The sequence below is a fragment of the Lutjanus erythropterus genome, chromosome 9 (genome assembly GCF_056507025.1).
Source record: "Lutjanus erythropterus isolate fLutEry1 chromosome 9, fLutEry1.hap2, whole genome shotgun sequence".
Lineage (NCBI taxonomy): Eukaryota > Metazoa > Chordata > Actinopteri > Lutjaniformes > Lutjanidae > Lutjanus > Lutjanus erythropterus.
The window spans coordinates 5,864,843-5,925,790 of record NC_139325.1 but is presented as its reverse complement, the minus strand read 5'-3'; the positions used below and the strand labels follow the sequence as shown (position 1 = coordinate 5,925,790).

Sequence of the window (60,948 nt, the reverse complement as noted above, 5' to 3'; positions counted from 1 at the left end):
TATCGGCCTGCACTTTAAATACAAATTCTACTAAATTACATATTAACACAAGCAGCGCTGCAGAACAGCGCATGTTGAAATATGTTCGAGATCTTGTCATATATTCTCTGCACAGAAAGCTCTCAATAGACTACAATTTAGGCATAATGTTGCCAAACTCTATTCAAAAAGCTGAAAATTCTTAACAACAAACAGTCCCACATTAATTACTGGAATTTGTCAGAATGTTTGTACGAAATATTACACAACACTATTTCTCACCGCTAACATGTTTAAACTCATATGTTGTTGCATGTGGATTGCGGCAATAACAATTATACAAATTATGAAAATTAGTACATGAAGAGCACATGTCAAGTGTGGATAAATATGTATGCCAAATGAGACAGAAGCTCTCACACATTGACTGGCTTCAATGCAATCTTCATTAAATATGTACTTTTCTTGATAGACAATAAATCTCTAAGAGTGACATATTTTTCAAAGGAGTTCTGCATACCGTTTTCTCTCCCTGAAAAGAGTGAAAGGCTGTCAGAGGGTTTTTCAGTCCAGCTCGGGCCAGGGGTGAACATTTTCACCCCGTTCCTCGTGCGGCGCGTCACTCTTAGGAGTAGCCAATGGATACACGAGCAGGATATCCAGTCGTCCAATAGGAGCAGAGATGGCTCCAGTGGGCGGGTCCCGGATCCTGCAGGAGGCTATGCACGCGCTGCTATCCATAAAATCACATAGGAGCGAAGATATGCGAATGTAGAGAATACAGAAGCGACTTACTGATAATACCCGAGCCTGGACACTCACTTTATCAAACTGTCGGTGGTATCTGCGCTGAGGTAAGCCTACAAGCATTTATTATATTTGTTTTTAAGTGTGAATTTAAAAATACAGCCAGTAAAATTCCGCAGAAACATTCAAACAAGTGTCTTTATCAGTTTTACGTTTGCGAGCGATTCAGTGTGGTGTTTTCTAGACCGGGACAAAATGTCTCACTCATTTGAGGCAACAAATAAATGTCTATCTGATGAATGTTTCATCCTGTAGGGCCTCATGTCTCCAGCGGTTCTTTAACATCAGGTATGGTGGATCCAAGTGAGCGGTGAGCCCTCCAGCGGGCTCCCCAAAACTGCTGCTACAATCCTCAGAGATCCAGGAATTAGCCATATCCCGCTTGTCGCCCTCCACCACCTGGAACACCTGGAAATATGGGAATGTGTGCACGCGCCGGCAGCAGCTGTGGATTTTAGGCCACACGCGGGAGCAGAGGGACCAGAGGGACGCGTCCAGTTTCATGTTCGGAGACGGAGCAGCTCCGGTACAATGCTGCTATGAGACACCTGGACAGGGACTGAGAGTGTTAGACACAGAGGAGACAGAGAGACAACATGAAGGAGAAGTCTAAAAACGCCGCCCGGACTCGGCGGGAGAAGGAAAACAGTGAATTTTATGAACTGGCCAAACTGCTGCCGCTGCCCTCCGCCATCACCTCCCAGCTGGACAAAGCGTCCATCATCCGCCTGACCACCAGCTACCTGAAGATGAGGATAGTCTTTCCAGAAGGTAAGATTGCTGCGCTCACATGGGCTACTGAAGAATGTGAATGAAACAACAACAACAATAAATAAATAATTAAAATAATTAGCATTAAAATAAAGTAATTTACATACCTTTAAATAAATCCAATAGGTATGTGTATCGTATAATAACCACACAATAACTAACAATATGATAACAAAATGAAATAATCAACAAAATATTAAGTATATCTGTTGCACCATTATGATGTGAATACATCGTCTAATTCTATATGCATTTATAGGCAACATAATCATTTTCGCTCTCATTTTCTCATTAGCCAACTAAAATTAAGGCTGCTGGGGCATTTTTTTTTGGCAACTCATAATATTTCATAATTTCTTGTAAATAATAAATGTAATAATAAATCTATTAATAATAAATTTTATGTTTCAATTTTCGACTAAATGTACTTTCCCGTGTGGAAATTTGCCGCCAGCAGATTCCTAAACGCTGTTTTCATAATTTGACAAGAACAGCAAAAATCAGTGTTTAAATAAATGTCTGACTGACAGATTGATTAAAAAAAAATCTGGTAGGAAACATTTAGTGTTAATAGACGTGATTTTTCTATTTACTGTTTCACCGTGTACTTCATGTAGACAAAGCTTTTTTTTTAATGGTTTAATCAATTAAATCATAAACTGTGGAAATAGAGGAAATAGAGAATTGTGCGCACATTTTAAATAATGTAGAATTTATTGCAGATTCAGTACTTTATTTTTAATGTGTATTACACTTGCCATAAATATACTTCCCTTGAGTTTTAGTAAAATCTGTCAGGTTGCGGTGATAGTAAAAGACAATCAAATCATGTTGATATGATCAGTGAAAATTACATTTAGGCGGCATTAATATTCTCCGCAGTTTGTCCTCTCTCTGACTGACTGAGTGTATCGAGTCGGCAGCAGAAATCTCCCGTGTCCCTCAGTCAGTCTGTCCGTGTGTCCCCAGCCTGCAGTGATGTGGTTTCTCTCCGGGGGCCCCTGGCGGCCCCTGCCAGCAGATTAGCTGCGATGATGAGGCTCCATCCTGCGTGACTGCTGCAGAGCCGCGGACATTAGTATGATGTGCACGTCTGATCCCTAAACATATGGAGCTGCTTGTAACAGTGAAGCAGGCGGTGGTGGAGTGACAAAGAACCTGGAGGGAAAAAGACAAAGGAAACATGGACACCAGTGTTTTTACACCGTGACAATGAGGATCATTTACCTCACTGGACCGACATAATACTGCAAATTGAGATCCATTAGTCACAATCAAGTTACCTATTAGATTTTCACATACAAGGAATTTGGTATGTTGGTGTATAGTATGAGAAAAATATAAATAAAGATAAAAGTGAGTACTGCAATTAAAATAGAAAATTTATGATAGCATGTGAAAAAATATTATAAAAACAACAGAAAAACAACAGTACAGCATCAAATGTATAGGGTTAATAATGCATGTTCAGTGTGCTTTGAACAGGGATAAAAAAAAAAAACATCATTATCAGATTACCAGGGAAAATTGCATTTTAGTGATTATTTATATTCTAATAGCACACAATCACTCTCAAAGTAAAGCTAATAAACTATGCAACCTCAATTATCTAAATGTAATCCATTCAATTTAGTGCACATTATATATATTGGAGCTAGAAGGATTCGTTAATTAAAGGAAAATTCATTGTCAGCTATTTTGATAATCAATTATTCGTTTCAGTCATTTAAGTAAAAATATCAAAGATCTGCTGGTTGCAGCTTCTTTGTCATTCATGACAGTAAATGAAAAGTCTTTGGGTTTTAGACAAAAGAAGCAATTTGAAGATGTTGCTGTCTCTGGGAAATTGTGATGAGCATTTTTCGACATTGTGTATATAGACTAAATGATTAATGGATTAATAGTGAAACTAGTCTGCAGATTAATCGGAAATGAAGATAACTGATACATGCTGCCCTAATGTCACTGTCCATTTCAGCTAAGTTATTTTAAAAATTAAGTTAAAAAAGCAGCAGTCTCTTGTTACATGAGCATATGGGTGTTATTCATAAGAAACTGCAAGGCTCAAGTCAACACTTGTGTTTTTATTTACTGGATCCCATTAAAGTGAAAAGACAAGTCCACAGATTCTTATATACATACATACATACAGATTTGAATAAAGCAAAATGCTGGGTGGTTGTAAGACACCTCTTATTACGGGATTCCAAAAAAACTGCCACATGATTTTGAAATGTTTTAGAATGAGGATTAATTGGAAAGATGAAAAGACTGTGAGGCCACAGACAGCTCAGTTTTCCTTCAGTCAGGATAGGGAGAAACTACTTTTAATGTTAACAGTCTTTTGCATCGACTTCTGTCTAAAATCTACAATGTTGCAATGAGATATTAATACTCAATGTAGTAGACATACTTTACGTGCAGCACTTGACTGCGTTTTGCATGAATAAAACCAAAAACAGTTTTAAATTCAGCATTCAAAGACTCTCTGGCATAGCTCTCAGTAACACCAGTCACCCACATTCTGCATTTCTTGCGTGACTGGAGGATGTCTGTGCTGTTTCACATGTGTGGCAACATAAGCTGGTGAAGCAGCTCACTGAATAATTGAAGGGACAATCCTGCAGGCTGTCTTTTACAGGCCTTGTTGTGTTTTCCCCATTAAAACCACCTCTACTGCTTTAAAGGCCGGACCCTCTTCACTCAGGCTTCTCATGCCTTTTTTTGCTCCAAAGAGGACCCCCACATACACTCCACTACTGCTTCTTCACGACTGAAAACGTGATGATTTAGTCGTGAACAAGCCCGTCTGAGAGGGCTGAGAGTGGTTTTGCATAAGTGGGGAGGAGAAAAGCTGAAAGTGTTCTTCATTTTTTTGGAAAGAGGATTTTTTCTTTTTTTCTGTGACTTGGGGGGTCACTTTTATTTATGGAACTCAAAGTGGTCAGTAGCATGACCTTTGACCTCAGCCATGTTGGTTTAAATTACATGACACCCCACACCACAAATATCTTGCTGAATTCTCTCCACCTATAAGCCCTGTAAGAGATTTAAACAGAAGGAGGCTATAGTCACTTTTTATATTCACTATATATGTGCTAAATTAAATTACCACAGATGTCTTGTTTACTGTGACTCATAGTTTAAATCTTATTGCGTCTTATTTAATGTTTACAACCTTCAAACATGTATATCAAGTTTTTATTTATGCTGTTGCCTACTGCTGCTTCTTATATACTGAATATTTATAGGCTATATACCTATTTCTTTTTCACATCCCTGTGTACATAAGTACTATCTCTCTTTACCTTTATTTGTTTTACTTTGTTGTCCTAGTTCTTAGCCTTCACATATTCTTGTGTAAGTACATTAAGAGTAATAACTAAACTCCAGTCAGATTCCTTGTATGTGTGTAAATTGGCCAATAAAACTAATTTTGATTCTGATAGCTTCAAAATCACAAAGTAAAAGCATCAAGATAACAATTGGTGATGCTGCTACAAAAACAATCCCAACTCAAGGGCCACTTACTAGATTTTTCCTCATGGTGTTCTTCAGCAGATGGATTTTCTGTTTTATTCCTTTAAAACTCAAGCGCTATGTGACTTTTTTTCTTGCAGAATGCAACATGTTTGTGTAAGACAGGATATTGAAATGGCTCCAGCGCGCTATAGCTTATTCCACGTGGAGCTTTTCTGCTCTTCTCTGATTGGCTGAGCGACGTTCTTAACACTTTAAAGCCGTCAACGTAACTGTGACTTCTGCTGCCCGCGTGTGCACTCAGCAGCATGTTCACACCCTCACTGAAAAGTTGATTATTTTATTATCATTATGATTGCTGTTGTTTAATTGTGTGTCAGAATGTGTTCAGGAAACACAGCGACGCTTAAATGACTGTCGAATAGTACAATTGTACAACACCAAATCATTTAGGCCCATTGTGTGATCGTTAATTAAATTAATTAATTAATTTATTTATATATTAATTTATTCTTTTTTTTTCGTATTTAGCTGGTTAGTTAAATACGTGTCTTATAAATTGATTTATTGTGATTTAGATTATATCGTTTTGTTATATGATATTTTAATTTGAATCTATTATTCAATATTTTTTGAGAAGCATCCACCCTAGAGGTCGGGGGTCCAAAGATAAATCTGAGAGGTTACAAGATGATTAAAGAGATATAAGACAAATGTAAGTAACACAAAATTATTATATTTATTTATTTATGATATTTGTTCGTTATTTATTTAATTTTTCTTCCTATGAACCATTGCATACTGTCAGCTTTTCAGGCCTAAAAAACGATTTGCGACATTCCACTATGACCATAATGCTCGGGGTCACGGGTCTAGGTTTTTCTTTTTTAAAATCGTAATAATCAAAAACTTTTGGGAACCACTGCTCTAATAATAAAAAATAATATAAAACAATAATAAAGACATCGTTTCAAATTGTAGTCATTGTCTTAAAGATGTTGGAATGATGAAAATAATTGATGGGTCAGTGGGTCAAAGTTGAAAGATGAAAATCAAATAATAAATAGGACGCTGATGCTCACATCAGGAGCTCTGACTGACGTTGTGTCTTCAAAATTAAAGTCCCACACTTACTGTACGAACAGATGAGCCGTTCGTTACCTGCAGCACGTCCCGTGAAGCAGCGCCTCTGCTGCAGCTAAACATTAGATCTTAATGAAACTTTATAATAATAATAATAATAATAATAATAATAATAATAATAATAATAATAATAATAATGACCGACTGAAGAAAAACTACTCATGTTCTGTTATTTTCATTTTTTTTTCCTGGTGATCAAGAGATTGATAAGAGATGAGTCTCACTATAAAGAACGTTGCTGAAACAAAGTGATTAACCTGATAAATTATTATTATTATTATTATTATTATTATTATTATTATTATTATTATTATTATTATTATTATTATTACCAACAAAATTAAAAGAGGCCTGCTAGAGGCAAATGATCAAAGCACTGTTGTAACTAACGAAGCATTTGAGGCTGCAGTGTATGAATCCATCAGAGCAGCGGACATTTGGCTGTTTTCTGCTTCTCACAGCGGTGTTTGTCTGTGTGACTGTCTTCAAACGTATTTCTCTGTAATATGAAGTGGAAGTGTGAGTATTTGGGGGTAATTTGATTGTGTCATTTTATGCAGACGTGCAGTCCATATTATCTCCGTGTGAAGCGGTGAGGCTGCGGGCCGCTGTGATCCCCGCATGCCGCCGGTTTGTTCTGCAGAGCAGGATTTGCATTTCAATGCGGAGCGCTGCGGTTCGCTCTGTCTGTCCGCTGAGACCCGCTCACGTGTTATTTTTTACTAGAACTCTTGTTGATCTGAAGGCTTTATGAAAACATTTTCACGCTACAATATTTGCAATGATCCGGATCCGACGAAAGTCCGCTCCGACTCCAGTATTAGGTGTGGTGTATTTTTAGAGCTGCAGGCTGCAGACCGTCAGCTTAACACGTTGTAGGAGTTTGCACTGGGTTCATTTTAGATTTGTGATGCAGTTTAACGAGCCAGTGTGTGCAGTGGAGCCTTGTATTTATGCACATTTCCCCCTGCACACGCAGTTGTACCCACAGTTTGAACAGTAGTCGTTTATTGAAATAAAGACTGGTTTTAATTTCTTTTGTTTTTTATCGTGGAAACAGTTCTTTTTTTCTGATCATATAATGCAGTTAAATGTGTATATAGTCTTGTACAGTGATTGTGTACTGAAGGATAAAGGAATAAAACTCAATCTGTCTATAAAACCACCTTATGGGACATAGGCATTATTGGCATTTTTTCTTACATTTGCAGTAATTAAAGCCTCTTCAGTTGCAGTGATAATTTGCCTACATTAAAATTCTATTTGTAGATGAATTTATCATGACCTTAACATCATGGGGATCAACAGATATGTTTTCTCAGGGCAGATACTGATACAATTATTAATGGTTGAAGAGACTGATAACCAATATTTGAAAACTGATTTGATATGAATATCTTAGTGTCAAAATGTTCAATAACAATAATAATCATAATTTCTGCTACTTTATACTTCCATTCTACTACATTTTAGAGGCAAAAAATTGATTTTTTACTAGAATAAACTGATTTGATAACTTAAGTTTCTTTGCAGATTAAAATTGTTAGGCCTAATAAAAACTGTAAATTAACCATTATGAACAATTATGATGTATTGTTATAGATTAAGCCACCCAGCAGTATATAAAGTCACCTAATTAACAGCTGTGGGCTGGACATACAGACAGAGAGAGGCAGCTGCATCAGACCCAAAGAAGCACATTTTTAAATTAATTAATTTTTTTAGAAAAAGAATGAAGAATTTCAGACCTAATCAGTCAACCCAAGCGTGTGTGGTCTTTTGACTTATTTATGTTAATTGTGTACTGAAGGATAAAGGAATAAAATTGTGTCTAGTAGTCTTTAATATCAGTTTAAGGACCATACACATTATTGTTACCATTATTAGCTGTAATTAAAGTCTCTTTAGTTGTGATAATAGTGTTTTAGTTTTTAATAGGCAGCATTTTATGTATATTTGACCCCTTTTCTTAATTCAAGTTTGTATTTTTTTATTTATAGTTATTTATAATTATTAAAATATATATGTGTGTGTGTATGTGTGCGTGTGTGTGTATGATAGCTCAGTTGGTGTGTGGAGTTTTCACCCTATGTACTGAGGCTATGAGTTTAATGCAGCAGCCGTGGATCCAACTCTCCCTTTGCTGCATGTCATGCCCTTACTCTCTCTCCCTCTCCTCTCTTCACTTCAGCTGTCCTACCTAAAATAAAGGCATAAAAGCCCCCAAAATAATATTTTAAAATATATATGAGTTTTTTTCCTTCCTGATATCAGGATTGTCATCAGCCCTCAAAATCCAGTATCAGTTGGGCTGTAATTCACAATTAAAGGGAATGATTATTTTTGCATCATAATTTTTATTTTAACCAAGAAAACTGTTAAAATCATGATGACGTGACCAAACAAACATGTTTTCTCACATCTGGAGAACAAGATTTATAGAGCATCTCTTCAGCACTACACTATTTCATTATAATGCTGTTTGTCACATGTTTTTTACTTTGTTAAAAATGTAGCTTCTGTGATTTGGATATTGCACTGGCTATATTGCATTTTCAGTAATGTTTAAATTAATTGTTCAGCCCTACTTGTAATAATATATTTCCCTCTGTGTGTGTGTGTGATTTGTTTGCCAGGCCTTGGGGAGTCGTGGGGTCACGTGAGTCGCAGCAGTTCTCTGGACGGAGTCAGCCAGGAACTAGGCTCCCATCTCTTACAGGTACTTACCGCTGTGGTTATTATGGGTATTCACACTTTAAAAGCAACTGACATAAATTGTGGGCTTTGGGGTTCAAAAGTGACCAAGATGCCACAAGGTCAATTAAAAGGCCCTTAAGATGTTCATTAGGATGAATGAAGAATTAGCTTAGCTCTTTGGAAAATTCACCCTGTTATTATGATTATCATTATTATTGCTGTTTAGCCATAGGTAGGCTGTGTGTGTGGGGTTTAGTGGCTGCTGCCATCTGCCTCCTGCTGCCTTCATTCATGTGCTTTAAGAGTGAAATGAGCTCAACACATTCCTGGTCACGCACAGAGCCTCAGTCTGTCCTGCAGCCCCTCTCACATCAGCAGCAGCACAATGGAGCAGGGCTGGCCAAAGAGAACCACAGATTGGCTAGTTCTGGTCACACAGACACAGAAGAGTGTCAAACAGAGCTTCATGTAGCTAAGCCCACCAAGGCTACAGGATTGTTAGTTACAGAGCAGCAAAAGAGGACAAGAGGGCTACAGAATTACATAGCCTAAAATTTGGTGTCATAATGACAGTACAGCTCTGTTTGTTTGACAAGTATGAGTGCATGCTGACCAAAGGAGCGCAGGGCAAGTGGCTGCGAGCTAGCTGCCTGTTAAATGTGAGTTTAATTTCTATAGAAGTTGAGATTATTATTATTATCAGAAATGTTCCTTTTTATATTATTTGTAATATTATAGAATTATATTTGGTAACACTTTATAAGAAGGGTACAAATTATATAGGTCTAGTAATGCTTAACTAGTTTTTGATTAATGATTTAATGCATGAATTGGCATGAAAGTTCATTTGCGTAACTGTTAGGGCTGCAACTAACGATTGTTTTCATTTTGGATTAGTCAGTCAATTATTTTCTCGATTAATTGATTAATAGCCGTTTGTTTTATAAAAGGTCAGAAAATGCTTAAAAAAAATATCAATCAAAGTTTCCCAAAACCTAAGATGATGTCCTCAAATGTCTTGTTTTACTCACAATCCAAAGATATTCACTTTACTGTCAGAGAGGAGTAAAGAGACTGAAAAAAATCAGAGAATTTTAGCTTCTTTTTTTTTAAAAAAAAACAAAAACAAACCAAAACTCAAACTGATTAATAATTATCAAAATAGTTGGCAATTAATTCAATAATTGATTAATAATCAATTAGTCGATTAACTGTTGCAGCTCTAGTAACTGTATTAGACTTGCATATAATGACCAGTGTATTTCTATGAGAACAGGTCTTGGTCTGCAGAAGCTGAGCAAATACATGGGTCTGAAATCAACTTTTATCTAACTGAAATCCAGCTAATTTGATCACATGATAATGTATTGAGTAATTGAATTAACATTCCTTCACTGATGATGTATTAAGCGCGAACTTTTCACATGAACTCACAGTGACTTGATCATTTGTTAAAGGTGAGAAACAGGAACTCATGATACATTCTGCATTAATTCATGCTTTAAATCATCATGAGTCATGCATTAGTTCAGCATTACTTAAAGGGATAGTTTGGATAATTTGAAATGAGGTTATATGAGGTACTTGTCCATAGTCACTGTATTACCTACAATAGGTGTTGGTTGGCTCATCCTTGGAGGAACCGCAGGAGTACCATTGTAGGAAGCTAAGCAATGTACTGCTGTGAACAGGGTTAGCAGAAAAATGTATTTTTGACACCTACAAAAAAAATCTAAATCTTATTATAAAGTGTTACTGTAAATTCTTCCATTCAGTTGCTGGTTTATTAGGAAGGCTACACCTAGCTAAACTGAACACACTCTATTACAACATCTAGTAATCATTTCTCCTGTCATGAGTGTTATAATGTTTAGTTTTCATTTGAAAAAGCTGGTTCAGCAACCTAAACTACAGCTTCTGGGATGATCAAAAGCTGAATCAACACTTCTCTGAAAAAAAGCACACAGATAGGTTTTATTGCAGGGCTCTTGTATAAAGCGGCATTAGTCTGAGCTAGATAGACCTAATGAACTTGGTGTTTAATTCAGGTGTTTCTTTAAATCACATGTCATTGTTATTTGTGTTTGTTATTTCAGTCCTTTCTTCAAATCATTGGTTTGTCATGATGTTGTTACATCTGTCTGCAGCAGCAATCATAATAAGATGCTATAGTTTACACATGTTGCCCATGACTTCATTAAAAAGCAAATTATTTTATTTATTTTTGTTTGCATCTGATATAATAACAGTCTTTTTGTTGTTTCTTCCAGACATTAGATGGCTTCATCTTTGTGGTCGCTCCAGATGGGAAAATAATGTACATATCAGAAACAGCATCCGTCCACCTGGGTTTGTCACAGGTCAGTTTGACAAGCTTAAGTGACCTAGTCTGACATGATGTGTCACAGCTCTGACATGAATGTTCATTTCAACAGGTAGAGCTGACGGGAAACAGCATTTATGAATATATCCATCCAGCAGACCACGATGAAATGACAGCCGTCCTCACAGCACACCAGCCTTACCATTCACATTTTGTTCATGGTAATCAACAACCCAGGCATATTGTACTATATATGACATGGACTCATCATACAGCATAAATAACTTTCTTTTTGTCGTTGTTGTTTTCTAATTTCTCCGCAGAATATGAGATGGAGCGCTCCTTCTTTCTGAGGATGAAATGTGTCCTTGCTAAAAGAAATGCTGGTCTCACCTGTGGAGGTTACAAGGTAAAGAGGCTGTTCTGCTAAACTGGCATGAGCACAAGTGTCTTCATTTTATGTTGTTACTTTTTAGTTGTGTTACAGTTATAGAATAACATTGACTGAAGTCAGAAAAGTCAAACTCAGAACACTTTTTTGTGAGTTTATTTTTATTCATTTTTGATACGTTCTGAGACAAAGAAGCAGCTCCTAAATGTGTTTTTTATGTTGATCCTCCAAATAGATGTCTAGTATTGTCGGTATTCATAATTATGTTTTCATTAGTGTATAATCACCTGAACATAAGACTGACTGTGTTTTTGTTACCGTAGAATGAGCCCTCTATATATTCTCTGTGATCATCAAAATCCAAACAGTTCATCCATTTATATTTCATGGCAAACAACTATTAGACTAGGTGCTTCTGCAAACTTCAGATTTTTAAAAGATTATGCTAGAAAAGGCTTGTTGGGGGTTCAAAATGGAGAGGGATCTTCCTTTAGGGAGCATGAATGTGACAAATACATTTCATGTCAAACTGGCCAGTGCATTCCTCTGGATAAAAGAGTTGGATGATGAAGTTGACAAGGACAATGGAGATTGAGATGACTCTTGACTTTGGAAACAGCACTTGCCAAAAACTGTTGACTCAAGGCCCTCTTACTTGCCATGGAACTGTCAATGTGCAAACCATCCATTTATTTGAACACATTTTGGAATTCTGGAAACTGAAGAGTGAGCATTTGGGAGATGAGTTAACATCACAGGGAGGCACAAAACAAGACTCAAGTTATTATCTGGTTACAAAAAGCTGTATTGTACATTTGGTTCAGGCTTGACCTATGTCTTTCTCTGTTTCTTTACCCATGCCACACAAACAAAAACCTTAGTTTGTTTCCTTCTCGACTGAAACCAGGGTTGGAAATTTCTTTTAAGAGAGCAAGAACAGATAAGAGAGAGAGCACATGGTAAAAAACAACAGAAACACTTTATTTGGTCATTATTTCATTGTGTTCATCAGTGAATTGTTAATAGCAGCTGGGGCTGGTTGACATTGTGATGCTAAGCCAACTCTCTGCTCTGATAATTGAGTTTTTCACAAATGTGGTAAAGCAAGTTTGAAACCTTACTAACAGTAACATGCAGTTGACATGCTGAAAGGTCATTGTCCAGAGTGACTGGAAAAGTCAAGAAACTGTCCCCCACACTGTCCAAAGCTCGCAACTAGAACATTTTGACTTGTGTGACACAATCAGTAGGAGTTCAAAAATATCAAGCATGTTTAATAAAGATAGGACTCCTCCTGACCCAGACTGAATAGGACTAAAGGACTACTGGAACTGTGTGGATTGATATTTATATATTCTGTATCCATCTGTGAACTCTTGGCCCAGGTGATTCACTGTAGTGGCTACCTGAAGATCCGTCAGTACAGCCTGGACATGTCTCCATTTGATGGCTGCTATCAGAATGTGGGGCTGGTGGCAGTCGGCCACTCGTTGCCACCCAGTGCTGTCACTGAGATCAAGCTGCACAGCAACATGTTCATGTTCAGAGCCAGCCTGGACATGAAGCTCATCTTCCTCGACTCACGGTATGTTCAGTGTTACACGATGTTCTGTACCTGCCTGCACACAGTGGATATGTGTTTGTTTGCATGTACAATGTGAGTGTATGTGGGGTGGATGTGAGTTCTTCAACATGCTTGTTACATATTTTGTGTGTACGTGTGTATGTGAGTGTGTAAATGTGGGAATGCATTAATGTAACCTCTGAATGTGTGTGTGTGTGTGTGTGTGTGTGTGTGTGTGTGTGTGTGTGTGTGTGTGTGTGTGTGTGTGTGTGTGTGTTGCTCAGGGTTGCAGAGCTGACAGGCTATGAGCCTCAGGATCTAATAGAGAAGACTCTCTACCATCATGTCCACAGCTGTGACTCCTTCCACTTGCGCTGTGCTCATCACTTGTGTGAGTTAGGTTTGTTTTACTTTTCTACAAATTCTCTCTACACACACACTCAACACAAACACACATGCTGTTCCAGCACAGACCATTGACATAAATAAAGATGGTCAACATGTCTCCACTTCCTCCCATTGTCAATAAACTGAAGCCAAAATATTCTGGATATGTGTGCTGCCATCTTGTGCTGGTGATGTCATTTGGAGTCAGTCTTTGTGCAGCAGTGATCAGGGTTGGAGCTGTAGTATTGAGGTCCTGCCCCTACAGCTGGTTGACACAATTGTCAGTTGTGGTGTGAAACCTCTTTTTAGTGCATCCAGAAACTAATTAAAACCAAACTGGTCAGAAAAAGGAACACTTGAACAAACATTAGCCACTTAACAGTTATCTAAAATGACAGAAACCATAGATTATTTTTTATGTGTACCTTGATTTTTCAGTCTGGCCCATGTCCCATCTGCTAACATGGAGGGGGCAGGATTTATGACCTACACTGTAGCCAGTCACCATGGGGCGATCTTGATGTTTTGGCTTCAGTTCTTCACTTTTGGAGAGCTGCCATGTCGTCCATTCTATATATGTCAATGGTACAGACACAATACATCAGGTTATACAGTGTTATATTGTGTTTTTCAAATCCAGGATGCTATATTATGCTACATTATGTTTTGTGATGCGATGTTCTGTTGTTATATTGTGTTATGTTGTGTTTATGCATTATGTTGTGTTATCTTGCTGTGTAATTCTGTCTCTCAGGTCAGGTCGTCTTATGTTGTTAGGTTACATTAACCATTGTTAATTTTTAATAATTGTTCATATAAAACAGCACTAATGTAAGATAAAATATATTCAGTGCAGTCTTCCAATTTCAGATTTTTCTGATTTTAGCAATTTATCGCCTTTTGTTGTAATTTGCTGCCATTTTTCAATGTGTTAATGTAATTTAGTACAGTTTGTTTGGATTTCTAACCCCACAGTAATCCTAATTGCTGTCATTTCCTTCCCATCTCTCGGTCCTGTAGTGCTGGTCAAAGGTCAGGTGACAACTAAGTACTACCGTTTCTTAGCCAAGCATGGCGGCTGGGTCTGGGTTCAGAGTTATGCAACCATTGTCCACAACAGCCGATCATCCCGACCTCACTGCATCGTCAGTGTCAACTATGTTCTCACGTGAGTGTCTATCTGTATTCCTAAATGCTGCTGAATTGATCTTTATCATATCAGCATGCTGACAGCCAAACAGAGATCCAGCAGGTTCTTACTTGAGACAAACAGTGTTGTTATGTTTATGTCCTGGTGCTAAGTGGTCATCATTGTCTTGTAAGTGCACTTCTCTGTCTAGAGATAACGTGTTAAACAAGCAGTGTGGTCAGGACTGTGACATATTTTTTTCTATCACAACCACTTTGTTTTGCTGCTTTTAGTCATGCTGCATAGCTAGTGATGTGATCAGTATAGGGCTGGGCAATGTATTGGATTAAGTCTATATAACTATATTTATTGTTATGCACCAAAACACCAAGGCAAATTCTTCATGTGTGCAAGACTACTTGGCAATAAACCAGATTCTGATTCTGATATTGTTAAAGTCTGTGTAAAGTAAAATTCAGAGATTTTCTTCTTGTCACATTCTACATATTAGAAAATGGTTGCTGGAAACGTGAATAGTGTGAAAGCTATGTAGTACTAAGTTGTGGAGTATTTTTGGGAAGATTTGAAATACAGACACCGGAGTGCTGTTCCCCAGCAGTATAAGCCCTGCAAACCAACTCATGAATAACATTTTGTTGCCATCATTTTAATTGGTTGTAGGTCCTGTTTTGTCGCTCTGGTTATAGGTCTATACAGTTGCATTCTAAGGTATTTTAATCTGCACCAGTTGATAACCAGATATTAAAAATGAACTGAGAGGTTCCAGACTAAAGACTATGGTTTAAAAATAATAAGAAAAACACCAGCGTTAACTTTTTATCATCATTGGTGTACAGTGAAGGCAGCACGTCAGCAGCAGCTGACATGGATATTTATTACATGATAGACAAACATGTCTAAAGCATGTGCAGTGTAGACAGGGCGTGACCCCTTATATCAAAATAAATGAAGATGGCTGATTCACCCTTAGTGGTTCAAAGAATAGATGGATGAATATAACATTACTGATGTAATGCCCACTACTGCTATTCTAAAACTGAACATTTTTTCAAATGATATTGTTTTGGTTTACTACTCTATAGATCTGTGGTGGTATATGAATTGGAGGATAGCTGACAGTTGTCAATCAGATGGGTTTGGTATGAAATGACAGGAGTGTCTGGCAGCACCGGGGCAGAGAGGGGTGGCTCACTTCTCTGTTGTGCTGTCATTCTCTGCTTTGATAAGATAATGAGTGTTGGTACTAGAGATTTACACAAACAGCTGCTGTGAAGCAATTAACTGGAGGTTAATTGGAAATTTGACATGCGTTTGTTGAAGCCAGGTTTGCAGAATGTGGGAATGAAGAAAGTTTGTCAAGTCATATTCTGTTTTTATAGTCTTCATTGTTGTATGCTGGGTTAGAAACAAAGAAAATGTGATTATGATTTCTTTTAGGAAGACGAGAACTTTCCTGCTCTTTCCACTTTTGATGGTAGCAGACATTCCTGTTCTATCACTGTATCTGCTTTCTTGAATGCCAGTTATGTCAGAATGTCTGAGCCCTTTGTTTCGAAGTTTGTTAAGTGTACTCATGTGTTGGCTGTTACCTGTGGCGGCCTCTCTCTGGCGGCGTCAGTCACCTGGTATAGTTTATCTAAGACTGGCAGCTCTGCCTGCAGAGTATATAAACAGAGGCAGGCGCTGAAGCATATCTGACTGAAGTTGGATTGCATTTATCCTGCACAAACAGTCCAAAACCCTGGAAAACTCTCATTACAAGCTGCTATTTCACTTCCTTCCAATAAAATTAAACTGTAATCATGGCAGACTCTACCTGCATGAACCATACTCTTATTAAGTGAGAGATGCCATTTACTTGCCTATTGTCCTGTTATTTTATCACCCCTGATGTGCATATTTCACAGATGTACAAGTGAGCATGTGCATGAATAAGGCCTATAAAAGCCTCCATTAAGCAGCGTGGCTGGCTGCATTCAGAGGCAGAGAACAGCTTGACACACATTTCCTCCACCTCCTACATCAAATCCATAACAGCTTTGTGTTTATGGCCTTTTAATTGATAGGCTGTAAACTTGATGAGCGTTTATGGGCTCCAGCTTACTGTGAGGGGAACGCAGCCTTATTTCCCTCCTTGTTCTGCTTTTGTAAATCTTTTTGAGACACTGTAAGAATTGACCCACACGCAGACAGTGGTGGTGGAAATGAGGCAGCATGCTCCTTTTGTGTGTAGTTATCAGGAGCAGAGTTGGTTTGCCTGGTAGCTTTAGTGTATACGACCATGGATAAGACAGCTGATAAGGCCACTTCACCTGCATGTGAACTCCCACTGTGTGCTCAGCTCTGATAACCTCTGCACCTGCCCCTGCTACTACAAACTGACAGTGATTTAGCAATCCTTTGAATAAAGGCATGTCTGCAGTAGAAGCACGTAACCACTCACAAGTTTTACTCATGACAGTTACGCTGTCAGCTGAATCAGTTTTGTTGCATTCTATTCTGGTTTATAATATACTCATTACTCTGCTATCTTATGCATTGACTCCAACCCTCTCCATTTAAGTGAACAGATCAGTACTTTAATTGATACGTTAACTTTTTGCCACATTTTTTGAGTTCAAGGTTGCAATCTTGAAGATTTCAGTCTGGATGTACCAACACCTTTAGTAACTGGTTGTAAGAGAAAATGTGGTTTAATAGTACAGGTCACAGAATTTTGGGGGTGGCAGTAATTGGCCTTTTTCCAACTGTGATCTGATTTGATGCTGCACATTGTATGAGTTTGTGAACACCAGCACACAATGAAAGGAGTTGGGTTCCTGGCTGAGAAGTTGGAGGTATGCAGCCTGTCACCTTCAGCTCTTCATCTAAAGGACTTTTCACACTGCCATGCTGTAACTCGCCACTTCCAGTTGCTTCACTGAGGTGAAGGCAGCAGAGGGGAAGTGGGTTTGATCACAGCAGTAGGGGTAAGAAATGGTTGTTGCCTGACTTGGACCAATCAAATAGAAGGAGGCGAGCATTGTGGAAATAGCGGACATCGTGTGTGAGAAAGATGCAATTATGGTGAAGTTGAACTGGGTTCCCATTGGGTGGTAGCAGCCTCTGTTAAAAACACTTTGCATTTTGAAGGAGCACTCTTGCAGGTAGGCAGTTTCCATGGGGGTTACAACACAGCTGTTTGTAAGGGCCTTAACAGCTCACTGTAGCTGCTTATACTTCTTCCATTGCACCCTGCAGTTTTTCAAAATGTCACATGGCAAAAATGGCCGGTGATTTGTTTTGTAGACACACTTTTTTGATAGTGGTGTTAAATGTCAATGTCAAGGGACAATGTCTAAAAAATTAGCATATGATGAAGTGGAACAGTGGAACATGGTCTATGGACGATGACGTGTTTTTTTGGGGGAAAGGATTGCCTTACAGCAGCTCTGAGGAGACACACTACCTCAAATACAGAGGGTTTTTAAATCCCCATGCTACAGTGGTAGAGAACTTAGTGGCTGTTGACTGTAAGCCATTGAGGAGGCATTGTTTATTGGCCCAACCCCAGTTCTAAGCTAAAGATAAAGACCTGTGACAACTTGATAATAAAAGTCAAGTCATTTTTTGCCATCAGTGTCTACAATTTAGTAGCATCTAGTGGTCAGCTTGCAGATTGCAAACACACAGCCACTATCTTCTTTCTAGCATGTAGGAGAGCCATATGGTGGCCATGAAACTCATGCTAAACAGAAAAGGTCATGTCTAGAGTCAGTGTGTGTGTGTGGTTTGTTGGCTCTGGGCTACTGTAGAAACATTGCAGCTCAATATTGTGGCCTCCATTGAGGACCCAAACCCACTGTAGATATAAAGGACTCATTTTAAGGTAACAAAACACAATTATTTTCAGGTGATTATGCACGAATGAAAACATACTCATGCATGTTACATTCCATTTGTCATATCCTGAGAGTAAACCCCTTTAAATCCTGCACACTGGACATATATTTAATGTGATATTTTTGGACTCTCTCCAAATGTAACTAATGCAAATCCTATGAAATGTGTCTTCATGTATGTGTGAATTAGTGTTTGTGTGGAGAGCAATCGAGAGAGAGGGGAAATATCTGTGGATGATGGATCACTATTTGTCTCAAGTAAACCCTGTCCAGGTTTTCTGTTGTCTCAAACTTGATTCATCATCCATGGTGAGATCTGTAGAACACTTTAGTGAGAAATCAATTCCCTTTTCCCAGCAGTGAGACATCCAAGCTTCTCCTATGGGCCTGATTTAGCCAGACATAGCCTTTAATCTCCTGGTGTATTTGATTGGACAGCTTTCCCTCTGTAGAGTGTTTGTTGAAGGCCTTGCTGCAATCCTTCTGGTAAAACAAGCATCCCAACAGCCGTCCCAGCCCTCTTAACACACCCCCACCCTCCCAGCAGTCACACTCACACACACAGAAACACAAACACACATCTCTCTGCATGCTGGCCCTCTCAGCACCATGATGAGGCTCTAATTACTAAACAGATGTTAATGGGTTTTTGCACCTAGAGAAAAACCAAACACACAGGTACACATGGGCTGTTTGTGTTCTTTAATAAACAGCCTTTCAATGGGACTGAGATCTCTCCTTGTGTAATTATGGACCGTATTAAACCCATGACATGCAAATGCACTTCATGGAATTTCTGTTTATGTCTTCAGGGAGACAGAGTATAAAGGTCTGCAGCTTTCTCTGGACCAAGCCACATCCAAGACTTCTTTCCCCTACAGCAGCAGCACGGCCAGCAGCCTCACAGACAACTGCAGAACTCCTAAGAGCAGAATATCCAGGCCCAAGACCAAAGCTAGACTCTCGCCATACACACAGGTGAGGATTTAACACATTTAACTTGAGTGGACTTCAGATCACGCACATGACATGATGCTGACCTGTAAAACCAGTACAGTGGTCTCAAACTCAGTGAAACTTCATATTTAGGTAGAACTTCCAGGTAGAAAGTTGAAAACTCATATATTAAGTAGGATAGGTCAAAATACACAGCTGCCATTTCAACATGTATACTCATGTGACTTATCTTTCAAAAGATATTAGGAGATATAAGCCAGATCTTGCTGGCAAGATGACACAGACAGATGGGTACAGTCTCTGGCTTTTTGACTGGCACCTCACTTGAACCAATAGGAGTTTCTGTGTCCTGTCCACAGCCCACAACAGCCAATGAGAGTTTGCAGTGAAAGGGAAGTGCCTACCCCTCTTCTCTTGTTTGAAGACAGAGCCAATTAGAACAGAATGTACTGATAACTGGTGCTTTGTATAGCCAATGAAATTCTGAAAATGACCATACAGAGTTTTGATAGATGATATGAAGCTAGAACAGGGAAATTATGGACATTTAAATAGTTTGCTATGAATTGTATTTTGTATATAAATCTTTTCCACTATGAAGCAGGGGGTTTGTGGGTCTCCAAATGGCCTTTTTTGGAAAACACTTAGAAATACCCTTAAAAAAACATAAAAAATATTCAGTGGTGTTGTTTGGACTTTGGAAAAGGTAAGGCTAAATGCTGTGGTTCCATTGTGTTTTCCAACTAATAAGTCCAGCTATGGCTCATCTGCAGGCATCTGTTGGCAAGAAAAAATATTCAGGCAGAAATAAAAATCTTCTACTTAGTGTGTTCAAAATTATATTACTCAATGCCAGAAACACTTACAGTAATTGTGAATGTTGGCGGGGGGCTTCAGAGTGTGTCATGCTTGTACTCCAAATGGTTCAAGAAAAGCTTTCAGTTTACTTTGGATTTGCCTGGGATAGACATTTTATGCTAATTTTACAGGACTTGGAAGAGAACAACTCTGGGTTCTTGTGTTGTTTTTGTAGCTTTGTCCGTCATTTTGGCCATGACAACATTGTATTCATCAAAGGAACTGCTGAGATCTGTATGACATATGTATGACAGGTGACATCTCTCTTGCAAAGCAAGGAACTCAAGCAGTCAGATGTCAGTCAGACAGGCTGTAAACAAGCCAACAGTTTAGCTGGATTATTTAAACCACTTAATTTGGGTAATGACTGGAAGGATGAGATCACAGATACAAGCAGCCAAAATGAGTTTTCCTCATGAGGCTGTGGTCATCATCTGGAGGGGTATCCGAAAAGAACTCAGAGTGAAACTGTTGCCTCATTTGCATTGAAAGGAGACAGTTGTGGTGGTTTGGGCATCTGATTAGCATGTTTCCTGGAACATTTATATCTCCCGTATGGCCTTGTATCACCTCTGGCTGGAAAGAAGGACTTCTGGGGTACTTTACTTGCTTGCTTTTTGCCACTGCAACCCTGATAACTGCAAGTATGGAAAATCAAAGTAGACCCAGAAAATAATCTGTTAACTGTCAGGAATGTTCACAACAGACAATTTGGGTAATAATTACGTCTCCATGCCAGCGCCAGCCATGGCCTGAGGCATTATGTTTTCAGGTTGTCTGGCCACCCCATATCTCAAGAACGCCTTGATGGAATTTCTTCAAATTTGGCTCAAAGTCCTCTTGGACTCAAAGATGAACTGATTAGATTTTGGAGGTCAAAGGTCAAGGTCACTGACCTCACAAAACACATTTTTGGCCATAACTCAAAAATTCATACACTAATTATGACAAAATTTCACACAATTGTCTACTAGGATAAAACAATGAAGTTATGACATTTTATATCCATAGGGTCGAAGGTTAAATTCACTCTGACATGAAAATGTTTTGAAACTTATATTGAACTTATGTTTTGCCAAAAATACCCTTAATACATTTCATACCTTTTATCAAATTCCTTCAAAGTCTTTATTACATACATTAAATTAATCTGGACAGACTGGAAGGTATATGCGTACAGCCATGAGGCAGCACTTCTAGTTTTACTTTGCCTTTGTTCCATCTACCAAAAAAATTTGGCCAACCTGGGGATCTGTTTCAAACTCAACATGTCCTCATACTAAAACAGACCAGGTCAATATCCGATGACTCCAAAAAAAAACAACATATCTGACTGTTGAAGAGTACCAGCAGCAACAGGCATACCAAACCTTAAGTATGTTATCTAAATTGTTAAACACATGGTTAAAGTTGTGAAACAACTGCAGTTTAGTTAGGTTTAGGCACTAAAACTCCTAAAACCTAGGTTTAGAGAATGATCATGGTTTGAGTTAAAATAGGTATGTTGCATTATGTCACATGGCTTACTTACATACATAACATAATTTCAGTCATTTAATTTGGAGGTGGAGGAAATGTGTGTCAGTGTAAACTCTTTGTTTTGGTTTCACACAGGACACAAACCCCCATCCATCCACCCCAACCAACTCCTCGATTGACAGACTTTATCACTCTTTATACTCTACTTTCCCCATCATAATTATGACAGCTACTAGAGGTCACCGCTTAACAATCATAAAACGGAAATATGGGTTATAATTAGCTACTTGCAATGACAGTATATACAATGACCTTTTTTTTGGGTGTGGACGGGCTCACCATCAGGTGTCTTTATGAAGATGTTGCTGTATTCCTAGTTCTTAGCAATTTCTTTGTTGAGTGCCAATAGAAACAAAGGCCAAGGGCACCCTAGTAGTAACGGTTAAGGTGTATCCAAAAACACATGCTGATCAGAGTGCTTCATTGGCTGAGATGACATCAAAATATTTTACTGTGACTTCTGATCTTTACTTGGTCTTTCAAAGTGTTTGTGACACTAGTCGTTTGTATTTTTTCATTGTCTCTTGTTTCAGCTGTGGCTTCCAGAGGGTCTGTCACTTCATTTGAAGGCATTCTAAAGCTGTGTTTCCACCGCAGGAACTATACTTAGGGACTAGGAACCTCTGGAAGAACACTGCACTGACCAGTCTAAATTTAGTTCCAGGCCTTTGTTGTTATATAGCCCTCAGCAAAAATGATGCATGAAAAGGGCAATTCCTTTTTCATAAGTTAGTGGACTAATTTGCCTAATCTTTGTGTATCGTAAGACTGTAGTGGAAATACAGACAACAATAGGTTGGAACCTTTTAGTTCCTCAAAAATAGTTCCTGGGACTAAAAATTTCAGGTATTATAATCTTACAATGTCTTTTCTTGTCTCTTTACCACATTTGTCATTGCAGTATTCTAGTTTCCAGACAGAGCGGTCAGAATCTGACCAGGACAGTCCATGGGGCAGCAGCCCCCTCACAGACTCTGCCTCCCCTCAGCTGCTGGAGCACAGTGAAGGCCTCGACACCTCCTGTGTGTACAGGCAGTTCACCGACCCTCGCACGCTCTGCCACAGCCTGTCTGAAGAGCAGCATCACACCACTGATGGTTACACACACCTCCACGCACACGGTCAAGGTCAAAGTTGTGAGAGGGGTCGATGTGAGGCAGGGCGATATTTTCTAGGAGCACCTCCATCTGGCAGGGATACGTGGTGGGGCACCGCCCGCTCCATCCTACCACTGAGCAAAGGCTCCTTGGAGAACCATGAGGGATATGACAGCAGCATGCCGCACATCACAGCCATCCACAGCTACCATGGTGAGGACCAACACCTGGACCATGTCCACTGTAGAGATATAAATAAATGGAAGGTTGAAACGTAGACCGAACCTGCCAACACAACACCAGTATTCTGTCCTGATATTCTTCTACCAACACAATATCCAGAGCCTAGATCGATCAATTAAAAGTCTGCTTTTCTGTCCATGACAGTTAATACAGTAAACACTTCCTCTCCTAATGTTACGTGCTGCTTTTGTGCTTTGTAACTACCATCAGGCTATTTACAAGCAGAATTAAGAGCAACCTGTGACAGCCAAGAGCAGCCATGGTTACTCTGAATGATATTAGTTCTTGTTGAGGTTTCTTCAGGACTGACTGTTCTCATTGTTTCCTGCTGCAGGCCGGGGACACTGGGACGAGGACAGTGCGGTCAGCTCTCCAGATGGAGGCTCAGCCAGTGACTCGGGGGATCGATACCAAGCTGAGCACTACCGCTGCAGCCCGCAGGAACCCAGCAAGATTGAGACCCTGATCCGAGCCACACAGCAGATGATCAAAGAAGAAGAAAGTCGTCTTCAGCTGCGCAAGGGCCCCCCGGATGGCCCACTGGGGCCAGCCAATGGACTGCCTAAGGGCCCTGGTCCCTGCTTCACCCCTGACTATTCTCAAGGGCCCCTGCCGCTCCAGACTGTGGTTTGTCGAGGTTTGAGTCAGGTGATCAGCCCTGCGCCTAGCCCTGCCCCCCTCTCCAGGCTCAGCAGTCCAGGGTCTGAGCGCCTCCACAAGCCCAAAGACTACCTCCAGACAGACCTGTCCCCCCTTTCTTTACCATTGCACCACCCGTTTGGTCGGCCAGGCCCATGCTCAGCTTCCCCAACACCGGCCCCAGCCCTCTACCCCTCACACACCCACCCGCGGCCCTACTTGGACCAGCATACAGCTTACTCCCTCACAGGCTACACCCTGGAGCACCTCTACGACCCAGAGAGCCTGCGGGGCTACTGCACCTCGGCCAGCACAGGTTCCACCCACTACGATATGACCCCTCACCTCCGGATACCGGCAGAGCAGACCCCCGGACACAAAGGCACCTCTGTCATTATCACCAATGGCAGCTAACACTCATCTAACACACACAGAAGGACTGCAGTCACACAGCCTGAGCCGCTCAGGTCCACTGCAACATCAAGCCTTTGTCAGTCTGGGTCCTGTTAGCTTTTATTTCCATCATACCGATCAATTCTGATCCCAATCTTATTTTCGGCTTCATTATAGGGCTACTTTGCAGCTTTATGTCCAACCAAATGTGTTCCTAAAGTCTAAAAAAGAACATGAACACGGGTGCCCTTTTAATATTCTCAAGCAGGTACAACAAGATCACTTCATTAGACTTTATGTTACTTTGATGATTTTATTTGGATCCTCTGGTACAAAAGTTTAGACCTGATCCAAAACAGACCCATGCATACATTAATTTTCCAGTATATGAAACCAAATCCCAATGGGACCTAACAGTTGTTGGGCCAGATTTGAATGGACTGAAGGAAAATTAGACCTGTTTCAAAGTGGGGTTAAACCTAATAGACCCAAAAGAGACCAGAGCAGGGAAGCGAGAGAGAACAGCAGCAGCATGATGCTCCACCAATAAATCAGCAGCCATGGTATAATACATGCTTAAGGTTAGCTGAGCAATTAGACTAAGTATAATTTGGATGCCAACCTGAATCACACCCACACTTGGTCTCAGGTACTTGGAACCAAGTAGACCTGTGAGGACCTTCACTATTTAGACTTTTTTTCATTTTAATTATTTATGGTCTGGTCATTATGGTGGGCTAGCTTCATCCATGAATTATTTTTATGCAAAGAATTGGTTCTAAATTTAAGAACTTTTGTGGCCTCCATTAATACTTGCCAGACTACATGTACAGAGAGCGATTCTTGAAAACCTGTGTGCTGCTCTGGATCCTGTTTGGGAGACAAAACAGTCTCATCCACTTCATCTGCATCTGTTCTTCCAAAGAGAAAGTAGTGACAGGTCAGTCATATTCCAGTCCACTGTTGGTTATCTGTTCCCTAAAGTTGTGTGTTCCCCAAAGCAGAATCAGATACATAAAGTCATTCATGTGCACATACTCTTTACATCTGTTGTCACTCCTCAAAGATTCCATTTATCGATCCACTAATTTTTTCTATATAAACTATGTTTTTAAGGTGCAAACCCAAAATGTCAGCTTGTCCTCCAAATTACACAACAAAATATGTTGTTTCTCCATGACCTCAACACACAAAATTGTTTTCTAATCTGACTTTTTCCAACCGTCTATTATAACTACTGCCTCCACTTGAGGGCTGATGCACTTCTTGGGAATTCAGTGTCCAACATGTATGTAAAAATGTGGATGGAAACATAGCTAATGATGTGACAATGAGAAGGCTGTATCATCTGTTCATGGCTTTGTCGGCTGTCAGACAAACAAGTGTTTAATACATAATATATAATAATTTTCTGCCAACATCTCATATAGATGATAGTTAGATAGATAGTTCATAGATTTTATTTTTGAAAGGAGGAAAGTATGACAACATAAGTCACTCTCGAATAAAAAAAAGCAAACAATATTTCAGTCAAAATTGGTCGGTATGATGAAGAAAAAAGGGAAATATTGTTGGCTAGAAAGTGGATGAAGCTCTGCTTTAACATCCCCATGTCCCCATGTGTGTAACCTTTTGCACTATTAGAGATGGAGTGTTTGTGAAGAAGTCTCCTTGTTTCTCAATGCATTTGGATGAGGAGACATGAGGGTTGGGTGTGGTGCACTTTGCAGTGATGCAGACTAATTAAAAATTCACAGACTAATATGCAAAGCCATTCTCTCTATGTTCTTTTCTCTCAGTTTTGGTATCTTGACACTAAAGACAAAGGGAAGATACAGTGTTGACTCATGTGTGCATGATGAATATGATTGTACAGTGAGAACCATGGATACTGAATGGATTGTTGGACATGATTTAATAGTTGACACAGGAAGTCTGCCGCTTCAGTACATGATGAATAATGATGGTGGGGAAAAATCTTTGATTTGAAAGAGTTAAATGACCTGATACATTCAACAACTTTCATTTGAGCAGGAATAGGGGTATCATTCAAGTAAATGACAAGAAATGAAATACTTTATGTTTTCCACCCTGATATCTGTGGTAATCATTTCAGAGTGACTGAAGGAAGACTGATACTTGTGATCATATGCAATTTGACCCGTTGGAATGCCAGGTAAGGCAGCTTAATTGCATTCATTAAGACGGATCCCTGAAGCAACTGTTAATTATTGTCATGTGGGCATGTTTGTACAGCAGGATTCATGTTTTCTCTTCTTGATTTTTTTCCTTCAGTCCTTAGATGAACCTATATTTATACAAGTTTGGATTTTTTTTTTTTCATTTTGTCAAAGCCTGAAATGTGCTCCATTTGTTAAAGTTATTTATGGTGTACTGTAAATATGCTCCTAAAAGAAAACCCCACCATATTTAAGCACATGGGCATAAAACTGTATTTATTGAGTAAATGTTTGTTTATGATTTTGAAATATAGCTGCAATCAAATCCAGTCTAACTGCTTGTATATTGAGTGTGTTTTTGACTGAAGCAAATTCTAAAAGAAGACAAAATAAAAATCATTTTTTAGAGAAGTCATGTATTTTCTTATATCTAATAATTTCACAATACATTCAAACGTGGTTGTTTATAGCACATTTTTAGTGAGCAGACTGTGCAAGAATTCCTTCAAACAAGTGAATTCACCACATGTAAAACAATATGAGTAATGCAAGAAATCTCATTTAAACATCAGCTCTCTTGTGGTGAACCCATATAAAGGCATGTACATTATCACATCACATGTGGAAAAGCATTTTAAACGTGACGATGTCACATTTTAATCACAGCAGAAGTTACCTTAATGCAGTGTCCACACAGAGCAGGGCTAGACTTTATGAACAGTTTTCTCCATGAGCAAGCACTAGGCGACAGTGACGAGGAAAAACTTCAGCACTCCTCCAGCTCATTTGTTCTCCTCAGTATTTTTCCTCTCACCCCACCTCTCATAGCTGCTGCTCATCAGCAATCAGCCCAGTATATAAACCTCTCCATTTCTCTCACAGTTTGCCAGACTGTTCTCTGCTATCTCCATGCAAGATGCTCAGCATTCCCTGGAACAAGTCACTTTTGATTTTTAAGGAATTATACAAAAGAAGTTTCTTTTGCAATTTTCACTTGGTCCCACAATGTCAGTGAAAAAAAAGCCTAATGCAATGCATTATCCATTGCTTTTTCTTTCTTTCTTTGTTTTTTTTTTTTGGGGGGGGTCTGCTGTTTTACGCTGCAACAATCACCAAAAAAAGTCAGAGGAATCCTGGAGGGGCTGCTTTCTGTCTGTCTGTGAATTTAAGTGTTAAAAAGAGCAAATAACTTTGACTAAGCAGTGTTCAGTTAGTTTAAAAACTCACGATATAGGTACACGTGGCTTTTATACATTTCAAAAATTTAAAAACTGAACACATGAAATTCACTCAGGCTTGTTTTGTAAAGTACAGCTGTATGACTCTCTATTACAGCAGGCTGGCAGTGATTCAATTGAATGAATTTTTTTTATTTCTATCTGTAAGCACTAAAATTTGCACAGGTCACGTGTGGCTGCACTGGCAAATACAAAGCGCTGATGGAAAGCGATGCGGCAGAATCTCCAATTAAGCCTGTAGATTTGTGGCTGTGTGGAGGTCAGAGATGAGGCCAGGCTTCTCTCCAGTCTGATGGACGTCTGCTGTTTGCTTTAGACGTCTCAGTCTGCTCTGCTGCTGGACTCTCCCGGGCCTCTGCCTCGCCTATTACCTCCATATTAACAGCCTTTCATCCTGCTAGTTATTCCTCACTTTAGCTCCTTGTTTTAGCAGCTTCTTTCCCCTCCGGCAGGTTTTTCACTCACTGTCAACAAGGCTGATGTAACTCTGCCCATTAGGTACAAACACGTTGCTAAGAAACCAGCAAGAAGCGGAGTCAACAGCAAGGCAGGCTGGGAAGAGCTCCGGGGCTATGCCAATACAATGTGGCGCAGATATCAGACTTTTATTGTGAAAAAAAAAATCTCCCACTGTCATTCACATGTAAAATGTCTGATTAAACAAAATTAATAAAAAGGACACATGAAGTTATTAAACATAAAACATTTATTATTTCTGTTGATGAAGCATGATAGCATCAGGAAAGTCTTGTTTTATTTCCTCCACATAAATCATATTAATTTAACTTTCACTCTATATTTCAGAGCCAACATTTTTATTAAAAAATCAATTTTAAAACAAAGATGATTATAATAGCACATTTTTACACTTATGTTATCAGTAGATATTATTAGTTTTTGATTTTGAAGGCTTTTAACACAGATTTAAACTGTTTGAAGTTTTGAGTTGTCTGGGACAAGGCTGTTTTCTGGCACAGATCAAGTTCAGCAGACGAAAACATTTAATAAATCACATAAATTTCACATATATAAATCCATAAATAAAAAAACTTTCACCTAAAATTGGAATTGGGGTGTTGGAAATAATTATTATTTAATTTTTAAAGTTTTTTTTTTTCAATAGGACCTGACTTCTCAAGAATGAGTGACACAACATTTCTCAAAGAAGCGAGGTCCTTGTTGAAGTGTGCTGATGGGAAGCTGTAGTCCAGACATGTTTCACAAGTCATCTTGTATGGAACTAATTCTTAACAGTTTTCGTGTGTACTGTTCCTCATCCCGCAGTAAATATAATGCTCTCTGAGTGTTGCATTCTGGTTTGTTCTTACCAGCAAGACACATACTGCTAATGAAAGTTGGTGTTACTATTGGCTAATTGGCAGCAGCTATTTGCAATATGCTTAAAAATGATTGGCTCATTCACACTGTGTGGTTACTACTAACATCTAATCAGATACATGCAGGTGTACAGCACAGACATTATCACCTGACACATCTCACTGCCACTCTGCTGGTTACTACACACCAACAATGACTATTTACATGAACACTAATTTTCCACTATTACTCAGAATATGACAGTATTCATAATTGTATACAGGTCATGTAAACAACATATTCTGTTTGGATATTCTGAATTAGGCCTTATTCTGAATGTAGCATTTTCCAGTTAGGACATATGCAGATGTTATTCAGGTATAAGCATTCTTTGGACGTGTATACAGCACATTTGGAAAATGTGCAGCAGGTCAGCTCTGTCTGCTGTAAAAAAAAAAAAAAACAACAGAAGAAAAAAACAATTAGCCAACAGTTTGTAAGGCTGAAGCAGAAATTCATGTGAAAAAGAAAAAACTCACATTTCTGGTCAGAAAGAGAAGCACACCTACTTTAAACAAGGGTAAAGACCAGGATATCAGCAGGTATTTGGATATATGTAAATATCATAACAGAGACAAATGAAAGAAGGAGGCTGTCTGCCTTGAACACATGCATCTCTCTATCCCAGCATCCTCTTCTCTTGCTGCTACGTTTCTTATCATGCTTTCTTTGGACAGTTTAGCTCCTCCCACCAGCCCAACACCGGCCATCACAGCCTCTGACTTACCAACAAAATGGATCACACTCCCATCAGCATGTGTTGTACTTATAAATGATGTACAGCTACATTGTGAAAATATCACATCTGATGACACATTTGACAAACAGTGGTGGAGTTTCTGAGGTAGTCCTCTATTCTGTTCTGCTTTATATTTTTTGCATCATCACAAAAGGTTGTGAGGTCTGATTATTATTCTGAGTTTTGTGTTGTATTATCGACCAAGATGTAAATCATCTGAGGGACTTTTATTATTATCAGTGGAATGTGACAGGTTGAAAAAGAAAATTAACTCAAAAATGTAAACCTTGAAATGAAATGTTTTGTTCCAAGATGAATCCAAGAATATACGGCCATGCAGGCCAAAAGACAAAAACTTGATATAAGATGTTATTGTCTTGAAACTTCAGAGACATCTGCATACTGGAGGTCTTAGAGAAAATATGTTTCTTTATAAGCCCGAATAACATAAAAATACTAGTTCAGACAAAGCAAGTGACATTTACTCGAGATAAGTGAAACAGTCTTATATAGTCAGATAATCCAGTCCACATTCAAAACAAGATTTTTAAAGACATAAAACTGTTCTCAGCAAGCTCCATGCATTATCTTGAGTAACTGGGTCATAATTTTGGGATTCTGCAACTCACACCAAAAGAATGTAGAAGGATAAACAGCACTACAGGCCAGGGAAAAATACATCATTTTGATTTTTGAACTGCCCTTTTAAAGTTCTAGTCACGTTCACTGACTTCCCTCATCACCCTTTGACATATCCAACATATTCTGTGTTTTCCTGGAAGTTATAGCAACTAGTGACTAGTAGGAAACACACTGTTATCTTGATTAAATGTCAGATTTCTCTGCATCACAGGCCGAATGCCATTCAGGCCCTTTATGTTAGAGAGAAACCCCAGGAAGAAAATATAATCCCTGTTTGTTCAGTTTATTGCAAGACAGTGAAAGTTGTTGGGGTTAATGATTTTAACTCATTTTCATAAGGATGGCAGCCTCCTTGTATAGTGCTCTAATATACAATGTCCTTCATCATGGGAGAAAAATGTTTTGAAACCTGTTGCTATGCACGTTGCCTCTATGGATTCCTTTGAGATGTACATTTTGATGTAGTGTCATAATTAAACTTAACATTAACCTTAAGGTTGACATGGCACAAGAAAATATAAAACTGGCTCTTCATGTCAAAGAGGTTGTCACATATAGCAGCTAGCAGGAAACATACTTACATACATACTGCTATTATGTATAGGAATTAGTGACTTCATATTGCAAACACCTCATCTCACCCTCCCCTTATAAGCATGTGGGAGAATCTACGGTGGCTGTGAAACTCAAACAGCATGCTGCTGTCAGCATGACTCAAGCAGGGCTGCAGACTCCAGAGGTAGGAAGTAACTAAGTACAAATACTTCATTACTGTACATAAGTAGAGTTTTCACTTGAGTATTCATTTTTCTGGCAGCTTTATACTTTTACTCCCTACATGTTAACACAAATATCTGTACTCTCTACTCCCTACAGTTTCAAAACAGGCTTCTTACTTTAGTTTTAATGTATTTGAGGGAAATTATTGTTTTTATTTTGTATCGTTGATTTTAACCAATGGATGGAACCATAATACATAGAAAAGACCTAGAATTCCTATCCATCAGTGCATCACATACAACAGACAAAACAAAACAATGTAAAAGACAAAAATCACATAAACAATGTAACAAGACCAAACAAGATAAAAAAAAAAAGGTGGAGAAGATTTAACACTAAAAAAACAATGTAAAGGATGTAACAAGACGAAAATGCTGAAAATGACATAAAAAGACATAAAACAAAAAAGACGTAACAAGACAAAATAACATAAAACATGAGATCAAAGGCCTTAAAAGACATAACAAGACAAAAGTGCTGAAAGCAATGTAAAAAAAAAAAAATCATAGAAAATGTGTAACAAGATGAAAACAATGTAAAATACATAACTAGATGAAAAGGATGTAAAAGACATGACAAGATCAAAACGACATAAAAGACATAAGATGAAAATGACATGAAATACACACCAAGACAAAAAAAGATGTAACAAGATGAAACAGAGGGAAATGTCCTTCAGGGGACGACTTTTTAAATTTACTGTACTGTACTTTTTCACTTCAGTAATGATTCAGTAAGTTGAATCAGTACTTCTACTTTCACCAGTCTTTTTACAGTATCTGTAATTCTACTTGAGTAAATAATGTGTGTGCTTTTTCCACCTCTGTGTGCATCACAAACATAGTTCCATTCACCACCATTCTATTTAGCTGAAATCTCAGAGACAGATATCTATCCATTGTGCCTGCAAAAATGACTACAACAGTCCAAAACAGGAAGCTGGGGCCATAGACTGTATATTAAATTGGTTGTAATTCTGTTTAATATATGATCTGTGGTTGAAGTGAGTTGCCCCCCCCCCCCTCCTGCCCAGACACAACAGACACAGACAGGCTGCAGGAGCTCTGCAGGTCAGGATGAACACAACATCGTAAACTGACAAAAACAAATGACGACGAGTCCTCCACTGTAAGTTGATCAGCTGTTTATAACTGTCAGTTGTCTGTCAATATTAAGTGAAGCCTGTTATCCTGAAAACAAAAGCCCACTGCTCTGAAATAACACATTCCACCTGTCTGCCAAAGTCCATTAACATTTTGCCCATTATAAACATCTTCCATAAGATTATTAATGATTTCTGACAACTCATGAACAATTTAGCATTAATTTGAACTGATTAACTCTGCATTAATGTCACGTGAAGCGATTATTTCAACTTCATATGTATATTGCAGATTTCCCCTTTAAAAATGGCAAAACAAGTAAAAACTATTTGCAAGTCTTACCCTTTAATAAAGTCTTGTAAGTCTTTTTGGTTATACAAGTTAGCAAGTGATCTGTGACTCAGGTGAAACACTGAGCCTGAGGGCTGTTGTTCACAGTTCTGGTAACAACATCGGTTGTTCTAATTGGATTAACTTATCTGAGTGTTTCCTGCGAGCAATATAAGTTGAAGCTTTCTGCCCCCCCCCCCCCCCACCCCTCTAGTCTCTGTGCAGTTAGAGGTAGCGGTGCATGTCTAATGGAGTCTCTGTGAGGTTAACTTCTGCACTCATTTGTTTTGCCGGCCTCTCTCCGTGGCTCCTCTCTCATGTCCTTACATCCAGGACACCTCTCTGACAAATCATTTACAGATGCTTCCCAGCTCCACACACTCACATAACAAGCATGTAGCAGCAGCCTGGACTCAGGAAACTTTGTGAGACGAGCACCATGTCTTCAAATGCAAACACTGTGTGAAATAGCTTTCCCCAGCAGGACTGGATTACACAGAGTCAGGCAGCAGTGTGACGGTGGAAAGTAAGAGTGTGGACGTCTGGAGGGGTGAGGGACGGACACTTCTACCTCACTGACCTGGGTTCAACCATGACCTAAATCAGCTAAAGTTTGGACCTGAACTCAAACCTGAGTACTTTACTAATGTCAATTTGAAGTTAACATTTTTTTCTTTCCCCATTATATTTTTCTCTTTTCTTTTTTTTTTTCTTTTTTTTTTATTTTGTTTGTTTGTTTCTTATTATTCTTTGAGCCTGAGGAGGCACACTATATATAATCCTCCATACTTTTTCTTCCACTGGATTTTCGGTGTGTAACTAGTCCCACACCGTTGGGAACACACACACGAAAAGCAAACTGAAGCAAACAGACAAAATGGTTTTGGTTGCCGAGGTCTAAAAGGACAACAAGTCCAACCAACTGTCCCACTCACTCCCATGTTAAGTGAGAGCCAACATTTGTGGAAGAAAGCAGATGATTCCAGTTTTTTTCCATCGTGGTTGTGGCCTCATTTTTCACACCACAAAAACAAAGTTTGCACCATCACGTTCGACAACCTGTCCTCTCTCTCACCATAGGCAGTTTTTAGCTGTAGCAATTACTGTGTTTCATTAAACAGCTGTAGTTTGAGACGTACGTTGTCTCAATTTTTGCCTCTTTTTGAAGTATTCAAATTTCGTTGTGCTGTTGCACACAGGTGATTGGCCAATTTCACCAGCCTGATGTAAAGCTATTTTTTGACAGTTTAAACTTCATACAGAGAGAATTACACCTGACGCAGCTCAAAGTGTGAAGTTATTAACAGTTTAAAAACACTGCCTGTCTGTCTGTCTCTGTCTGTCTTTCTGTGTCCAACTTTGAGGCTTCCTGTACCTAATTTTATTTATTATTGTTATGAATCTAATTTTAGCAATAGAACCAACAAAACTGTATTGATTAAACAAGTTGAAAAAGTTGAGAAATAGAAAATAATCGAATCCAGTGTCCCCGTGTTAATTTTTCATCTGTTTCTTGTCAAAATCAGAAAAACAAAAGTTTTTACAGGGAATGAACAGAGACCAAATCAGGAACAACCTGATTAATGAATCAGGTTGTAAGTAGTAGCTCAACACTGACATATTACTTTTAAATTAATGAATAAAGATTTTTATATTAAAATCTGATAACATCAGGATTGGAATTACACAGTAACTTTTGGGAGAGTCCTATTTTCTGGTGTGTGCCACTACTAAAATATGTCACATGCGTACATGGAAGTGTGCAGCAGTGCAGTCAGTTGCAGGGCTACTGCAAAAAACGCTCTAGTGTTACTGCTACAGACAGTTAATACTGTCAATAATTTAACAACAACATTAGACTAATGTAATCAGAGCAAAAAATTAAACTTGAGCAAACTTGTGTTTTTTGATTATAAATTAAGAGACTTCTTGTGCTGTTTAAGGAAATAAAAAAAGAAAATATATGAAAATAAAATATAATCTGTGACACTGTAAATGAACAATGTTTTAGAGCTTGCTCTAAATGTGTCAAAGTAAATTTTCAGTGGAGCTCATGTTGTTTTCAGGGGAGCTGAGCTCCTCTTAGCTATCCCATAATTCAAACAATGGATAACATTCTATTAATCAGATAATCAATAATTAATCACAAATTTGGATGAAGGACAAAAAGATGGGACATGTCTTAAGTGCCACATAATCTTTTGACAGAACTTGTTAGCAACATGTAGTTTAGCTTAGATTTGTCAGAATTTGTTCATTCTGTGGGCTCGTTCATAACAATTCATAACAGTTCATAACAGTTGTCCACCAGTGAATACCTGTCTAATAAATGTATTTACATGTTAAAACATACTGTAACTACATTTTACTGGTACAGAATCCACTACAGTTGTTGTTTGATATTGTTATCTCAAGATCACAAATCAATTAATCTGTTATCTTGAGCTAACAAAATAATTCACTTGTGATCTCAAGATAAAGGCAATAAAAAAAAAGAGATATTTGAAGGTGTGGCTGTTAGTGTCTTCCATGTACTGGACTGTATTTTGCCTTGAATGATCCTCCTGGCAGTTGTTGAGAGACACATGAACAGCAAACAGAAGTTGGACATTTTGGTGGCGTCCCCTCCTGCAGAAACAACAGGAAGCACAGATGCAGGTTGTTTAATCTCCTCCTGTTAACAACTGAGCTTTGGAGCATGTTCAGTGATGAAACCTGAGCTCCTCATTGTACCAGAGCCCAGACAGGTGAAGAGCTGCTGGCGGTTCAAAGAATGTTCAGAGGGATGTACTACGAAGGAAGCTCAACGCGGCCAGGTTTTCTTTATATGAGCTGCTCAACAAAACCTAAAACCTGACTCAGAGATAACGGGTATCACAACTGTGGTTATCAGCTCGTTCTGTTAACTCAGGCTTTCTTCTTCTGACTCTGTGCATGAAAAAGGGTGTTTGGTGCATCGTACAATTCTTAAAGCCCACCTAAGTCAAGATGACAAGTTGTTATAATGAAGAGCTGTGGAAAACACAATAATATATCACAGCAAAAAGCAACACTACAAATAAGTCTAGAGAAGAAGAATGGTGTCAGAAAATGACTGATGGAATGAATGTGATTTGTTTGTTTCTAACATGACAACTGCACATTAAACATTTAAACTTCATACAGCAGATTTAAACATGATGCCGTTGGTCTGACACTGTCACATGATGACAGAGACGTGGAGATCGCTTAAGTTTTTGGCCGAATCAAAGTAACATGAACGTAACTGAAGATTTTCTGTGATAAATAGGATAGACTGATCAGTTTTCTAATCTGAGTTCTGAGCTGCAGAATCAGCAGCGCAAAACAGACTTTAAATAGTAAAAATAGTAAATAGTATTCAAAGTGTCTGTAGCTGCTTCATCGTTCTGTTAGTGTGTGGATGATACACTGTGTACATTTAAAGTGTTAATATGATCTGAAGCAAACAAGAAAAAAAAATGACTCTGCATCACCAAAGAGAGGTTCCCATGACAGCGATTTAATCTGAAACTCTGAACATAACCTGCTCCTGACCAGGTTATGAGTTCAGCATCAGTTTCCATGGTGAAGAGGTTAAAAGAGAGACACCTTCGTGACACTGATTTTAGACTCAACACAACTCACTAACACATGAATCTCACTTTGTAGTACAGACACACACACACACACACACACACACACACACACACACACACACACACACACACACACACACATAATCAATTTATCAATATCAACACTTAGTTTCTTAAAAAACTTTCTTCATTATTATTATTATTAGTATTATCTTAACTTCCAAAGTCTTTTCATCTTGTACGTATCTTTTTACTCTCAAATAAATTGTGTTACCTGGAATCTTAACAGCCTTGCAGCATCAGATGTCATGGCCATACCTCCTGTGATCTCTCACTGTTTTCTTTCTCCCCCAGTTTCTCCTGTCTGTCTGTGTGCGTAGGGGTGCATTTCATTACGCTGAATTGTGCCTCCTCGTATCCTCTCTCCTACATCGACCCGGAAGTTGTTTCCCCTCTGCCATGATGAAAGATTTTTCAGTTGCCTAAATGCACCTGGAGGAGATGAGGAGGGAGGAGAGAGGAGGCTTCTGGAGGAGCTCAGAATGAGGACACACCAGTGTATCCTACACGTAAGTCTTTTATCAAGTAAGGGGTGTGCTGTATAAATGACGCGCTCCATGTTATCCTGAACACAAAGAAATCATTTTAATTACGCAGTTTATTCTCACAGTTACATGATGAAAGAATATCATGCACTGTCAGTCTGTGTGTGATGTGTCTGGTACTGAAGGATATATAGGTGACTTCTTTTTTGAGTGATCGCCAAACAACACAAACCCATGCATACTTTAGATGATTTAAAAGAATGATCCACATATTTAATTATTACAAAATTAAAGACTACTGTGAGTTTTTAGAAATTGTTCATAAGTAAAGGCTTCTATGGGCATTCAGCTGCAGTCCCTTTGACGGCAAATACAGCTGTGCAACATGTCATCAGTAAGTGACATCATCATTCATCCACCCTATTCAACCCCCAAGTAAAGTAGTGAAGTGTTGCCTAACCTTGCCTCAATGCCTGTGTCCTGCATTTGGATCCACTAACTATCTGTGACATCAGATCACATTTGTTTCATTAGTGTTCACAATGAGTGATAAACCCTTTACACAGCAGATGATTGATCTGTCATAGAGGAGAGAAATTACAGGCACAACTAATAACACTAATGATGTCCCAGACAATACTTTAATGCAACACTGCAGTTAACATTGTTATTAGTTACACCTGTGTTGGACAACTCAAAATGTCCACTGTGGGAACAGGTTCTAGTACCTTCCTAAGGAAGGAACAAAACATTTTATAGGAAAATGTTCAAATGTTATTATTAAAGTAAAGTTGCTCCCATATAGATATATTACTGTGTACCCTTCAAATTAAAAGTCTGTGCTGATCAATCCACATAGGATTCTGCAGGAATTTATACTGCCCTGTTGTTTTAAGTTATGTTTTGGGCTTTTTGCCTTTACTGGACAGAGGAGCTGAAGAGCAGACAGGAAAGGGGCTAGAGAAAGAGGGGATGACGCACAGCAAAGGACCACAGACAGGAGTTGAACCAGCAGCTACTGCAGAGGGCTAATATCCTCCATGCATGGGGCAGACACTCTACCAACTGAGCTACAGGGCTGCCACAATTTGTAGTTAATCAATGCAACAACCCTTTCTGCAAATTTGATTATGTTTCCTCAGTTTAAGAAACTATATTTACTTCACACTGATAATATGAATTTTCAAAGCCCGCTAGAAAGTGTTTTAACTGATTGTAATGTGGTCCTGCCTGTTTGCGTCCAGCTGCTAAGACAGTATCATGTGTAAAAGAGTCATGAACAACTTTGAGGCCACTAGTGTCAAATTATTCCAAAAATATTCTAAATTGAATGTCACAAGTTTTTAACTTTTGTTATGAATCTATTATTTTGCATAAATATTTACACACATGTACTATTGATAGTCTGCAGCTTGCTTCTTGTTTTAAGCATGTAGATATGATGACATCATCAGCATACATCTGACAAGTTACAGTAGATGAAGAAACTTCAGGCAGGTCATTAATACAAAATCAATAAGAGAGGACCCAAAGTTGAACCTTGAGCTGCACCAACATAATTATCAAGCATTTGTGGAGTTGGATGATCCATGCAAACACATTGTTTTGCATAAATCATTAAAGGTAGAATCAGTAGAATTTTTCCAAACTGTTTGTAAATACTCCAGAAAGAAACCAGATTTTTAAAGTTTAATTAGGTTTTATCAGTAATAATTACAGCAGAAACAGGGAAAGGAAAAAATAAAATAAAATAAATAAAATGAAAAAAAATATATAACTTGATGCAGGACAATAATCTCATAATACTGTATTAAGCCCTCAGGTTCTTGTCTTGGTCAGGTTACATATACACCATAGCTGTTCCACTGTTCCTTCATCATATTTTGTTTTGCAGTTCAGTTTTCCCAACATCTTTTCACATGCATCCTCTGTTTCTTCCAGAGTCTGAGGTTCCATCCAGCATCTGAGAATCTGAGCACAAGCCAGTTATTAACACTCTGAATGCAGGTTTACTTGACTGTGGCACCGCAGTTTTGTCCGCAAGAAGACACAACCTTGGCGATGTAGACGGATCACATTTTAAGCAGTCGCCCACAAATTCCAGAACAATTCTCCAAACGTCATGGGGCCTTCCCAAAACCCGTGCATGTATGTACTGCATTCTGTTTTAAGAAACCAGAATTTTATTGTTGTGTCTCAGTCCCAAGACGTCCAATTCTGGTGTTTTGGGTTGGTGAAGCGTCCCGAGCGCAGCAAAATAATGAGAAACACAGGCAGAGGGTAGAGTTCCAGAGTATATATTGTTTTTTTCTAGGAAAATGTTGCCTATTATGGCTAACTATTATTTATGTAATATTGTTAATATAGTAGTAATATTTTGGTATTTATTAACCTAATTCATGGTGAAATTAGTCGTGTTTCATCAGTGTAGCAGAGTTATCAGGAGAGCTTTCTGAAGCATTTGAATGTAAGAACAGATATAGATTACTAAACACACATAACAACTGACATTCTGCAAAGCTTTGACCACAGTCAAACTACATGACGCGTGGAGAGGCCATATGTGTGAGCAGCCAGATTCTGAGCTGCTGTTCTGTTGGCATTTAAACCCTCTTTGTGTCTGTGCGTACCTGGAGCTCAGCTGTGGAAAGAGCAGCGTGTCTGTGGTATTGATCCCTGAAAACCAGACAACAGACTTCACTGTTAGTTTATGGGATTATCTCCGTTCTTGTTCCACATGTGTTATTCCCATCCCGTTTGAGATGTGTGTCCATATGCTCAAATGTCAGAAAATGTCACCGCAATCAACACGGGGGAGCCGAGTCGCGAGTCTGCTGGAAACAGAGGTTAAACAACACAAACACTGCATTGTTGACCAGACTGCAGCACCTCAGAGGATGCAGAACACAAACTGTGTCTGCAGGTTCTGTAAGAGAACAGAACACAGAGGAGTGTGTTCATCATGTTGTTAATATAGAATGCATTCTTGAGAATATGGACAAATCATATCCAGTAAAAAAAAAAGAAAACTATAAAATATTAATACCAACACTATAATTTAATTTTTTGGGGGCGAAAATCTATGTTTAAGGATTTATATACACTGTAAAAATGAAAACGTTGAGAAAACTCAATCAGTTGCAATATGTTGCCTTGAAATTTTGAGCTTTGAGCCAAACTCAAGTTCTTAAGTTTTGATTTTTTTCTTTAACCCACCATTTAACCCACCCCCAAAAATCTATTTAAAAATGATTGAGTAAATTCATTTAACTGAAAGTGACTAATGGTTAAAATCGTAATATTTTCAAAAAAAACATTTAAATTTCAGGCACTAAAATAATGACAAATAAGGTTCTCAGCTCGCTTAGGATAGAAATTCAAGAAAGATTCAAGTTTATCTGAAGAAGAAAAATAAATTATGTCAACTATAGATCATATGTTGGCAAATCTTTTTAAAATAAAAAATAGAAAATATAAAAATTTTACATCTTAAGAGTTAGAGTTGAGCTCAAAACTCAAATCTATTACAGTATGTTGCCTTGAAATTTTGAATTGTCTTTACAGTTTTACAGTGTATATGAAACATATAAAATGTTTTGTTTTGCTTTAATTTTTTAAATTTCTAAACTTGAAATCAGGCCTGTCCCACACAAGAGTTCACAACTTCAAATATGCTATTACAATCTTTTTTGTTTTAAAATAATTTTTCTCCTGAAAATTTTGGCTCTTTAAAGCTGTGTCCCATGTTTCCATCAATTCTGTCTGAATTTTACAAAAAAATTAATCAGGCATAAAAAGGGTGAGCTATACCCTAAGGACCCCTGTCTCACTTCCTGGTTTAAAAAAGGCAGAAATACTGCTCAAGCACTGGTCAACTTAATATTTTTAGACAAATTCATTTAATAATTTTTCTATCAGATGTGTCTCAACCATAACATTTCAACTCTGTAGTCCTTCTAAATCAAAGATAAATAAGAATTATGGTTTAAAAATGTGTATTTTGATTAACATTAAGAGAACTCTGAGACACTTAAAATAAAATGGGTGCTCTCTACAGTCATAAAAATGTAATCACTAGGAGGTTGGCCTGTTACAAGGTTTAACAGCCAAGAGTTCGATCTTTTAAAATATATTTTCCAGCATAATTGAAGAGGAAAAATCAAAACCTCCTTGAAATACAGTCTCTCAAGAATGAGTGATAGAAAACATCTATCAGACGTGAGCTTTTGATATCACAGTTTTCTTGTTTTTTGTTAATCAGACATTTCTTCTTCTATCACTGCTGTCACACAATGTTTTTTTCTGTTTTTCTCATTAACATCATCATGGAGTAAGAGGAGATGGTCTCTATCCGTCTTGCACACACACACACACACACACACACACACACACACACACACACACACACACACACACACGCACGCACGCACACTCGAGCAGTGTGTTGTCCCACACTCAGACATACCTTTGTGAAGTGGTTTGGGGGTGGGGGGGCTTTAATGCTCTTTTTACAGTCCCATTAATCCCTCTGTTCACAATTTCACGCACAGCTTGGGCCTCGGTGTTATTTTCACAACCTTTCACCACTAATTCCTGTGAATCCTGAAACAGAACACCTTCCCTTCTCCTCCTCCTCCTCCTCCTCCTCCTCCTCCTCCTCCTCCTCCTCCCTGCTGCATGTGTGTCTGTTTCCACCAGGCAGAGACAGCTTTATCTCAGATTCCCCTCATCAAAACCAGGCCGCAGGCAGAGAGAGGAATCACAGGTCTGTCCTGGGCCGCGTCTTTACGAGGCTCCGTGGCCTGTGGTCTGTCCAGGACGTGCTAACGTCTGGCTTCACTGTGTTTCAGCGGTCAGCAGACCAGAGGAGGTCTGTTTACACTGGAGGAGGGACGAGACAGTAGATCTGTTAGAACGTCACGCAGCTGATTATCAAACACACAGGGATCATTTTATCTGATGTGGGTCTGTAATGTCCTCAGCAGTTGTCCACTGTAACAACATGTGCACTTCATCCTCAGGTTATAACCACAAGTGAGCCAACATCCAATCATATCACATATCACTGCTGATACCTGAGTGACATCATCAATGCACACAAAAGCAATAAAAAGAAATTACAAAGCCACTGTATGGGTGAGTGTGTGGATGAACGGGAAAAATATAGAATGAAACAAAGTTATGTAGGGAAATAATGATGCTCTCATACTGACTTTTATTTCACTCAAATTCAACTTAAATCCTGTTTTATGAGCTGCTTTCAAAACTTTTGTTAGTGATTGCTAATAACTGAGGGGTGGAGCTGGGGAGCTTCTGAAGTTTGGGAACCATTGATTTAGGCCCTAACAAAAATATCCAGTCACTCTGCACCAACACAGTCTCACGGCTGTTCATGAAGTGTAGAAGATTCACTCTGTCTGCTACAGTCGTCCATATCATTTTGAAAGTTGTACTAGTTGTCAGGAAGAATATTGACAATTTATATCCATGTACATGAATCTATAGATTACATTTTGTTCATGAATAGTACATGACATTAAGCTGCACATACAAGATAATTACAGGTTATTACAGCTCTGGTCCTCAGGCAACCTTTCTATTGGTTATGATGACATGCATCATGACATCAGCTGAAACAGTGTGATGCTCCATTATTTGGAAGTCAAACTGAATGTGCACTGAAAAACTGTGAGCCATCTGATAATCTGACTGTCTCATTCTTTCTTTTAAGCCATGTCACTGTGTCCAGATCTCTGCTATTAGTCTGGTGAGAACTGATGTTCTCATTATCTGTAACACTTTACGGTACTGTACATTAATAACCTGAGTTAATAAGCATTAACTAACAGTCACAGTTAACTAATCATTTGCTAATGGTGCTCATGTTAAATAAAGTATTAATTTATACATTATGTAAGAGTTTATATCGATACTGATCACAACCTTTAACCTGTTTAACAACCTTTAAACAGATATAAAGACAGTTTTCTCTTAATGAAATAGTTTAGATGTGAACTTCAAGACACATGTTAATATCTTATAAACCATAGTTAGTACCTTAATGTAAACCATTAACAAGCTGTTCGTTAATACCTAGTATCAACTAATGTTAACAGCCTGTTTACAGACCTTTAAATAACTTATAAATTAACATGAACACCATTAGTAAATGATTGCTACACTGAAAAAAATGAACTTTTTGGTACAGTAAAATGTATTAAGTTGAGTATAATTATTTCGGAAGAGTGGTGGAAGTTTTATTATTGATTTACTCAAGCTGTTAAAATGATTTATATGCACTGCACATTAAGCTGAACATACTGAGTAACTTTTGATCTAAAATGATATAGTTTTATAGACTGAATCCAAGCATGCGCCTTAGGACAAGAAAAGATCTCATGATTTTAGTTCAGACAGTTGGGACACACAAAGAAGGAGCAGGAGAAGACTGAAAAGGAGACAACTGATGGGACTGTTGTCACAGAGGAGCTGCATAATCACAAAGTTAACAGTTGGTTATTGCTTATTACTGCATAAACTAATATTATTAATTTTGGCTTTTCTTCTCCTAAAAGGCTCTTCCTGTGCTGTTTACTGCTCTGGTCTTTTTCCTGCCTGCTATAGATGAATTTGTGTGAAGATTTGATTAGATTGAGAGATTTATGACTTGACTTGAGAATATCAGACACGCACCATCTGTAGTTTTAGATTTAAGCAACACTGTAGGTCGTGAGATGTGAGACACAACCTCTTTAATTGTATTTCATTTCAGGCGTCTGCAAGCAAAAGCCATAAAACTATGAAAAGAATCAATTCAAAACATTTGCAAAGCTAATTATAGCATAAATACCCCAGTATCTGTCAGTCTGTTCATTGCCGTGCATATTTCTATGTTGCGGAGGTGTTCTTGTTTGAGACAGCAGCAAATCAGCCTCATACTGCTCCACAATTGTTGGACAAATGCTGGGAAACAACACATTCCACAGCTCATCTAGTGTGGAGACGCTGCTGTGATTGTTTTCTGCCTGCTAAGTGGCTCGCTGACCAACATTCATGCATGCTGATGTCAGAGTGGGAGCACTGGTTCGTGTTCTCTGACAAAGAACAAAAGCTGTGTCTAACAGGTGTGTGATGCTTCTCATCCTCCATCATCTGACATCACACTCATGAAAGAGCCTGTTAGCAACAGTACAATGACAAAACACTGCTGTAGACTGTGTCTTCTGAGTGTAGAAATTAGACCATGTTCTATTACTACAAGTGTATAAAAGTTACTTTAATATATTACATACTACTAGTAAAAAGCTATGTTATTTTACAATATTACTGTCTAGAGTAATGTTACACTACTTTTGGTTACTTTTACCAAAATGAAATGGAAAGAGGATGATGTTGTTTCATAGCCGTATCCCTGCAAATGCCCCTTTATTGCATTGTAAGCCTACATTTCCCATAATTCCTCACACTGAGTAGTTCACTACACAGTCGACTGAGGAGTTTGTTCAGTTTGCTGTTTTATGTTCCAGAATCCAAATCGTTACTGTCCACTGAAAGACAAAATGTCTCCAAAATGTCAACTTTTCAGGAGCTAAGAAAAGCCGTCATGTTTTCACCTTTGTTTTAATGCATTTTTCAGATTATCTGCTGGCTGGTTTGTAAATGGTTTGTTTGGCTTATTATACTGCAGAAAAGGAGAACTCATAAAGGAGAACTCTCTCCTTTAGTTTTACTGAAAGACAGTGATGAAATGTTACAGTTTGTTAGTGTTTATCTGTTCAGACAATATGTGTAATTATCTGGTTTACAGTTTCAACCATCAGTGTTGTGGCTGTTACATTTCTTGACCTCAGCTGTATTTTATTATTTTCATGCTCTTTATGAGACCCCTGGATTAACTGGGCCAAATGTAACAATATTATCATAATATTGTCAGTAATGCATTACTTGGCTACTGCTAAAAAATAGCATATTACTGTAACATGTTACCCCCAGGACTGACTACAACTACTACTAATAAAATAATAAATAATAATCAGTGGGACACATGATGGTGAAAACGTTCCAATTCCTGGTTTAGATTAAAATTGTTTTGTTGCGCAACAGCTGCTACAACTCTGTAATAAAAAACACACTATTTAAATATTTAAAGGCACATTGTGGCCAAATAATTTTGTAGTGTGTATAGCAGCCTATATGGTACTTCATTACATTTTCCGGGAGGGCACCTTTGAGGACTTTTTACCATGTTTTATCTACCATAGGGGCACCCAAAAGGTCCTTTTTCTGTCATTTTCAATATTTCACTAACATAATATTATTCTGAAACTGGCCATTCTGCATAATGAATATTTAATTTTTTGATACTTAGAATATATTTTGATGCCAGTACTTTTACTTACAGACAAGCTGTGCATGATTTTTCCAAAAACTATATAGTTTATAGACTAATACAACAATAATCCCTCTCAATCATCCAATCATCACTTGCCAGCCACAACATGTGTGCGGCAGCGCCTGCATCTTTAGAAACCCTGTATTTTCTTATTGTCTTATCAATATGCTGTGTACAGCATCTGTTTGATTTCCATTGCATGTACAAACAGTCACAAATCCTGCATATTCCTGTTGGTTTGAATGTAGGACTTTTACTTGGAAAAGTGTTTTTCTACATTTTGGGTTTGCTCCATTATAAATAAAACCATCTTCTTCCATCATGTGAACCACAGCGATCCATTATATTTCATAAGCTTATGTATTATCTATGTAAATTCTGTAAAAGTAAATAGTAACTCTAACTTTCAAGTAAATGAAGTAAGGGATAATCAATGAGTAGGCGTGTGTTAAATGTTATGAAGGCACAACATGGAGGCGAGGAACCATCCAGAGCAAAGTGATTTCAAACCATTTAACACACACACCCACAATCTGATTATCCCACATCTACCATGGTCATTTGCCAGCAATATGAAATTAAAGCATTAACAGATGTTTTGGTGAAAGTTTTGCACTCAGAATAAAAAGTTATGAAGCAAGAGCTTCCATGAAGCTTCCATGAAGCTCTTGCTTCATAATAAGGAATAATTCTGGTCCCTTTTACAACCAAGCAGTTGGTCAAGGTATAAATCATAACCTGGTGAGGGCTGATTTTAACATTTCTGTCTATCTGTTTGGAGATACAACAATTTCAGAGATTGGGACACAGCAGAGGAGAGAGAAATGGGGAAGAAGAGGAAAAAAATGGTACCGGTACACTTTTCCTGCAGTGTTTCAACATGATTTTAAAGACAGCACTGCTTGACTTACACTCTGTATCACTTATATCAGCTGTAATGCTCATTAAACTCGCCACACTGTACACTGTGAAGTGAATGGTGACCAGTTTTCAAACTGGAAAAAAAACCAACATAAAATGCCTCCATACTGCTCATCTGGTGTAATCCCCCTAAAGCCCAAACATGCCGTTCATTTGTGCACACACACCATCACACCACACACACCCAGTTCAGATGTAGTGCACACGCATGTGAACATGGCTCCAAGCTAAGGAAATGACATTAGGCTTGAGGAGACTTGGATTACACCAGACGAGCAGTATGGAGGCATTTTATATTTATTATTCATTTTTTTATTTATTTGGGCTGTTTTTTTACATTTGAATACTGGGACCTGTATTACAAAGCAGGATTTGTGGTTATGAACTCTAGGTTTCTGGTCCTACAATGGTGGTTCACTTTTTACTGGGGTACATCACCATGGTAACTTAGGCTGAACAGGTTATATTCCAGATGAGAGATCAATATGGATAAAACACCGCCTGCCGACCAATCAAATCACTTTATTAAACAGCACTGGGCGTCACTAAGATCCTGTGGAGCTTGGTGTGCAGTGCGCAGAAGAAGGAAAGTGTTTTTCTTTGTGCTTCTTCTTCATTTTGCTTTTATACCTCGATTTCATCCTATAAGAATGACTGATTGAAGACACAAGGCCTTGAACTTGCTCAAAAACATATGAAAGTCAGCCAACTGACCACTTTGAATGATGTTTTTATATTTACCTTTTATTTGCTCCCAAGTCTGTTTTATTCTGCGCTCTGACAGACTGGTGTGTTCAGTTTGGATTATGATGGTTATGATAACCTTCTTCTTTATTATTTTTCTTCATTATCTGTCTAATATTATAGCTTGCTCTTCATTTGTAAAATATGCAGGTGTGCTGTAAGAAGTCTTGTGCATGATGCGATTGATCAGATGCTGTGAACGCCACCCTGTTTATGTGAACGCACTTGTGCCTTGATTGGGAAACCCTGGGTTGTCTTACCAAGTTGATAACCAGCTTTGAGTGTATGTTTAACCTTGATTGCCTTTATTAGGTTTAGTCAAGCCACATCACTTATAGGTACCTTGGGTATGTTGAAACTGCTTCATAGTACAGCCCCCCGATCACCATTCACTTCCATTGTTTGGGAGATTCTGCAACATTGCTTTCCTGTGAAACTGCAGCAGTGTTTTGTGGACTAAAAAATAAAACCTGACCTTCAATCAGCAGGGTGAGTAGATAATGACTGAATTTTCATTTTTGGGTGAACTATTCCTTTAATGCAAAGTGTAAACACTGCCTGATCAGATCTGCAAGACCGCATCTAGAGGTAGTCTGGCTTGCATTGTGTGATCTAATGTAACAACATACAACTTATCTGGATATAGATCACATTTTAATACCAGGTGTAAACGGGGTGTAAATTTCTAGTTCTGTTCTCCAGCTATTTAAAAATCAGAGTGTCACACCAAAATGCACCATTTTCACTGATTCTGGGATAAAATCCAGCTGGGCAATCTGTTAGAAGTGACTACAGTTGCTAAGTCTGGTGATTAACTTCACATGCATTATGTTGTTAAGCATTGGAGAGAAGAAAGAACAGTGTATGTGACTGACTGCTCTCGACCATCTGTCTGCTGCTGGACCACCAGAGCAGAGTGTGTAACAGCAGTGTGCCACAACAAGTTGTGTGTTTCAGGAGATAATGGGGAACAAAAGAGAAGCCATCGTGCCTCATGCCTTACACTGACCTCTGACCTCTACATGTACCCATCCCACACTCCTCCCTGCTCTGTCTGGCCTTGTATCTCTATCAAAAACCTCCAACAGGGCCTTATATCCCGTCTACGTCCCACCACATGGCACACCATCAAAACACCACTATTCACCAGGCGGCAGATTGCTGTTGAAGGAGACCACATACGTTCCGGCTACAACTGGCCCTTTCTACCTCCTCCAGCATCCTTCTTTAACATACAAATTGGCTGTTTTGTGCGGCTGAATTGGAGATTAATTGCATACACAATTTGGCGGTGCTCGTTCAAAAAAGACTGTGGCCTTTTTTTTTCTCTCTCCACTGTGTCCCGGTGATTAAGGTTAGAGATTAGGCACTGCAGATTACTCCACACTGCTTTCTTTGTGAGGTTGTGGAGAGGCAGGCTGGATTACACTTTAACATCCTCTGAAGCAGGTGGTTCTCATGGGGACAAGCCAAGCAGCCACTCTGTCCTTTCACTCCACCATACATCAGCAGCACACAATCAGCTCACATACAACTCAGATACTTCATCTAACACTAACATCTGTGAGCAGCAAGTCTTAGTAATGTGTACATGTCACTAATCCATACCTTCTCCTGAAACCTAATCAACATGTGCTGGAATTGTTTATTCTGTCTATCCATCCATTCATGCTGTTGTGCAACCAGAACAAAATTTTCATAATTCATGAATTCGATGTGTTGTAAATATAATAGAAAGAGGCCCCAACTACAGGTCAGTAGACACTTCTACAGGCCATATGCATCTTACACTATGTCCTAACTGAATGTGCCCTCTATACAGCAACCTCTGCAGTACGTTCCACTCACACACAAAAATCACAACACACAAGTATAATGCCCAAATACACAGAAGAGTCTGTAGGGAAGTCTGCAATTTTCAATTTAATGGTAAATTTTGGCAATGGCAATTTTTCCATGCATTGTATTGTAAAGAACTCCTCTTACATAATGTTTCACCAAAACACAGTAAGTTGTATTAACTTCAGCGTACATGGTCAAATCTCCCTGAAACTTCACATGGTTGATAACAGTGTAGGCCTGAACATATAATATGACTTGCAACAATGAGCGTAGCCAAATGGCTTGTTTTTGTACACAGCTGGAGATGCAGAGATGCACCAGACATGCTAATAGCCACACATGCTAACAGCCATGCTAACAGGCACAGGCGCTAACAGCCATGCTAACAGCCACATGTGCTAACAGCCATGCTAACAACTATGCTAACAGCCATGCTAACAGCCACACATGCTAACAGCCATACATGCTAACAGCCATACATGCTAACAGCCATTCACACTCACCTGCACAGGTTCATTAGGACGTTAGGATGTGCACACGCCTGAAGCAGGTACACAAGCTCTCACCCAAGCGGCACAGCTGCAGCAAAGAAATGATGTTCCTGTTCTATGTCGAAATCCCTGACATTTTCTTCTTTGTTGAAAGTTTGCTAAGTCAACTGTACGTGTAACAAGTCACTATTTCTGAGCAGATCTCTCTCTGTTGTCTGAGTCGCTTCCAGGTAGCATGTAAACATGTGAAGGTATTGCGAGATCTTGTATATCTCATGTTGTGCTGCTTGGGTGAGAACCTGTGTACCCGCTTCAGGCGTGTGCACATGAATCAGGTCTGAGAGGCTACAGTTGACATTTAGGCTTAAACATGGTGTAAATGACGTCTTTTTGGGTCAAATTTTAATGTTGAGGCTTACAGACACTTGGATTACACCACATGAGCAGTATGGAGACATTTTGTGATTTTTTTGTGTTGTTTTTTACATTTTAAAACTGGTCACCATTCACTTCAATTGTACTGGATTTGGCTGCAACGCTGTTTTCCACTGAAGCTCTGGGAGTGTTTTGTGAACTGGAGATCTTCACCCATCCTCACATCAGCACAGGGGTGAGGAGATATTGAGTGAAATTTCATTTTTGGGTGAACTATGGCTTTAAGGCTTCCAGTGTAACCAGTGGATTGATAACAGATAATGGATATCCAGGTCAACACATCCTTATCCGTGTTTCCATTTTTTACAGTCCAGTTGGCAACTTGAGATGCGAGTGTGCATGTGTGGATCATCAAAAAATAGTCATCACTGAAAATGTCAAACTCAAACCATTCCTCACCAGGACAGAAACACTAGAACACACACAAACACACTCTGAAGTTATTCTCCTGAGGCTCAGTGTTAGATCATTAAAGGAAACCTTTCCCTAAATAACGCACAAAAGTAACACACAGACAGTTAAACGTTAAACTTCGACCAGGCCACAGTGACAGCCTGTTTCCAGAGGCCACCAGTCAGTGCAATCATTAGTAATGTTTGAGTGGTCAGTTAAACATTTCTGTGAACAGGAACTGTGTTAATAGGCTTTAAAATAGAGTTTGAATGTGTGTCTCAGTAATTACACTCTGCACATTATTCTGTCAAACGTTGTTGTGGACATTACCTCTGAGCACTGCTGTAATACTCCAATTAATACGTATTAGACTATATATTTTATCAAAGGAGCTTTTTGTTTAAGTCTATAAAGGTTATTTAGTCTATGGATGTACCAACCGTCAGTGGTGAGGAGAGATGGGGTGAGTGGACAGTGAATAAACTGGTGTCAGGATCTAACCTCTGATGCTGCAGTCATGTTGAAAACCAAAACCCGGATGTTCCTTTTGTCACGTTCTGCCGTATGATCTGGCCAAATATGGACCTAGTGGACAATAGTGAAGTTATTATTCTGTGCCTTCTGAACTCCTGCAACAACACCAGTACAAGGACTCAGCTCTGATCTGTGAGGTTTCTTTCAGACAGTCTTTTCTGGTGTCCTGTCAGAACCTCAACTGGGCATCCTTGCCGACTTCTTGTCTTAACCCCAGGCAGTCGTCCTCCCTGACCTCCTGTCTGAAGCCCAGTCGGCTGTTCTTTCTGACGACTTGTTGGAAACTCAGTTGGGCGTCCTTGCCGACACTGGTCAGCCGTCCTTTCAACGTCTTGTTTGAACCCCAGTCCACTATCTTTGCCAACATCTTGTCTGAACCCTAGTCAGTTGTTTCTGGTTTCTAGTGTGAATTTCAGTCAGCTGTCCTTTCTAACATCTTCTCTGAATCCTAGTCAGCTGTCCTTTTTGACGTCTTCTTTGAACCCCAGTCAAATGTCCTTTCTACCGTCCCTTCTAATATCTTGCCTGAACCCCTGTTGGCCATCCTTTTTGATGTCTTCTCTGAACCCCAGTGGGTTGTCCTTTCTGGTGTCTTGTCTGTACCCCAGTTGGTTGTCCTTGCCAGCTTCATGTCTGAACCTCAATCGGTTGTCCTTTCTTATGTCCTGTCTGAAACTCAGTTGAATGGCCCAACGATGTCTTGTCTGAACCCTAGTCGACTGTCCTTTCTGGTGTCATGTCTTCATTTTAGTCAGCAGTCCTTTTGAATGTCTTGTTGGAACCCCAGTTAGCGGTCCTTGTCCTTTCTGATGACCTGTCTGAACCTCAACTGTCCATCCTTGCCGACAAAATGATTAGTTGCAGTTCTAATATCTATATCATGATATAAAATGACACTTATGCTAGTGATGTGTGATCGTGTAAGAACCATTTTAATGTTGTAGGTGGTTATGGTGAAGTTGATTTTCGCTATCTATTATTGGGTAGTTTTATCTGTATAAATGCACAATATTTTATATACTGATAATATGTTTGGTTTTTCAAATCCTAATCTACAAAGTTATTTGTGACTATAGCTGTCTTGTGCGATAAAAAGTACAATGAAGTACCACTGTTTTTGAGTGAATGTATTCACTTTCCACCACTGATTAAGACACTTGCTGGCTCCCAAATTAAAGTCTCTTATTATTGTGGGTTACTGTCACTTGGAAATCACTTGAGGCAAATATAAGGGCAAATGAGGACCAGTGGAAACAAATAAATGGCTCTAACTATAGCTCTCCGATGGACAGCTGCCGGCTGATTGAGACAGAGTGTAGCTATGAGCATGGCATGGCTTGAAGTATCACTGTGATTGTGGACACATTAGTGTGTGTGTGCAATGAATTGACATGGTTGAGATGAATGTTGTATTGAAGCTACTGTACTCTGAACTCCTGTGATGTATCAGTAACACGTGTCATTTCTGACAGAAGCACTGCAGGTTCAAATCCTGCGTGGCTTAACAATGCTCTCTGGCTGATGATCATCTGGCAGTAAGGAGTAGTCACACTACAGCTACTGTTGCCATATCCATAGCATTGTAGATTCAACCCACGAATGCAGCTGTAGTCTGAGCATTAACCATATCCACAGCTGCAGCTGAGCTCACAGCCAGCGGTTGTACGCTGTCTGAGCTTGGCCTTTAGAAACGAGGAATGAGATATAAACTAACAATTTAAATAGTCGCATCATCTCTCCATTCTGTAGAGCATGTCTCTAAACTGTCAGGGTTTGTCTGTTCCTATAGATCAGAGAAATGTAAAATGTATGGTGAGGGAACATAAAAATAGTTTAGATTAGTAAGGATAATGACCATTGGTCAATATTTTTGGATGTCCGAGAATATATTATACAATAATAAGCAGGAAAAACCTTGAACTTTAAATGTAAAGAAGAACAAATAGCACAGCAGGGAATATAGTGTATACATGTACTGCAATGTGTAAGAAATGCAGATCTGATAGTGTGGGAAAATACTGTATCTGAGGGTGCTTCTTATGAAAATCAGAGAAAACAGTGATGTCGTAATATCATATAACCATGTGATGAAAGCCTGTGCTATACAATTAAATACACAGGAATATTTAATATTCTGAGATCAATAAGGGACAGTCAGATATTAAGCCCTGAATTACAACCCTAAAAAAGTTGTGACGTTGTTTAAAATGTAAATAAAAAAAAACTTTATACCCATTTCCCTGCCTATACCCATGTTTACTTCTGTGTTACAGCAGCTTTTCTTTTAACAACACTCAGTCGGGGTTTGTGAACTGAGGACACTAATTGTTGAAGTTCTGAAAGTGAAATACTTTCTCATTCTTGCTGGATATGCGACTTTAGGTATTCAACAGTCCGAGGTTGATGGTTTGTCTGGCAGCATATGTTGCTCTAAAACCTGTGCGTACTTTTTCAGCACACTTTTCAAGTGTTTTCATATGTTTTGGGCTTGTATATATTTTTTAATTTTATTTACTGAATTTGAAAAGTAACATAACTGCAGTGTCCGGGAGTAGTTACAGTAATTACATGTAATTCAATTATGTCCTCTCCTTAAAAGCCATCCTCTGCCTCTTCAGATCTGGACGACTCACACAAGTCACCGAAATTGATGTGAAAAAAGCAACATTCTGAGCTGTTTGCATCCCTGATATTTAATTCTGTTGTATTAGAAGTAAACTTTAGGGCCACAGTAAATGCAGGAGGGAGATTTAATCTGCTGCCTGGTTAATTTGTCATGAAAGTGACAGGTTAATCAGAAGTTCATGCGCACAGGTTAACCTCAGACACGGTGCGGTCACTAGCTGTGCTGTTCTGTGGCAGTAAACATGTCTGTCCTGGCTGAGGTGCAGGTTACACATGGACTCCCTCCTCTGGCAGATTTATGTGTGCTCTGACAGCAGGGGCTTCCACCTGCACAAACACTGTCCCTGACTGCTGCTCATTGTGCTAACAAGACCTGCAGCAGCTCCCTGGACACAGCCTCTCCATGACCTGCAAAACCACACACCACAGGGAGCATGTCTCACACACACACACACACACACACACACACACACACACACACACACACACACACACACACACACACACACACACTGCTGACCGTGTACAAGTTCTCAGAACTTTTTTTATTCTCATCCTGAAGACTATTCCATTTTTGAGGTTTATAGATGTTCATGCGCCCAATAAGCAAAGGCAGTTCAGTGGAGGGTGAACACACCTACACTGAGTTCACAGTGCAAATGTTGCATGTTCAGAGAAACAAAAACAAAATCCAGCAAAACAGACATTTTTCTGTTGTAAATGTATAGCCCGACATTTTATTCTTCCAAGTGGGAAGAACAGAAATATTTTATGTACATACAGAATGCAATAAAACACAAAAACATTCTCCTGAAAAGTTACACGTACAAATTAAGCAAGGTTATTTCAAGGGGAATAAAGGAGCTTTTACTCCTATTGCACTTGTACTGGGGCACTGAAAATCTATGGTGAAGGAGGTAGTTTGTGCAGTCTAATATAGACTTGGCCTTGTTGAGAATCTGCTAGTTGAAGATAGCTGTCATGGGGGTTTGTGGAACACAGAATCAGCTTACCGCCCACCTTATCCCTGATGTTCACGTTACCCAAGGTTATTATCAATAATTATTAGACAGCATTGTCAAATGCTCGATTATGATTGGTCAATTACAGCATTCTAAGGTCTGTTATTTCTGTGTAGCAGACTGTTGCTATGAATAGCAGATCATTGCTATGGACGACGTTCTGATTGACAGTGTGTGGAACAATATCTGAGTCTGCGATCAAAGGGTCAAGTCAAGTCTCTGTTACCATTCTAAGCATCCTGCTGAAAAGCCTGCTTCTGAGTTCATCCAGCTTTTCATCCAGTGACTGGACATTTGTCAGAAGAATACTCTGTTGAGGCAGCCAGTTTGCATGATCCCTCAGCTTGAGCAGGATTCTGCCCCTTCTTGCTTCATCTCCTCTGTTTTCTCAGCATGATAACAGGCAGTCCCACCTGTGGACATTCCATGTCGTTGGTTGATTGTGGTAAAAGAGTGTTGTCAATCAACAATCTGCACTGCAAAAGTTGTTCTCTGTTATATTGTATGAAAGATCTTGCTTGGGTGGCGCACGTTGCGAAAAAGAGAAGTAGAAACAAAATTAATCAAGAAAAAGACAAGGAGGAGCTCAAGACACAGCAGCCGTCCCTGGCACCATCTTCTCAGATAACGTTCAGTGATGATGGTTTTTTATGGCTAAATTTTCTCTCACTACACGTTCTGCGCATGGTAACTATGGTATAGTTGAGGTAGGGGAAAGATATTCCACTAAAATACTTGGTTGAGGAAAGATTATGATTATGGATTTAAAAGATATGAACATTAATTAAAGCTCTGTGATGGGATACAAACTTGTGTATGACGGTCACACACACTGTCCACACACCTCCACCACCCTGACCTCTACATCTTTACTTTCCATCTTGCACCATGAAGGACACAGTATTTACTGTCACTTATCCTGAATGAATATAAATTTTGAGGTGAGGTATCCAATAGGGGGCTCTTCCTACCCGGCGCCATCAAACTGTGTACAAATAACATTTTACACGTTCAAATTGCCATGACATTTGTTAGCATGGCAACATAAATAAACACATGATTATTGTAAAATCATTGCAGTTCGGTTATGTAGGCAACAAAATTACTTGCTTAGGTTTAGGGGAAAAAAACATGTTTAAGTCACGACAAGTAATTTTACGTAACTAAAATTCAAACAAGATTCAATTTTGGTTTCAAAGGGGACATGAACCCTAATCTACTGGTGACAGTGCTGTGTCTGTTTGACCTGTCCATCTGTCCATACATGGACTCTCTTGCTCTTTCTAATATGTCATGTTTTTTTTTTAACCAGAAAGATTAGCATATGCACTGCACACTATTTCAAAGTCAAAAGTTGTATTATTTGCATAAACATGAAAGAAAAAAGATAAGTAATTCCAGGATACTCGTCATCTTTTCTTTTGATTATTATTATCGTCATTAAATAATCAATTCAATCACCAAGGGGTCATCCAGTGACCTGAGTGGCTGCAACACACAGAACTGGTGACCTTTTGCTGCATCCATGACACTCCTATATCTCTATTACCAAAAATTGAAACAAATACAAAATTAAAAAAAAGATAACTATAATAATAAACAGGAATTATGCACATTATGTGAAATGTACATGCATCTTCATTTAGTAAAAATAGTAACTGTAAATTGTAAGATGTAATCATTTGCTGATTATTTTAAGATTGAATTAAAAACATCACATTCTTCTTTTTCTATTAATAATTTGTAAAACTTTATTTGGACTCAACACATAATGGAAATGTGCAGCAGGGAAAAAGGCAAGGTAACATCAGATATTTCACATTATAACAAGATAAACGTATATCTTTATAACCAGAAAAGATTATTGTTATAACGTGATAAGTTTGTATGTTGTGATAACATGAAAATAATGAAGTTTGTGAAGTTTGGGCTCCATTAATCAAACAAGAGCACTGGGTTCCAAACCCAATTGAAAAAACCCATCATGAACATATAAAAACATCCTGAGAGTCCACAGAAACTGTCCAAACCATGGCTGCAGAGCTGAGCTGGACCAATTCCCCCTCTTACTTAAAAAAAAAAAAAAAAAAAGGACAATCAAATTCTGGAACCATGTGATAGAATCAGATTCTCACCAACACAGAGCATACATAGAATATCAAAGCTGTCTGACCTCCCCTTAAAAATATCTGGAATGTAAATGAGGAAAGAGTATCCTCATATCAATGTGATGCTATGAAAATAATTCCCAACTCACAAATAAAACAAATAGAGTAAGATCAGTGAAAAATAGAAATCCAATCAATAAATAAGCTAGAATGTTATAATTCACTGGACAGAAAATTTTAATTAGCCCAATATTTGACCCAGATAAAAAGACAAACTCTAACAAAATATAGACTCAGTGACAGAAACTGGTTGCCCTAAAAGAGAATGGATAAAAAGAACCGAGAGAATCTGTCTGCTCTGTGGAAGAGGAGGAGTTGAACTCAACAACTTGAACCAAATATGAAGAAATTAGAGAATGTAAACAGAAAATCACAGACTTTCTAATCCTCCCAAAAACAAGACACATTCAAATCCTTCTGGGAGAAGACGGTGCTACAGTTGAACTGGCAGGAGAATATGTTACATGTCACAAAACAACCTTTTTATCTACTATTTTATTGCATATTCTGTTGTATATATTGTGTATATGTGACTTTTTGCTTTGGCATCATGTTTGATCCAAAACATCATGCCAGTAAAGCCAGTTAAATTACACTGAAATTGAACATCTTGTTATAACATTAAAGTTGTCATGTTCTAATGTGATACTGATCTGGCGTGGCAGCAACACGATGCCGTATAAATCGTTAGTTTATGAGTCACTGGTCATCTCCTTCTTTTCTGACCTCAACGAGATGTGAACCACACAACCCTGACTGTGATTACTAGAACACACAACCAAGAGCTACACTGACACATTTTCTGAATTTCATGGCACTCCGGTCAGTAATTGTAGAGAAATGCGGGAGCAAACTGACAGATGGCCGTTTCCATCGCTGAGATTACATCCGTTACTTGCTCACGCTCGCTCGTGGATCATGCTCCCGCACGCTGTAAAAAGTGACTTTTGGCCAGATGCTTGCAGGGGTCCTGGAGGTGTTAAAAAGGTCACAGTGGAGAGCTGGCCCCTCTGACTCGGGACAGGGGGCCGCCTTTAGACTGCCTGTCTGCATTGCTGGGACGGTGAGGGGTTAGGAGCCAGCAGTCGTTCGGATTGACCCGCAAACACACACACATATATGCAAGTGTACACTTATACACCTGTTGCATTTTAAAATAACATTTCAGAAACATTTCCACATATGCATACATGAATATGTGGTGACACTGGACAGGCATGGCAAGCATGCAGCTGGTGTGCGAAAGAAATATCTGAGAAACAATAACTTTGAGAGTAAATAAAGAAATGGAGGAAAATCACATTCACACACTTGGGTTAGCGTTTGCTCTCTCTGCTAGCCTGGCAGAAATGACTGCAGCTGTGTGTGTGTGAAGACTGACATTGAAATGGCAGGCCTTCTCGCCGCTCCACGTTCCTTTTTTGGGTGGTGAACTTGACAAATTGTTGGCTGCAGATAGAGACATCACTCTGTCATTGACACCCCACTTATCTGCCGCTCACCAAATATCCGAACGGGCCGCCACGGCGTCGTCTGCCCTTCAACAATCAACAGCGGTTCTCACACTCTCATAACTGCCTCTCCTCAGCTCTTTGACATCGCTGCTGCTACTGTCACTGTCAATATCTTGTCTATTTGCCACTCGGACAAGCGGGCGCTAATGTCTTCATGAGGGTTTAAGTTGGTGATGTGGAGAAACATGGCGGAGAGACACCTCGCCCGTGATCACTGCTACAAAATGTTTCATATTTAGGTAACTTTGTTGGAAGATGTGTTAAGTGAAAATGAATGTCACACAGCCTAAGTTAAGTCCAGATTCCTGAAAAAGTATAATTAAGAAATATTTTTTACCTTGTTAATTCACATACTTTCATAAAGTATTAAAATCCTTAAATTTTCTATCTTCAAATTTCAAAAAAGTAAGTCTTAAGCAAAAGTACTTAAGTCTAATCAGCAAAATGTCTGGTATCAAAAGTACAAGAACTCATTATGCATAATGCCCCCTGTCTTATATTGATATCTCTTTTATTACTGGACTATTATTATTAATGCATTAATGTGTAAGAGGCATTTTTATGTTGATTTTATTTTTTCAGCTGGTGTTAATTTTAACTACATTAGCTGTTAGGTAGTTAAATGTATAATAGGTGTTTTATTTTTTTTAAATAATCAAAGTAAGTACAATATTTCCTCATGAAATGTAGTGAGTATAAGTATTAAATAAAAGTACAAATGGAAATATTCAAACTGTACTTGTGTTCATGTGATTGTGCACACCTACATATTGATGTTAAACTATGAAAATGGGGAAACAAACAAACAACTTGTGGTGCGATGTTCTGCTTAAGGAGATTGTTCATTGCTATAGTTTATATGTAGTTTTTCCATCTTATGTTATGTATTCTATACATTCTATTTTTCTCATTATTTGTATCTTTCTTTTACTACTATTATCAGGTGAGATTTATCCATATGAAGATGCATTCTATTCTCATTTTATCTTATTACATATGGATTTTAGTTTTCATTTTATTTTACATCAATTGTAGCATTATATTCCTGTTTTTGTGCTCATTCTTTGTTCTTTACATGTGAAGCACTTGGTGCATGTCATTTCTTTGTTGTAAAGAACTTTGGGTGGCATTTCTTGTATAAAAGGTGCTATATAAATAAAGTTTATAATTATTGTTACATTTGAACAGATGTGCAGTGTATCTATTTATTGAATAACAAATAAATGAATGTGTTCTGAGTACAGTCACAATGTATTTAAAATTTGTGTGTATATGTATGTATTTAAATTTTTAAATTTGATTCCTATACAAAATTTAAATAATGACATCTTGTTTAAAGAAAGAGCTAATTATTATATTTAATTTGCTCCAACCTTCCAGAACTGGTTTGCATGGAGTTAAACATTTCAGGTTAAACCAAATGGTTATCTTAAATTAAGTCAATAAAGACAACTATTTAATTTTACATTAAGATGACATGTACATGAGGTATTATGGATTATACTGTAAAATGCATGCATCTATGTGTTATAGGATGTATTAAATCACGTAGAACTCCTTTCAGTTCCACTGTATGTACAGTGTATTACTATCACATGCAGCACACTCAGTTCAGATTCCAAAACGTTCGATTGGGCTCACTAATGAACCATGTTCAAGCTCAGTATGAAAGTGGTGCTGACCGATGATTTTCTGAAAGTCCGATTTTACATGTCCGCCATATTATACAAGAATTTTTACTCTACTGAGTGTGTAACATTAAACAATAATATATGATACCTAAATTGCACCATGTAGTTGAACCAAGCTTGTAGCACCCTTGCAAGTTCAGGGACACTCGAGCAACCCATTTGTCCTCTCAGACTCAGACACATCAGTCTAATTTCGGCTCTGGTCCAGCGGTATCGATCACAGCCCTCCGCCGGGTGTACACATTATTCCTTTCACCATTTCTCAAACTCAGCCTGCTTTAGTTTTCTCAAACGAAACTGAAGCTCCGCTTTGAGCTTCAGTGTCTGATTGATTGGCATTCTGGAGAGCCAAATACATGTCTAGTTTTCATATTTATCCTGTCGAAGCAGGAAGTGTAAGCTGATATTTCACGTTGGAGCCTGGTTATTTCTCTCTGGCCTTAGGTTACCAGAGGGCAGGAGATGCCGGAGGGTGAGGGGATTGACACATGTGGTGTGTGGATGGTCAGGTGGAGAAAGGAAGCACTAATTTAGTGCCACTGGGTGTCTATTCTCGGCCTGTTGAGGTTGCATTTCTCCTGCACTGTCAGACTCTCAGACATCTGTCATTGTATCAGTGTTGTGTTTACATGCACAGACTATTCTTTTCTTAACGCGACTTGTTTTGGATGAACTCATAAGAGGCCTGGTCATGATGCCTGGCTTTCTTCCAAATGTTCACTGTGACATAAGAATCATGGCTAACAGCTGCTGGGAAGGTAGGAGGAAAATCATTTCTATCACATACATTATATAGTGGCTTTCTTAGTGTTTTTTTTGTCAGAAACAGCTGCCAACAGGGGGTTGATGAGAGTAGCTTAGGTCCTCTACACTCTGATCAGTAGCAAAATATCTTTGCCTACATGATTCACCGTTTTTTCATGAAGAAAGTGAAGTAGGACTGGTTTTACACCTAACTACTGCACTAAGGCCCTGTTTACACCTGGTATTAACATGTGCCTTGGGTAATCTAATCACAAGTGGACGGCTCAAAGTACATGTCTGAATGCACCCAAGACGCATTGAGATCTGATCACCCTGACCACATTCAGGGTCGTGTTTAGATGGGAACCCCAGACCAGCAAAAGATCCCAGATCATAAAATACAATCAGTTTGTACAACATGTATAATGAAGAAACAAAGCATTCAAATCTTGCGAGTTTTGCAAATTTATAGCATTCTTAACTAGACATGACCGACATTTCAAGGTGGTCTTGGCTGCATGTGACCACATTCTTTCTGCAGTGTCCACTGGAGGCTGACATTTTTTGGGGAATCCCACGAGACACGAGATCCTCACTGGATCA

General features: G+C 38.7%; 1 protein-coding gene across 2 annotated transcripts; it reads left to right on the top strand.

Annotated features, from left to right (window-relative positions):
• Nucleotides 1–513: 513 nt before the first annotated feature.
• sim1a (SIM bHLH transcription factor 1a) lies at nucleotides 514–25,018 on the top strand. 2 transcript variants are annotated; one of them, XM_084725985.1, is made up of 12 exons: nucleotides 514–833; nucleotides 1,042–1,557; nucleotides 8,817–8,899; nucleotides 11,148–11,237; nucleotides 11,313–11,421; nucleotides 11,524–11,609; nucleotides 12,977–13,176; nucleotides 13,440–13,555; nucleotides 14,563–14,710; nucleotides 19,386–19,551; nucleotides 22,829–23,237; nucleotides 23,602–25,018. In XM_084725985.1, the coding sequence occupies exons 2-12, from the start codon at nucleotides 1,383–1,385 to the stop codon at nucleotides 24,318–24,320; spliced, it is 2,301 nt and encodes a 766-aa protein (XP_084582111.1). In that variant the 5' UTR covers nucleotides 514–833; nucleotides 1,042–1,382; the 3' UTR covers nucleotides 24,321–25,018. The 2 variants fall into 2 exon arrangements, with proteins under 2 accessions (XP_084582111.1, XP_084582112.1); XM_084725986.1 differs by having other exon boundaries at nucleotides 516–833; nucleotides 13,440–13,546.
• Nucleotides 25,019–60,948: the final 35,930 nt, after the last annotated feature.

Coding starts and splice junctions, on each gene's coding strand:
- sim1a (XM_084725985.1), top strand. CDS start 1,383: ATGAAGGAGAAGTCTAAAAACGCCGCCCGGACTCGGCGGGAGAAGGAA. Junction 8,900..11,147: donor TAGGCTCCCATCTCTTACAG/GTACTTACCGCT, acceptor TGTTTCTTCCAG/ACATTAGATGGCTTCATCTT. Junction 19,552..22,828: donor GACTCTCGCCATACACACAG/GTGAGGATTTAA, acceptor TTGTCATTGCAG/TATTCTAGTTTCCAGACAGA.